Below are 72,089 nucleotides of genomic sequence, written 5' to 3' on the forward strand. Positions count from 1 at the left end.
ACATCCCTTCTCATGGGAAGCCGGTCTTCCATGGAAGAATCTTAGGTTTTCGGGGGTTTTTTTGATTAATGAGGTCAGTGAAGAATGCTTTGGGATTTGCATCTTTCCCAAATCCAGCCTTTTTTCCTGTTAATTTGCTGACACGTCTCTTCACTGATGCCTTCATTGGGGAGGGAGGAAGGTGGGGGTGTGACGGACATGCTGCTACACACCCTACAGCAGCACAAATGTTCCTTGAAGTTTTTCCGGATCCCTTTACAGAAGGACTTTGGTCTAATCAAGAAACAGTATATAGTTTTGAATTGAGAAATCAAAATTGTTATATGCATTTAGTTCATGAAGAACAATTGCCATTTGTAAAATTAAAAGGCTTTTTATACCTTGGAGTTTTTTTGAATTATTGCATTTTGGTGCCGCTGATCTTTTGTAGCTTCTTTACAGTCTCCTTTCTGTCCGCATGTACTTTATTAATATCTGCATGGCATTTCGTACGGCTGGTGTCCTTACAGTGAAAATAGTAGACCATGCTTGCATCATGTATGCTGCAATAGGTACTTTGTCTCCTAAGGAAGCCTGTGTGAAAGGGTGACACCACAGGAGCATAATTAGAAGACAGTGGAAAGGCGTTGTCACCAGGGCTGAGTCTAGCCTCTCTGGGGGGTGCAGTAAATAAGGTCAGGAGGCACAACGTCAACACCAGGGGCGGACTGACAACTCATGGGGCCCCTGGGCAATAGGGGATCATGGGGCCCCTGTGTCCTTGCCCAAACTCAAAAAAGCCTATGAAAAAGGTACCAGGGGCATCACATGGGGCCCCCTACTGACCCCGGGCCCTCGGGCAGTGCCCAAGTTTCCAAATGGTCAGTCCGCCCCTGGTCAACACTGTGTGTGTGAGTCATTAACTGTCTGTCCCACAGTGTCATGACCTGGGAAACACCAGTATATATTAGGCTGTCATTAGATTATGGTAATTAAACAGAATCTTTGCCCCTTATATCAAATGTCCCTATCCCACTTGACATCATGAGTACTCACCAGACTCCCCCTTTACATCAGGGATCGCCATCAAAGTTCTCCTCTTACATCAGCGTTCCCATCAGAGAACCCTTACATCAGGGTTCCCACCAGAGTCCCCCTTACATCAGGGTCCCCAACCATGTGCTCCCCTACATCAGGTGTCCACATCATAGTGCCCCCTCACATCAGGTTTCCCATCAGAGTGCCATCTTACATCAGGTGTCCCCATCAGAGTCCCACTTGACATCATTAGTACTCATCAGAGTCCCCTTTACATCAAGGTCTCTATTAGTGTCCCCCCTTACATCAGTGTTCACACTAGATTCCCCCTTACATCAGCCTTCCCTTCAGAGAACCCTTATATCAGGGTTCCCACCAGAGTCCCCCTTAAATCAGGGTCCCCAACCATGTGCTCCCCTACATCAGGTGTCCCCATTATAGTGCCCCCTCACATCAGGTTTCCCATCAGAGTGCCATCTTACATCAGGTGTCCCCATCAGAGTCCCACTTGACATCATTAGTACTCATCAGAGTCCCCTTTACATCAAGGTCTCCATTAGTGTCCCCCCTTACATCAGTGTTCACACTAGATTCCCCCTTACATCAGCCTTCCCTTAAGAGAACCCTTATATCAGGGTTCCCACCAGAGTCCCCCTTACAACAGGGTCCCCAACAATGTGCTCCCCTACCTCAGGTGTCCCTATCAGAGTGCCATCTTACATCAGACGTCCCACTTGACATCATTAGTACTCATCAGAGTCCCCCTTTACATCTAGGTATCCTTTAGAGTCCCCTCTTATATCAGTGTCACCATCAGAGTGCCCCTTTATATCGCCTGTCCCCACCAGAGTGCCCCCTTACATCATCTGTCCCCATCAGAGAGTCCCTTAACATCTGGTATTCCAATCACAGTGCCCCCTTAAATGGATTGTCCCAGCTAGAGATGTGCTTCTTTACATCATCTTCTTTACATCAATTACCCCCAATCAGACTGGCTCATGAATTATCAGATGCACTCCCAGAGACCCATATAAAATCTGGGGGGCGCAGCTCATCCCAGCACCCCCCCCCCCCCCCCTAGATCCAGCCTGGTTGTCACTCTATAAAAGGAAGTGCCTTGACTAAGACCTTCATGGTAAGATGATCAGGTATTGTTTTAATGAATGTTGGAGATATAAAAATAGTATTGTTGATTGAGATACACTATGCAATACCACTTCAGTTCAGTCCACTTACATGGACCCAAACGCTGGGTTGTCAGTCCAGCTTGTAAATGTTAGTTTCTAGTGAAGAATGCAGGATGGCTGCACTCCAGTTAAAGTAGAGCTACAGGCAAAACTGTTTTGTTATTTTGGATAGAGTACGGGAGGGTTATAATCCATCAGTTTATTTTTTGTTTTCTGGGTCCCATTGGGGAGATTTCCTTTCACTTCCTGCCCCATAGCCAAGACAGGAAGTGAGAGAAAATCCCTGCGAATTAAGGGAATCCCTTGGGGCCCCCAGGTGACCACAACCCCCAATTGGAAGATATCCCTTCCATCACTTTTCTGGGGACATCAAATTTGAAATCTTCTTTTACTTTCACTTTCAGAGATAACAGTAAACAGGTCAAATAGAGAGGATGAATCTTTACTTTTGATCCCTTTCTCCACAATACTACACCCTCAGTCAGTTCTCAACTCATAGGACAGAGATAATCATACTAATTCAGTAGAATAAATATATAACTCACCAAGATGCAAGATAGGGTGAAAAAAAGGAGAAAATAAGTATTTTATTAACCACTTGCCGCCCAGCCACTGTAGATATACGGCGGCAGGGCGGCACTGGCAGGCAAAACCACGTTTTAAAACGTGTGTTTTGTAAACAAATAGAGGGTGCGCGTGAGGCGCGCCGCCGCCCTATCTGTCCTGCGGTAAACAGTGACAGAGAGCACAGCTGCAGTAGCTGTGCTGTCTGTCACTTCCTTGTCAGCTCGAGGACAAGCTGATCAAGACAGAAGAGTTTCTCTCTCTCGATCAGCGGTGTCCTGTGCAGCACACACCCCCGCCCCCTAGTAAAACATTCCCCCTCACTCCTATAACCCTTCCCTGCAAAATAAAGTTAACCCCTTCCTCCCCATTGCCATTAGTACAGTGTCAGTGTTTTTCTTTTTGCACTGATCACTGTATTAGTGTTTTTGGGGATGTCAGTGACCCCAAGTCAGTACCCCCCAATGTCAGAATGTCCGCCGCAGTCCCGCAGTCCCGCAGTCCCGCAGTCCCGCCATAAGTCGCTGGTCGCTGCCATAATTCACTGATCGCCGCCATTATTAGTATAAAAAAAAAACTAAAAATCCCAGTATCTTTCTTGCCATTTGTAAACGCTATAACTTTCACGTAAACCAATTAATTTACACGTATTGGTTTTTTTTTAGCAAAGACATGTCGCAGAATGCATTTTGGCAGAAATTTATGACTAAATTTGATTTTTGCATTTTTTTCTTACTGGACATGTTTTATAGCAAAAAGTCCAAAATATTGTTTTTTTTTCCTCAAAATTGTCAGCCTTTTTTTTTATAGCGCAAAAAATAAAAACCGCACAGGCGATCAAATACCACCAAAAGAAAGCTCAATTTGTGGGGAAAAAAGATGTATATTTCATTTATGTACCGTATTGCATGACCGCGCAATTGTCCGTTAAACTAGCGCAGTGCTGTATAGCAGAAAAATGGCGTAAATTGCAGTATTTATACCATAGTTTGTAGACGTTATAACTTCCACACAAAGCAATCAATATACACTTATTGGGATTTTTTTTACAAAAAACATGTAGCAGAATACATTTTGGCCTAAATTTATAACTAACTTTGAGTTTACTATATATTTTTTATAGCTGAAAGTAAAAAATATTGTTTTTCTTCAAACTTTTTGGCCTTTTTTTGTTTATAGCGTGAAAAATAAAAAGTGCACAGATGATCAAATACCACCGAAAGAAAGCTCTATTTGTGTGAAAAAAGGACGTAAATTTCGTTTGGGTGCAGCATTGCATGACCGCGCAATTATCAGTTGAATTAGTGCAGCGCTGAGTAGCAAAGAGAGGCCTGGTCATTAACCTCCTTGACAGTATTCCCGAGTGTAGCTCGGGGTAACATTTCAGTACCACAAACGGTAACCCCGAGCTACACTCGGGAATACCATGCGGCACTGCTCCAGCATTTGTTCTTCACTTACTTTACCCTGCGCTCCCACGATGTGTCCCCTGCAGCGTCCCCGGCCATTTCCTCCGGCCGATGCCGGCATCCGGCTTCTGTGTCCTGTCCCTGTGACGTCGGGACGTACGGGCGCCGCTGGCGGCGGGAAATTTTAAAATTTTAAAAAATGTCTTTTTTTTTTTTTTACATTTTACATAGTAAAACATTGCTGTCTCAACCAATTTCACATACATCTTGTCCCTAATGCTTTGTCCTGTGCCCTGCCTGCATTTTGTCTGTTCTTTCTGCCTGGAAACTGAGAAATGTCCATGGCGTCCAAAAAGTGTCCCTTTAGGTCAAAAGCGGTTTAGATCAGCTAGAGAACAGCGATAGTAAATCAGAACCACTTGCAGAATTGAGTGATAATGATTTGTGGGGAAATTCGTCATCAGACACTGAAAACGATTTTGCGACTTTGCTCAGCAATGCTGTATTTCAATTGTCAGTGTTTTTGGTTTGATTATATTATTGAATTAAATGTATTATTATTATATTATTATTTTTTATGATTATTTATTAAATTATAATTTATGATTACATGTTTCAAATTTTATCCTACCCGGGATGTTTACTAGACTCTTGTTCGGATAGATTTCAGTGAGTTATTCCTAAAAATTACAGCCTACAATAAAAAAAACTACATATTTCCATGCAAAAAAATGGTACCGCTTTCAGCACCAAAAATCAGAAAGAATCATACTGCCAAGGGGGTTAAGGGGGGTAAATCCTCAGGAGGGCAAGTGGTTAAAATAAAAAATATGGTAGTTGTGTAGTGCTACCCTCTCGAGGGCCGCTGAGTTTTTGGGTTCCCCCTAAGCTCTGTACAGACAGGCAACACGTATTTTTCACACTTTCTGTCAGTAAAACAGTCCTTGAGCTTGTTTTTTGTTGTTTGTATTAGGGGTTAGCAACTTGGACGGAGTCTAGGAGTATATGAGATGCCCAAGGAACTATAAAACATGAGGACAAAATGTGGACCAAAAATCGGCAACAGACTTTAGCAAGGAGCACTGAGTCCCCTCTTGTTGTACCTCCTCAGACCCCAGATGAAACTCTCCTCATCCACCTTGCTGTCCTGAGGGTATCCTTGGGCAAGGGTTTCCAGAATCTACTGCAGGGTAGTCCCAGGTGAAAACTAGTTGGGTATTGCACCTGTCCTATAGCTTAGTGGGCTGCAGCTGCCTTCAGGCCTTACACTGGGCTGGCTTCTTCCCTGCTGACAGGCTGTCCTCCCTAGGAGACTGTAGAACAGTGCAGATCCTTCTGTCAGCTCCAGCCTGTAGGTAACCCCCCCTCCCTGGGATCCCCTCTCAGGATCCTTGCTCCAGCACCTTCCTTCAGTTCATCTTCCACCCTATTCCAACTACCACTGCTGTTCAGGCTTTCTCACATTTAAAGTGTCACTAAACCCACAACAGTAAAATCAGTTTGTATATGCAGTAAAGCATACTTGTTATACTCACTGTGGAACCTAAGGGGTTAATCCTCTGCATTGTTTAAAAAGGCCATTTGATCCTTTCTTCTCTGTTCCTCCCCTTTTTCAAGCGGCCACCTCTTATTTCCTGATAAGACAGACTGAACAGTAGTCATTTTGCACATGCTCAGTTTGGTGTGTATTGCTAGAGAGGTTTTTTTGGGGGGAGAGTGCATGTGATCTGCACAGGGTCAATCAGCACTGTCCAGACAGAGGTCAGGGTTTCTGCATCCTCCTACAGCAAAATGAAAACTCTTCCTGCAAGCTTTACCGAGTGCTTTGCTGGGCACTGATATAAGTCACAAGACTGCTATATACTACTAATGAGAAAAGGTATTTAGCAGTTTATATTTACTAAAATAATTACATTTCCATGTTGTGTGTACTGTGGGAGACCGGATATAGTGAATGCAGGGTCCGGGGTTTAGTAACACTTTAAGGGCTGCTCTTAGCCACTATACTCAGCCTCCAGCCTGGGGATTGGCCAAGTTCCCTTAAACATGTAAATCTAGGCCTCCGCCCCTCTTCTAGAAAGTTCCTGTAGTTTCTAGAAGGGTGGTGTCAGGACGCGGGTGTTCTGCAGCATCGCGCCGGGTGGCGCATGCTCAGAACACAAGTCCTCGCTAGCGGACAAGCATCGGGACCTGGTCGTGCACGGCAGCGGCGGTGTTCGCGCATACGCGATCGCAGACACGCGCCTGGCACCAATGACAGAGCAGGGCGGGCTATTTAAACAAGGAACCAGGTATGTCAAATTGCCGTTTGGTCTTACCTGCTCTGTTCCTGATTGTGTTCCTGTGTTATTCCGTTGCCGATCTCTGCTTGTACCTGACCTGATTCTCCTGATTGACCCCTGGCTTGCCTGACGATTCTTCTGCCTGATCCCTGGTACCGCGCTGCCCGCAACCTGCTGAACCTGGCTTGTGACCCCGACCATTCTCTGCCTGCTCCTCTTGTACCTTGCTGCCCGCACGTTACCGACTCGGCCTGCCTGACTACGCATACTTCACCCGCCAATCCATCCATCCCGTACGGATCACTATTAGTAAGATTGCCTGCCTCTTCCCATCAGACTCCACCTGGTTCCAGTCTGCACCAAATCCATCCCCACCATCAGGGGCCCTGGTGAATAGCAGGCTGGGACTTAGACCCCGCGCCCTGAGGAAATCCATGCTGTGGGCTGCTAGAGATACTGCCAGGCGGTTCCTAACAGGTGGGAGGGCTCCAGAAGTCCTGACCAGTAGAGCCTTCCACCCTGCCTTGAGGTAACCTCACTGCCTCACTCCCAGTCTGACTCATCCCAGACTTCTAACAGGCCTCTGACTACCCACAAGAAATCCTATCTACCTAGAGGGTGCTACATCTGTTTATGGTGCACAATGCTTTAGCAAAGCCAATGTCATTCAATTAGGGTTTTCATCTACTTTTAGATGCAATTATAAAACCTATAAGATAAGCCCACTTTGAACATTAAACTGTTTGATGTATCACATATTTTTCAGTGACAGATCTCTTCCCATGGATAACCAGTAGTCGTGGATCTTCACAGTAGGCCTTCTTGGGTGGGATCTGTAAAATGTTGAGGTTTCCCCGTAGTATTCCACCGCTCATCCTAACAACATCTGGGCCACCGGGCTCTGTCAGATTCTCAATGGGCTAAAGTCAATTATCTGTCTTTTGCTTTCCTCGCCAAGGGAGATGGCAAGCAAAGGATAAAAAAAAATCAGAGGCTTGTTGCATATTAATCATGCAGGAGCAGAAATGGGGTTAACATATTTCCAGAGGGTGCAGGAAACATAAATCCTGTTATGTGATAATCATTTATTCCCTTCATGAGTGACTTCAACAAACAGAAGGAGAATGCAGACTGACACATCAGCTCTAATGCTTCCCCCACATCTACAACAGGCTCCGGAAAAATGGTCTAGTTTGCCGTAGTGGTAATAACGCCCTTATAAGATGTCTCCAACTTACAAGCCGACCTCAATACACTGTTTATTGGGCAACTATGTGGCAAATGAGGTTTAATGTTGATAAATGTAAGGTTCTGCACTTGGGGGCTAAGAATAAGCATGCATCATACATACTAGGGGGGTACAACTGGGGGAATCAATGGTGGAGAAGGATCTGGGGGTTCTGGTACATCACAGTTTATTAATGGCATGCAATGCCAAGCTGCAGTTTCTAAAACAAGCAAAACCTCTCTTTTATTAAAAGAGGTATAGACTCCAGAGAGAGAGATATCATATTACCCCGGTACAAATCATTAGTAAGACCTCATCTGGAATATGCAGTTCAGTTTTGGGCACCAATTCACAAAAAGAACATTGGGGAACTGGAGAAAGTACAGAGAAGGGCAACCAAACTGATAAGAGGCATGGAGGAGCTCAGCTATGAGGAAAGATTAGAGGAACTGAATTTATTCTCTCATGAGAAGAGGAGATTAAGGGGGGGATATGATCACCATGTATAATACATAAGGGGGGATATGATCTCCATGTATAATACATAAGGGGGGGATATGATCTCCATGTATAATACATAAGGGGGGTATGATCTCCATGTATAATACATAAGGGGGGATATGATCTCCATGTATAATACATAAGGGGGGATATGATCTCCATGTATAATACATAAGGGGGGATATGATCTCCATGTATAATACATAAGGGGGGATATGATCTCCATGTATAATACATAAGGGGGGATACGATCACCATGTATAATACATAAGGGGGGATATGATCTCCATGTATAATACATAAGGGGGGATACGATCACCATGTATAATACATAAGGGGGGATATGATCTCCATGTATAATACATAAGGGGGGATACGATCACCATGTATAATACATAAGGGGGATATGATCTCCATGTATAATACATAAGGGGGGATATGATCTCCATGTATAATACATAAGGGGGATATGATCACCATGTATAATACATAAGGGGGATGTGATCTCCATGTATAATACATAAGGGGGGATATGATCTCTATGTATAATACATAAGGGGGGATATAATCTCCATGTATAATACATAAGGGGGGATATGATCTCCATGTATAATACATAAGGGGGGATATGATCTCCATGTATAATACATAAGGGGGGATATGATCACCATGTATAATACATAAGGGGGGGATATGATCTCTATGTATAATACATAAGGGGGGATATAATCTCCATGTATAATACATAAGGGGGGATATGATCTCTATGTATAATACATAAGGGGGGATATGATCTCCATGTATAATACAGAAGGGAGGATATGATCTCCATGTATAATACATAAGGGGGGATATGATCTCCATATATAATACATAAGGGGGGATATGATCACTATGTATAATACATAAGGGGGGATATGATCACCATGTATAATACATAAGGGGGGATATGACCTCCATGTATTATACATAAGGGGGGATATGATCAACATGTATAATACATAAGGGGGGATATGATCTCCATGTATAATACATAAGGGGGGATATGATCACCATGTATAATACATAAGGGGGGGGATATGATCTCCATGTATAATACATAAGGGGGGATATGATCACCATGTATAATGCATAAGGGGGGATATGATCACCATGTATAATACATAAGGGGGGATATGATCTCCATGTATAATACATAAGGGGGGATATGATCAACATGTATACATACATCAGTGGTTCATATAGTGAACTTGGTGTAGAGCTATTCATCCTGAGGTCATCACAGAGGACAAGGGGGCACTCTTTACGTCTGGAGGAAAAGAAATGTAATCTCCAAATACGGAAAGGTTTCTTCACAGTGAGAGCGATGAAAATGTGGAATAGACTCCCTCAAGAGTTGGTTCATTTATAGGTAAAGTTGATCCAGGGAATATCCGATTGCCTCTCAGGGGATCAGGAAGGAATTTTTTCCCCTGCAGGAGCAAATTGTATCGAGCTTTACTGGGTTTTTTGCCTTCCTCTGGATGTGGGTATAGGATTATAACTTTTTTTCTTTTTTTTTTTTGGTTGAACTGGATGGACTTTTGTCTTTTTTCAGCCAGACTAACTATGTAACTATGTATGTAACTATGATGAGTCCTTGCACAGATAAAGTCGTGTGTAGAGTAGACCATCACACAGCCACAATCCTGCAGCTGGCAACTCTTTTCCAATGTTATTGGTCTAACTGAATGGCATTTAGTTCCCTAAAACACCTTGTAAAATAAACAACTGTCATTTTTCTTGTTCAAGGTATTTATTGAAACAGTAGGTTACAAAGGCACAAAAGTAACAAGGTCATAAAGCTGGTTAAAAAAACAGTTGTCTCTGGTACATCACTGAAGACTGACTGTCATTCGCAACATTCTTACAAGTATTTAAGCATCATTTTAGCTGTGCAGTGTCCCAAACATTTAATAATGTTACTGCCACTTTTTAAAATGATTTTTTTTATCCTTTGGTGCATCTCAGTGCTGATGACTTCCTGCAGCCTCTTTGCAGCTACTTACCATCCACATGCACTTCAGCAATGGCTGCAAGACATTTCTCTGGGTGGGTTTCTTGGTGGCGGAACACGGAACCAAGGCTGCATAATGCGTGTTGAGCTCTCACATTGGAAACCTGTGTGATAGGGTAACAATTGTTAATACTATACAGGACTTATAGTACACCTACAGTCTGTGCAGCCCTATACAACACAAAGGGAGACAGTACAGTTGTAGTCATGGCCAAAAATATTGGCACCCTTCATTTCTGTTAGATAATACACCACTTCGCCCAGAAAATTGTTGCAATTGGTATGACACAAAGACGTGTAGAAACAAAAAGCCAAATCTGACACATTCCAAGCAAAACCCCAAAAATGGACTGGACAAGATTCTTGGCACCCTCATTTTATAATTTGGTAGCACACCTCATGGAAAAAATAACTGAAATCAATCGCTTCGTGTAACCATCGATGAGTTTCTTCCACATCTCTACTGGAATTTTGGACCACTCTTATTTCACCAACTGCTCCAGGTCTCTCAGATTGGAAGGGTTCCTTTTACCAACTGCTGCTTTGAGATCTCTCCACAGGAGCTCTATGGGATTGAGATCTGGACTCATTGCTGGCCAGTTCAGTACTCTCCAGTGCTTTGTCTGAAACCATTTCTGGGTGCTCTTTGACAGGTGCTTTGGGTCATTGCCCTACTGTAAGACCAATGACCTCACTGGGCCCTACAATGCACCCCGGAATTCTTTGGTAGTCTTCAGATTTCATAATGCCATGCACAGTCAAGACTTCCAGTGCCTGAAGCAGCAAAGCAACCCCAAAACATCAGTGACCCTGCACCATGTTTGACTGTAAGGACTGTATTCCTTTCTTTAAAGGCCTCATTTCTTTTTCTGAAAACAGCAGAATGATGGGCTTTACCAAAAAGCTGTAATTTTGTTTCATCTGTCCACAGCACATTCTCCCTAAAGGATTTTGGCTTCCTCAGGTAAGTTTTGGCAAACTCCAATCTGGCTTTTTTATGTTTCTGTGTCAGCAGTGGGGTCCTCCTGGGTCTCCTACCATAGTGTCCCTTTTCATTCAGATGGCAACGTATAGTGCGAGCTGACACAGTTGTACCCTGTGCCTGAAGGTCAGATTGAATTTGTCTGGAAGTTGATCGAGGTTCTTTATCCACCATTCAAACAATCCTTTGTTGCAATCTTTGATCAATTTTTCTCTTTTGTCCATGTCCAGGGAGATTAGCTACAGTGCCATGGGCTGTAAACTTCTTGACAATGTTGCGCACAGTGGAAACAGGAACATGAAGATCTCTGGAGATGGACTTGTAACCTTGAGATTGTCCATGCTTTTCTAAAATTTTTGTTCTCAAATCCTCAGACAATTCTTTGCTGCTCTTTCTCTTATCCATGCTCCATGTGGCACACAGAGAAACACAACAGAAAGGTTGAGTCAATTTTTCATCATTTTAACTGGTTGACAGTGTGATTTCTATATTGTCAGCACCTGTTAATTGATACAGGTGAGTTTAATTAAATCCCGGGAGCATCACAAACTTGGAATGCAATTATTTGTTACAATTTGGAGAAGGTGCCAATAATTTTGTCCAGTCCATTTTTAGAGTTTTGCGTGGAATGTGTCAGATTTGGCTTTTTGTTTCCACACTTTTTTGTGTCATACTTACACAATATTTTTGGCCATGACTGTACAATACAATTCAAGGCAAGAGGTTAGTAGGGCCCTACTTATGAGAACCTACGTACAATCTAAAGGATGCCAGAGCACAAACTGAATCAGTGGCAGAGAGTTGTCACCCTATAACAGGAAGTACCTAATCAAGGACCTATAAAGCAGGATCACCAGAGATTAATTTAAAGAAAGTTGCAGTTTGAAATATATCAAAACATTTTTTTTAATAATATATCAATGATTTACACTACAGTACATGCATACATTACATCCAGGGTTGACAAATTTGTTTTGAATCTAGGAGTTGGCTAAAGCATAGCGTGCGTTGTCAGCGGCCGGGGCAAGGCAACTTTTGGGTGACAAGCTTCATGCGATGCAATTTGCCACATGACAATCACGACAAAACCGTTTTAGGTGTCATTGAAAATAATGGCACCTGAACCTGCGATCACAGGGATTCTACTGCGATCCTAAAACACCCAGGTGTAAATGGAGCTGCCCTGTTTCACACATATGCGATTCTGAATGCGTTTTCAAACTCACAGATTTGCATGACAGGCTAGATAATATGTTTCTATTGAGGTGGTTTCTGGTGGTTTTTGTCTATTTTCACCTGGTGATCTGGCCAGTAACACACCTCCGGTATTCATGTGCCTTCACTCTGGATGAAGGAGCACAGGGTCCACAGCAGACACCAGCATTGTCAGTCTGGGGGGGGGGGGAGGGAGTGTTAGAAGTACTAGCAAATTTAACTAAACTAACAAATGAAAGCCAAACTCCAGCTAATACTTTAATACTTTATAAGCAGTTACAGCAAACAATTGTTTTGTTTTAGTTTTGGGATAAAGGTTTTTACATTAATAAATTCACATAAAATGAACAATATCCAGCCTGACTGGTAATACAAAGCAGCTGACACAAATAGGTAGTATAAGAACCTATATAATAACTGAAAATGTGAAGTGCAGCACTTAACATATAGTAAAATGATTAAAACATATCAAAAAATGATATAGTACAAAATAACAAATGAATGTCCGTGAGAACAAATGCTGCAAACCAAAATTGAATTAAATAAAAAGGTGCTGATATAATGTCCATCCACCACCATAAAAGTGCTCTTGCTTGCAGTAAAGCAACTCCAATCTATATATGCCGTCACCATCTCCCATTGAATTGAAAACTCAACAGAAATGATGGCTGCCACTACAACAGCATAAACGCCCGTATAATTAGGCAGGGCCACATATATCTTGATGTGAAACTCTGTGGATATGTGTCATTCTGCCTGACCTGGCTGTGGTGAAATAAAGCTCGCCAGGAGCAAAATATACTTTCAATAGTGTAGTATTTATTAGATAATGAGTGAATATAAATGCATAAAACCAAAAAGCATATAAAGAAACTGTCAGCTTACATGAACTGCTGCTGACCTGGTATCGTCAGCACTGAAAACTCCTCCCCGATGCATTTTGTCCAATCGCACCAATTGAGAATGGCCAACTGGACGAAACGCGTCGGAGAGTTTTTAGTGCTGACGTCACACTGCTGCATGATCCCAGGTCGTCATGGTCTGATGCTGCCACATGGTTGGGATTGTGAGTAATATACCCTACAGAGTATCCTTATAAAAGGCAGAGGAGGAAGCATTTGGAGGCTGAACAGGAGACCGTTTATGATCCTTGGCTTTCTGGAGAGGTATTAGCCGGAGATATAAAGGATCCAGAGTGATCCCGAATGCTTATTGGGCCCTTTTGGGTCACAGGAAGGAGGTGAGGAGGCACTGCAGCTGGAGTGGATTTAAAGTGTGCCGGCACTTGCACGAAGTGTTCACGTTTAACACATTGCATGGTGTTTTATCACGTTTTATCAGCACTTGTTACTTTATGGACTTATTAGTACTTGCTTTAAAAGGTTTTTTGATTATTACCAAGGACACTTAACACCAGTTTATTTCATTATATATTGTGTGTGTTTATCACTATTTTTAGGTCACTAAGGTGACCCATACACTAGTATTGTCCACTTTATATCACGGTTCTGATTAGCACTTTATTGTTATATGTATATTTTTGGTTTTTTGATTTATTAGCACTTTATGATTATATGGATACACATTTATTTTTATTTATTTTTATTCACTTTTGTAGGTAGCACTGCACCATACAGTGGATAAATGGTTAGCACTTCCACCTGGCAGTACTAGGGTCGTTGGTTTGAATTCCAACCACGGCACCACCTGCCTGGAGTTTGCATGTTCTCCCTGTGCCTGCATTGGTTTCCTCCAGGTACTCCAGTTTCCTCCCACACTCCAAAGACATGCTAGTAGGTGAATTGGATCCTGTCTAAATTGGCCGTAGTATGCGTATGAATGTAAGCTAGGGACCTTAGATTGTACGCCCCTTCAGGGTTAGGGACTGATGTGAATGTACAATATATATGTAAAGCGCTGTGTAAGTTGACTGCGCTATATAAGTACCTGAAATAAATAAATAAAATAAATGTTACTATATGGTATAGGTACATGCCAGCTAATACAGCCGACACTTTGAAAATTGGGCCTTTAGGCGGTTAAAAGTTACGAATCTATTTCTGAAAGACAATTAAAAATTTGTTTCCATTTAAGCTTCGACCTCCGTTAAAGTCATGTCTCTGTGTATAGCATACCTTTATACACAAGGAAACATTGCACATTATGAGAAGGCTTTCCTATTATGAAAATGTCATAGTTCATAAGTAATTGGAAAGATATCCTTCAGAATAATCCTTGTACGGCAGGTATAACCCCGGATCTGATAGTTTATGATAGAACTTTAATTAGATTACATAAATTCCATGTAACTGTCATAGTCCCCATTCTGCTAGGGGGGGGGGGGTTAGTAACCTATAGTATCTACTGTATTTGTTTTGTCATTATTACAAAAGAGCTTCCTACCTGCTGACATTTATTATATAATTGCAGAGTATGCATTTTTAACAAGCCAACAATCTGCATATTTAAAGAGTTGGTCCATCCAAATATGATATTTCAAGCCCAACTTGGGGCACAGCGTCTTTCATATTTTTTAATTATTTAATATTTTTTTAACTTCCGTTAAACTTTTACCGGTTCTGTTTTGTTGCTTATTTAGCGGTTTGTAAGCCCCGCTGAGTCATTAGTCACAAAGTATAGTGGAAGCTGCACTTCCGGCTCCCAGCCGCTTCAGAATGTTGCCTATTACAGACAACAGTTCAATTGTTGTGTCTCTATGGCCTCCCATTGTTTTGCCAATCACAAAGCACAGCCACAACATCATCACAGGCTTTACTTTGCAGCAGTGGCTCAGTTGGGCTTATAAACAGCTAAATAAATAGAGAAACATTAAAGCCCAACTTTGGGAAACGTACACATTTTTCTTTGCACCCCTACTGCAAGAGTTAACTGCTTGTTTAGGTCTAGGGGACATAGAAAAGAAGAACTACTTACCCCGGTGGTCTCCAAACTGCGGCCCCTGGGCGGAATGTTGCCCTTTGCCGGCCTCTACCTGGCCCCCAGGATACTATTCCTCCCACTGACACCAACAAGGAGACACCATTTCTTCCACTAGCTCCAACTATGGGGTATTCAAAACCCAGTGTTTTTCTTCTATCCCAAACTTTCTCTTCTTGCATAAATTAGCATGATTTATTCAGTGGCAACAAGTGACAGTTGGGGGTTGATTTACTACAGGCAATTAAACTGTGCACTTTGCAAAGTGCAGTTGCACACTGAAAGTGAAATTGCTCCAGAGCACTGGTTACAGCTTGTAGGAGGAGTTTTCATTCTGCTCTAGGAGGATATAGAACCCCTGACCTCTGTCTTAGCAGTGCTGATTGGCCCTGTACTGATCACATGCACTCTCCCAAGAAAAAAAAACCCCTCTAGCAATACACACTAAATTGAGCATGTGCAGAGTGTCTCCACATGATATGTCTTATTGGGAGATAAGAGGTAGACACTGGAAAAAGGGGAGGATCAGAAAAGACAGGATCAAACAGCATTTTTACACAATGCACAGGATTAACCCCTTAGGTTCCACAGTGAGTATAACAAGCATGGTTTACTGCATATACAGACTGATTTTACTGTTGTAGATTTAGTGACACTTTAGTAAATGAGCAGAAACTCTTCTGACTTCCATCATTCAATCACCTGAAAGTAAAAATGCTGTTTTTTTATTCTACTTGCATGAGTATTTTTTTCAAGCTCTGGAGCAACTGTACTTGCAGAGTGCAACTGCAGTTTGCAATGTGAACAGTCTATTTTTCTTTAGGAAATCAACTCCTCTGTGCTTCTATCACCCAGCACTGCACTTGTAATTTAGGACCCCCACCATCTCTTCAGATATACATTTGTTTCTTTTTGAAGTTTTTTTTAACTGCTTTTCCTTTTCAAAAGGTTTGACCAGACCATTTTTTTTCTATTCAGCACTGTGCTAATTTAGAATTTTATCATTTTTTTTCACACAAATAGAGCTTTCTTTGGGTGTTATTTGATCACCACTGGGATTTTTATTTCTTGTTACAGCATATTAAACATGTTCAATAAAAAATAAAGTCTAATTTCTTCATAAATTGACGCCACAATGTATTCTGCTACATGTCTTTGTTAAAAAATACCCAATAGGGGAAAATTAATTGGTTTGTATGAAAGTTATGTCTACAAACTACGGCATATACACTCACCAGCCACTTTATTAGGTACACCTATTCAATTGCTTGGTAACACAAATTGCTAATCAGCCAATCACATGGCAGCAACTCAATGCATTTAGACATCTAGACGTGGTGAAGACAACTTGCTGAAGTTCAAACCGAGAATGGGGAAGAAAGGTTATTTAAGTGACTTTGAACGTGGCATGATTGTTGGTGCCAGACGGGCTAGTCTGAGTATTTCAAAAATTGCTGATCTACTGGGATTTTCACACACAACCATCTCTAGGGATTACACAGAATGGTCCGAAAAAGAGAAAATATCCAGTGAGCCACAGTTGTGTGGACGAAAATGCCTTGTTGATGTCAGACATCAGAGGAGAAAGGGCAGACTGGTTTGAGACTATAGAAAGGCAATGGTTACTCAAATAACCACTCGTTCCAACCAAGGTATGCAGAATACCAACTCTGAGCACTCCACACGTTGAACCTTGAAGCAAATGGGCTACAGCAGCAGAAGACCACACCAGGTGTCACTCCTGTCAACTAAGAACAGGATACGGAGGTGGCAATTAACACAGGCTCTCCAGAATTGGACAACAGAAGATTGGAAAAACATTACTTGGTCTGATGAGTCTCGATACCAGTTGCGACATTCAGATGGTAGGGTCAGAATTTGGTGTAAATTACATGAAAGCATGGATCCATCCTGCCTTGTATCAAAGGTTCAGGCTGGTGGTGGTATAATGGTGTGGGGAGATATTTTCTTGGCACACTTTGGGCATCGTTTAAACTCGACAGCCTACCTAAGTATTGTTGCTGACTATGTCCATCCCTTTATGGCTACAGTGTCCCCATCTTTTGATGGCTACTTCCAGCAGGATAATACACCATGTCACAAAGCTCAAATCATCTCCAACTGGTTTCTTGAACATCACAATGAGATCACTGTACTCCAATCGCCTCCACAGTCACCAGATCTCCATCCAATAGAGCACCTTTGGGATGTGGTGGAATGGTAGATTCGCATCATGGATGTGCAGCCGACAAATCTACAGCACCTGCATGATGCTATCATGTCAATGTGGACCAAAATCTCTGAGCAGTGTCTCCACACCTTGTTGAATTCCACAAAGAATTAGGGCAGTTCTGAAGGCAAAAGGGGATCCAACCCGGTACTAGCAAGGTGTACATAATAAAGTGGCTGGTGAGTGTATACTGGAATTTAAGCAGCTATAGACACCATACTGCAATGGCGGGGTTCAGCGACTTGTAGCAGGCCTGTGATAGGGTGGAGGGCAATCTGGCACTAACAGATACTATCTGGGAGGGTCACTAACTGACACTGACAAGGCTATTAATACTAACACAGTAATCAGTGATAAAACTGTACACTCTCACTGTACTAATGACACTGGCTGGGAAGGGGTTAACCCTTTGAGGACCGTAAGGTTTTGGAACGCCAAAAGAATCAATTTTTTTGTTTTTAAAGTTCGTACACTTCAGTTGCTGTAACTAAGCCATTTCATGAAATAATTGGCAAAAAGCTAGATCCATTTGTTGTTTGTTGATAAGAACTAATATTTTGACTTTGACCAAAAAAAAAAAGAGTTTTAAGTTCCTAATCAGATGATACACGCAATTACAAACATGGGACAAATACGTCCCTTGGTCCTCAAAGGGTTAACATCTAGGGGCAATCAAAGGGTTATCTGTGCGCCTAACCATGTGTAATGTGTGCTGCTTTTACTTTGCTAGCTGGCTGTTTTTTTCCCCTGCTTTACAGGGAGAAGAAACAGCCAGATCGCTGTTTCCTGTACATAGAGTTCTGTGTATTTGTAAACACAGAACTCTGTGTGTGATTGGACACAGCTGTTCAGATGACTTCAGCCAAAATCATTGGGTGAAATCAGCTGACAAACTCGTCCTGTGTCCAATCACAGAAAGGGTTGGAAGGGGGCATGCGCATGCACAGTGAGTGATTGGCAGATGGTTACATTATATTTTTGCATCACAGAGCCTGATAGAACTTTTTAAGAACATCTTGCTACTTTCCTGAGCCTCCAGGGTAGTTGGATCAGTTCCCCAAATATCAAGAATGACATGATGTCCTTAGTAACTTTGGATAACATTAGTTAATTATTAAAATTAATTAGCTTATTAATTAAACTTCAAATAATAATTAAGGTGTCTATTTATAAATGTTTTCACACAGCGGTTACCCAAAATGACACAATTTTCTAGATTCAGTTAGAAAAAAGTGTGAAATTGCATGGATCTTGTGTGAAAATATTTCCAAATAGAGACCCAAGGGTTTGCCAAATGTTGTTATTCATTTTGCCATAATTAGGTCCTGTGTTATGACATCTCTTACCTTACAGAACCTTTTCTTATGCCGATGACAAATATCCTTTCCTCTACATGAAAGATGGTGGCCCTTTGTCCTTTGTGCCATCCTGGAGACAAAAAAAACATATCTCCCAAATCTTTACATTGTCCTTGGATATATCTATACATATTAATTAGATCACTTCCAATGCAGCTCTTTTCCAAGCAGAACAAACCCAACTTTGGAAGCTTTCATTATAAGTGAGAACTCTTATCGCCTTTATTAATGTGGTTGTCTCCTTTTGAACTCTTACTCTCCTTTTCAAGCTACAATGTCCTTCTTCTAGTGGTGCCTACAATTCTACACGTGCATTTTTATTTATTTTTTTAAGTTCGCGGAAGTGCGAAAAAACGAAAACCCGTAAGTGAACAAAAAATGTGCTAGTGCAAAACCAACACAAAAAAGTCCACTTAGGGGTGTGCTTTTACACCCCCCGAAGGGGTAGGATCTCTACCCTGATCCCCCGGGGCACAAAGCTCCTGACAGGGACTAAGTTTCCCATGTGGTCCTCCTAGCCAAAAGGCCTGGTGGATCACTTTCCTTGTGGCTAGCCTAAGCCAGCCACCCGAAGAGAGACCCCCTAGGGACAGGGGAGGAAGGAACCAAAAGGCCACACATCCTCCCCCTAGACTTCAGGGTAGGCCCGAGGGCCCATACCCTACCATCCGTGAGAAAAAAACACACATAAGTGAAAGTGAAACAAACGTGGGAGAAAAATAAATTAAATAAATAAGTAAAAATTAAAAAGTGGCCGTGCAATTGTGCACTGGCTAGGCCCTGAGGCCTGTAGCATAAAAATTGCCCTGGACTTAGCCAAAAGGCCTAGCCCTAAAAGGCGCAGTGCAGAAAAAGTGTTTTGGATCAGTGACCATGTGCACGTTTCACACTTGGGATCCCATCTCCATGTGCTACTAAGAGCACCCCTGAGGTGACCACTCAGGGGGCACTGTTCCGTGGACTCTCTGCCTCCCTGGCCCCTGGCCAGACAAGGTAGATCAGTTCAAACCAGGAAGAACTGGGCCCCTCTGGTGTTCCTGGGGGAATTACTCCTGGGCCCCAACTGCCAGTGGGCGCCTCGGTTTCTGTTCCGGCCTGTATTAACCATCAGGACCCCCATCCTTCCAGCAGGAGTACTATACAACCAAACTTCCCCGCAAGCAGGAATGATGGTGGAGCACCCCTACTGGACACTGATAAGAACAGATACTACACTTGATCTTAGCCAAAAGTCTACACGTGCATTATATATATAAGTAAACTATATAGAGGGAATACTATACTGCTCCCATATGTCTCTATCCATATGCCCAGTGAAATAACTGGCCTCAGGTGATACACAGAGATTAAACAAATCCTCCTACATAAATCATACCTGTTTATTTGCAGCCCTCTCTTCTCTACAGCCATTCAAAGTACAGAATTTACACAGCTTTTCGCAGCTCCAGAAGGCAGAGTGAGGGGATCTGATGTCACATAGTGCACAGCACAGAGAGGAGTGTAATCTGAGATCTGAGTGGAGGGAATAGAAATACCTCCCTCTACACAGTCTCATAGGGAAACATGCACATCTGAGGTTATCAATCACCTGCTAGGAGCTGGAGGGGGGCAGGACCATCTCCCAGGATTGCTTGTGTTGGCTTTGACTGTCAAGAGTGACACATGCAGATAGCAGAGGAATGAGAGAGCAGACAGAAATCTCTCAAGGTGCTTTGGGTTGAGGCAAGTACACACTATTGAAGGATATGCTTTGTTCAGTTTTCATTTCAGGGCTGAAAATCACTTTAATGTGCAGAATTTCATAAGACTAAACTGAAAAATAGCCAGAGAAAATTTAAATGAGAAAGGCATATGTTAATGAACATCTAAGTTTATATATTATGGGTACTTCTATAGCACTGTAAATTTACATATATATATATATATATATATATATATATATATAATGTATATATACATTACATTCACATCAGTCCCTAAGCCTCAAGGAGTGTACAATGTAAGGTCCCTGACTCACATTCATACACATACAAGGGCCAATTAACCTACCAGCATGTCTTTGGAGTGGGGGAGGGGGAAACCCACACAGACACATGGAGAACATGAAAGGGTAGGTGGTGCCATGGTTGGGATTTGAACCAACAACCCTAGCTAACCATTTAGCCACTGTGCTGCCCACACAGTTTACCGGTCAAAGGCAACCTAACACGTTCCCTATATAGCCTTCCTCCACTCCTTGCTCTACAGTACTTACCTTTCTTTTGCTTCCCCATCACGTTAAGTACAAAGCCCTGGGTTAGTCTCTGTGAGAACTTCTATAGGGCTAAGGGCCTATTTAGCAATTGGCCTACAAGCACTGTAAAGTACACAGTAGGAGGAAGATGAAAAGGTGACATGGACAAAGGGAAAGTATTAGTAGCAGAGGAAGGGTTTGTTATTTTGCCCTGAAGAGGCAAAACAACAGGTTTATTTTCATAAAGAGGAATACTATAGATGCCTTTTTTTGCAATTTTTTAAAACAACTAACCTACCCCTGACATCCAGTCAGAATTAAGCGGTATTATTTCCTTGGCAGGGCAAAGTCGTATTGACGAAACGCGTCAGCAAGTGAGGTCAGACACTAACCAGAAGTTCAGCGGTGACCATCTTGGTTGAGGTCCAAGGAAGGTGTTGTATGCTGGCGTTTTATACACACTACTACACTGTAAGCGCTTTTTTAATTGAATAAATCGGTTTATCTTATCTGCTACACTATGGCCTGCCTACTTGGTTTTATTGCATGTGACAGCATGGGAGTGGAATATCAGCATTAGAGGAGGGATTTTGAAGCGTAGCAGTTAACTATAAGATTCCAGGCTTCGTACTTAGGAAGACCTGGTAAGGTGCATGAACCATGAGGTGGTGGGTCACCTAAGGAGAATTGTGCACTGACTGGTGGTCACAAAGTTTGATAATGTGTGAGCACACTGGCACTATCGTTGTTCGTTATATTGAAAATACTACACTATATGATATATATTTTTTGGGGAGCAATTTATCATGAAAGAAGAAGAATGAAAATGGAGTAATTTACAAGATCCATCCACCCTTTAAAAAGTGAGGATTTTTGATTGGAAGATAAGAGTAGAAATTATGGATTTATAGTGCTGGCACATGGTGGAGATTTGGCACTATTATGTGAGTGTAATATATATTTGATTTATTACATTTAAAAGATAATACACTATATGTGGTTTATATTTTTTTGCATGAGGAGCTAATATTCTGTGAAAGGAGGAAGAGGAGCATACTGTTTTGTCACGCATGAATAGAATATTTAAAATATTTATGGTGAGAACCTTGGAAGAATGGAAGGACTTATAGTATGAATTTCTACTGACTGTGATTAAGAACTTTTTGATTTAATACCAATTTGAACGCTGGGTTCTTGTTTATATCATAGCTTCCTAGGGGGGAAGTAATATCCTGGCAACCGGGAATTGTTTTTCATTTATTCATTTTATCTGTATTTGTTGATATTTGGAGATTAGTGATTGAGGTCTGTCCTGGTTTTGGATCCTACATACAGCATATATCCTATACTGTTAACACTAATGTATTTCGGACACAACGTTTGTTAGGGAACTCTCCCTCCAGGAGTGCAGCATTTCTGAGGCAGTACTGTGGAACATGTACCAGTGTCCACCAACTCAGAAGTCTGGTCACCTCACTCCTAGTGACAATGTTTCATACTGTATGTTACTAATGGATACAGGAAACGCTTTTCTTGTTCTCTTCCCGGGGCTCCCTCTACATCTCTCCCCATGACTCCAGGCTAGTTCTCTAGGTATTCTGTGCCATGAGGACGATCCCAGTATGTAAGGAACTGGTTGCTAATGATGGGGCCAAGCATAACACACCTTCACTACCAGAGTATCAGTCACCTTCACCATGTCACCATTTTCCTGGCTGGTTGGTTGCTTTAGCATGGGACACAAATATGGTAATTCTTAGCTATGGCAATCTAGCCTCCTTAAGACAGCTTCCCAGCTCTTTAGACCTCTGTGCTGAATTTTCTCCAACCTCTCTAGTCCCCTGTTGTAAGCCCTGTTCTTTTAATACGTCTTACATGCACCCCTTGACAGGCTTCAGACCAGATAGATTAGATGAACAATAAAGATCTTTTACTGAAGTAGTTAAGGTAGCAAGGGAACAGTTCTCAAATTCATCTTCCACACACAATGCAAAGTTTTCTAAGTGCCCTATGAGGTAGTCTTGCCTGAATTAGGCAGCAAGCCCATGAAATAGTAATTTTCAGTACAACGTCCATGACTGTTAGTAATCCACATGAGGTAGCAATAATTATAAAACAGGGTCTAGTTAAGGCAGCACAAGTCCATATTGATCCGCACGCTCCCTACCCCACTGGGAACCTCGACTGGGCTCCCCCAAAAGGGGTGGTACACCCTGACAGCAAAACTACTACATCTTAGAACCATTTTCCCTCTCTCCAAACCCCTAAGGGCACTAATGAGCTCCTATCTATATGGTACCCTATAGGGGGTGGTAACCTTCCTGAAAAGAGCCTGGCCAACAGAGTTATTCCTTCTTTCTCAGGACCCACCAGCTTAACAGGCCAAATAAAGACACAATAAACCTACAATGCAACAATTGACTTTCCGATGTAAACATAGTTGTAACAATCCAACCCAAAGCATATAAAACAGCAAAAGGAAAACTCTTGACACACAGGACCTTTTGAAAGCACCTGGTTACACACTATCCAGCTTCCCTCCCTCAGTTAATGTTTGATAACAGATTTAGATTTACATGTAACTGTCATAGCGGCTTGGTGGGTTAGGGAGTCTTTGGGGGACTCTGAGAAGGTCATGGCTACAAAGCAGGTGGACCATTTGGTGGTATGGTTTTCCCTGTTGGTGTCAGGTGTTTTAACAGGGGCTCAGTCCCTTGAGAAGTTGGAAATAGTCAATTCTAGAGCTATCCTCAAGCCGGTGGGGTGTGCCTGGGGACACAGGTAAATTTTAGTCAAGCTTTTTTTTTTTAGCTGGAGGACACCAAAACCCCTTCTGTTAACCAACAGTCAATATGTTATTTATATGCAATGTTTTTTATTTGGTTATTATTGATTGGAACTGTTAATTGTTTTATGATGAAATCAAGGGCTGCTCTGGCCATGTAAAACTATGTCATGCAGTCCATATTTATTGAATATTTCAACAAGGGGAGGGAATTAAAGAATCCATCAGTTGAAGGTATTTTCTCCCTTTCATTTTCTCTATAATATACAGCATATTATTAGCTGCCTTGTTACCTTTTTTATTATTTTCCTAAAAATAAAAGCCACCCTATCACCGGTAATGTTACTTGCTCAGCTTCTTCAAGATGAGCTTTCTCCTCCACCCCACTCCAGCATTTTATCAACTCTCTGGATCTGTTTTCCCAGATTTATATCAGCAATTTTAGAGAAAAAAGGAGCTTTTAACTGAACACTGAGATAAGGGGAGTGATTTGGTGTTCAGTCAGTGAGAGATACTCACAGATGCTAGGATTTATAAGCTCCTGGATGACGGGTACAAGACAAAGTAAAAGAGAATTTATGATATTGACCTACTCTGTCTTGGGATCTGTGAGAAGCCCTACTGAGCACTTGATTAAAAAGATTTGATTGGCCCACCATCCTGTCCCATAAGCAGGACAACCTACAGGATTTATATTGGACTGGACAGAACAGATGGAAAATGGAAAATATTTGTCATCACCTCTTATTCTCAGAACCATTGAACATCCATTGTACTAAAACATTCCATGGCTTGCTAATATTAACCCCCTTAGATTTAAAGATCTCTATTAGCTTTTTATTGGTATTCCTTTAATGACCACCAATGTAAAATACTGTATTCTGATAATGGCATTTGGTTAATACTTATAATGATAGTAGACCTTTTATGCTTCTGAGTTTGCATGCTAAACCCAGCATTATATGCATTTCTTTTTTATTTACCATGCCATAAGTTGCCGGAATTGGTGTCAGTGATTGCAATAATAACCCCCCAGTGGTGTCAATGACAGTTCTATTACTATTGGCTAGCAAGGACCCATCAGAATCATACATACTCTTGTCAAGCTCATAATTGGAACCCAACAGATCTGACATTGCTTGTGGCACACTACAAAAACAACAAATATTCTTGTTGCCCCTGTCCCCCTTTTTTTCACTGCCAAAAATGATAAATAATAATAAAAAAAAAACAACAAATATCATCAATACAGAAGATGGTAGGTTGCAACTTTGGCTGCAGGGAAGTTCAGACTGGGGTAACGGCAATTTTCCCTGGTGGGAATGCTGCTCACCGCTCTGCTACCTTCTAATATTATTGGTTGTTTTGAACCCCCCCAACCTATCCAGAAACTGGGGAAATCCCAACATAGCTAACCCCAGTCATGACATACTGAAGATTATTTACTAAAACTGGAGAGTGCAATCTGGTACAGCTCTGCATATAAACCAATCAGCTTCCAGATTTTATTGCCAAAGCTTAATAGGACAAGCTGAAGTTATAAGCTGATTGGCTCCTGTGCACAGCTGCACCAGATTCTGAGTGCTGCAATTTTGATAAATCTCCAACACTGTGTCTAAAGATTATGTAAACCCTGGCAATGAACTTCTGTGTATTATTTGTTCTCTTTTGGTCCATTCAACATACTATTGAAAGAATTTTGTTAAGTCATGTCAAGTAGAAATGACTGGCTGCATCCTGATGTCGTCACCGATGTAAAACTAACTATAATATAATAAGTAGAGGATTCACAAAGCATATAGTCTTGCCTGTCCCTGGTCTCCATGATTAAGTCAATTGTGGGGTGAAACATGTTGGAGCGGGAGGTGGAAAGGTGAGACTATGTTGTGAATGCTGTATTTATTGTAGTAAGGGTGGCTTTTCATTGATGATGACATCTGTGTGCAGCCCATTCATTTCTACTTGAGCCCTGGTTCACATATACGTGGCCGGGCGGGCCACGTTTTGCGTGGACACGAGAGCCCATTCATTTGAGTCAGAGCAACTGTAAGATCACTGAGTTTTCACATTTAGAGCCAGACAGATGCAGCATCGGACCTTCTGTCTTTGGATACTTCTCCTTAACAAGATCTAACAAAAATGCACTCATCGGAGTGCACCTGATGACAGCTGGAGGTACAGAGAAATAGGCAAGTTTGGAGTGGCATAGCTACTATTGATTTAACAAACTGCGAGTATTTTTATATCTGTTTGATAAATAAAAAAAACATTTAAAAGAAAACTCAGTTGATTCTGCCAAAAATCCAGTGTTGTTCTCTGTTGAGGTCCTTCAAAGGGTAATAATGATGTGCTAACTCACACTACTACCCTACTGAATAGGCCTCATAAAGTCGATATTATAGCAAAAGCCTTGAAAAGCATACCTCACTGTGGTTGGCGCGTCTTGCTCCAGATTTTTTTTTATTTGCTGGTTAGCTGGTAAGTGTGCTGGGAAATTTTTTTATTGTGTTTGTGTGATGGATTTGGTAAAATGCCTATTTCGTTTCCTATTGAATATATATATATATACGCTATTTCTACAAGTTTTATAAATATTTACTTTTATACTTTAATACATATGTTGTGTGAATATTTTCTGCCTGCTGGGCTTTGTGGTACTTTAAGAAATCCTTGCTTAAGAAATATTTGCTCACAGGAACAGACCCCCTCCCATCGTGTGATTTGGAAGACAAAAGAATGTTTTTCTCTTTTTAAGATAAGACTGAAGAAGATCACACCTATACCATGACGGAGATTGTTTTCGTGTAAAGTGACCAATCAAAGACTAATATAATGCTTATGCTGTTATCACGTGATGTTCGCATCATTTTTCATATATAAGCTCACGGTTTCATTTCAATAAATTAGAGAGAAGTTTTCACAGACCAAAGGTGTCAGTGTGAGTTTCTTTATGTGCGCACATTCCACAAGCTGGCCAGCGTCATAAATTTTGGACAGGAACAGATAAGCACTGGATGATTAAGTCCAAGACTAAAACAATTTGGTGCCGAAACCCAGGAACTGAATAATGAACCTGCAGCCAGCCGCCATGAAAAGGCGTTCGGTGTCAGTCAAACTGGACAGGCCGGAGAGCTTGATCACCTCTCGGAGCATGGTAAGATATATTTTGCTATCTTACCATTGCTTATCCTGTCTTTGTTGTTGATTCATACCTGTGCCTAGTACGGCTGCTAAAGGTCAATAAAGGCAGGTAACCTTGTATGCCCGGAGTTTATTTAAATATACCTGCATGTGCTTATCTGTTACCTGGGTCTCTGTTGTGTGTTTTTATGTATCAGTCTTGAGGTGGAAGAGGAGTGGACCTACTGAGGGTTTTGACACATAATTTCTCTGGGTGTGTGGTAACCTTGTGTGTTGACCACAACAGAGGAGGTGTCGGATATGCGTCACGGTAGTGTGACAGCGGGTGCCGTAACTGTTTGTGTGGGTTACGATGAGTTACTCAGTGGTCTGTACTCAGAGCCCACCAAGATAGACTGCTATGTTATGTCCTAAATGTGTGTCTGTAAGCTAATGTTTGCCATTCATAACAGAAGGTTGGGGTTTGTTATGGGTTAAGGAAAGTCTGGACAGCAGCCTGTGAAGTGTCTTAGATTCCTGTTAGGAAGGACAGAGAAGGGGGGAGGAGATGGGTCAGACGCTGATAAGACCCCTAGAAAGGAATGTTAGCATGTGACCTGGTTGCAGAGAGAGAAAAGGAAAAGTATGTGGAATTAAAGATAAGGAGGTATGGCGAAAAAAAAAAAAAAAAAGAGAAGAAAGATGTCTTAGTTGACAAACATGTGCTTGAGGACAGCAAGAAGTTTGGTATAATGTAGCCGAAGTTATCCTTAAAGATAAGGAGGTATGGCGAAAAAAAAAAAAAAAAAGAGAAGAAAGATGTCTTAGTTGACAAACATGTGCTTGAGGACAGCAAGAAGTTTGGTATAATGTAGCCGAAGTTATCCACAAAGAGTAGTGGACAGAACAGGTATTGCTACAGGGGAAAAAAAATAAAAAATAAACTGTTTATGTGTACCATTAATGTGTTAAAATATTGAAAAGGATTACTGGCATGTCATATTGTGAAGGAAGTGAAGCAGTTAAAGTTATAGTAAGTAGCGAAAGTTTGTAAGCTGAAGGTCAGGACTGGCATAAATCATTGTAGGAACAGAGAGGAATGTTATGTGATAAAGGTTTGCTGAATGTGACAGAAGTTTTGTACAGAACTGGAAAAGTGTTGCATAAAGAAGGATAGTTGGAAGAAATTCAAGAAAATGGCAATTGTATAATGTATTTGTATCACAAAATTGTAATTGGAAGTTTGCTAAAACCACCGCCCTATGTTGGAATGTAGGGTGGAGGAGGGGAGGGACAGCCCTGCCCTTTGTCTAACGCTTACTTTATGCCCACCACCCCAGCCCTGCCCAGTGCACTTCCTGATGGCAGCCATCTTGCTGCTCCTGCTTTGTCCCTTCCTGCCCAGTACACTTCCTGCTAGCAGCCATCTTGCTACACCTGTGTTGTCACTTCCTGCCCAGCCCAGTGCACTTCCGTTCGCCGGCCATCTTGGTACACCCGGAAGGCCTAAATAAGGAATATACCCAGTTCTCCCTGTTCTAAACCAGGATGGTTCCTACCACACTCCCGTTTTCCCCAATATGGAAGTGTCACCTTCACAAGCCGGATACATGAATGACAATGTATTCGAGTCGGATGATCAACAACCTCAAGCAGGAAGGATGCCGATAGGTATGACTCCCAAACCTATGTCAGATGTCCAATTGAATGACGATGCATCTGAATGGAGTGATCGACAGCTGCAAGCGACAAGGGCACCAATAGATTTGATTCCCAAACCCACGCACAGTGGAGTACAAACTAAACCGGAACAGTACACAAGACAACACCGACATTCAAGATTACCGGAAGGGGCACCGGTAATGTATGTCGCTTTTACCCCATCACAAGCAGCAGCCTTAGTGACGAGTCTGCCTGACCCAGAGAAACAGCCAATGCCCTTTTACCGCTGGGTAGTGCAGATACAAGAAACTTACTCAGCTGCTTGGAAAGACCTGCTCAGTCTATGCCAAATTAAAGCAGGACATGTTTTCTGGCCAGTTATGCAGATGGGCTTCAATGATGCCTGCCTGACAAGTGCTATTTCCTGTTCTTCAGGCGTGGAGTTTTGTGTCCAGCTCCACGACTAAACAAAGGAGAAATTGGCGGATCAGACTACCACAATTCAAGACATCACCCAAGATAAAGGGGAGTCTGTGGAGAAGTATTATGCCAGACTCATACAGGCCTTTGATGATCTGGGCTTCTCTCAATATGAAAAGGCACAAACACACATGCTCTCAACTGCTTTTGTCTCAGGGCTCAAAGAGGATATCAGGAAAGGTCTGATGGTGGCCCGCCCTGAATACCGCTCTATGAAGATGTCTGATGACTGTTGGTGGCCAGAGGCATAGAAAATAAAAAAGGAAAAAAACCAGCGCCCCTCATTGTGGTCAATGATGAAGATCCCACCTACACTCGTCCACCACCATTGCCAAATATCAGGGAAAGGATCACCTGTTATAACTGTGGGAAACGGGGACACTTTAGAAGAGAATGCAGAGCCCCAAGATATCCCAGATAAGACAGGGACCCCCGAGACGGGCAGCGTGAATATCAACCACCACGCCCCAACTCTCGTTAGGAAATGGGCAAACCCGTGTCACCCCTTATGGCAGTATTTTCAAACAAGACTGGGGGACCGTGTAGCTGTAATCCAGGATATTCCCCAACCTAAAGCAGCTAAACAACTGCATGCCTTTCTTGGACTCATATCCTACTGCAGGGCATGGATCCCTGATGCATCGGTCCGTATGCAACCATTTTATGATGCTCTCAAGTCTGTGCCATTTACCTTGTCAAGCAAGGCCATGGATAATTTTATTCTGCTGAAGCAAGCAATATCCACCGCTCCTGCCTTGGGACTTCCAGATTATGAGAAACCTTTCAAACTGTGTCAGAAAAGCAAGGCCACGTCACGGGGGTCCTAGCTCAAGAACATGGAGGGCAAACCAGACCCATTGGGTACTATTCTTGTCATTTGGATCCCGTAGCTAGGGGTGGTCCTTCATCTCTAAGAGCTGTCTTCTCTGCTCAAGCACTATTGGACAGAACTTCAGACCTCGTTTTACCACACCCCGTTTCTTCTGGCACCGCATGACATTGCTGCCATCCTGAATCAAGTACAACCCCGACACCTGTCCACGGCCAGACATCTACGGTTGCAAATCTCCCTCCTCATTCCTGACAATGTGACCCTCCAAAGGTGTCTCACTCTCAACCCAGCCACCCTTCTGCCATTTTTCAAGGTGTCATGTGTACTACTCCACATGACTGCCTTGAAATGATGCATGGAAACCACACATCTCCCTACAGTGAGTGAAATTCCTCTGGAAAACCCTGACTACACACTTTTTGTGGATGGCTCCATATATGCAGATGAAGGAGGCAAGTACCACACAGGTTATGCTGTGACCTCGGAATTTGAAATTCTACAAGCAGGAGCATTACCACCAACTTTATCTGCCCAGGAAGCAGAGCTTCAAGCCCTCACTACAGCATGTAAAATGGCAGAAGGTAAAAGAGCCAATATTTACACAGACTCCAGATACGCCTTTGGGATGGCCCATGACTTTGGACCCATATGGAAGGCAAGAGGATTTATGACTGCGGCAGGTACATCCATAAGACATGGAGCAGCCATTGGATGACTGCTGGAAGCACTCCTTCTATCCATTCAAGTGGCTATTCTGAAGGTAAAAGTTCATGGGAAATTAAACTCTTCAGAAGCCAAAGGCAATAATCTGGCAGATTTGGCGGCAAAACGAGCGGCCATGGGACCACCAGAAATGGAAGGAGAGGTGACCGGAGAGTGGGAACCAATGTTCACCTTACAGACCTTACCTGTGGACAGAAACTACCTCAAGGAACTCCAAGAAGCAGCAAGTCAAGAAGAAAAAGAAAGCTGGAGATGGAGAGGAGCTATTTTCAAAGACGGTCTGTTTGAGTGCAACAAGAGGCTTTGTTTACCCAAGAATATGTTTCCAGCTGTAGTCCAGTGGGCACACGGAGCAGCCCATCTGTCAAAGAGCCTCATGAACTCTGTCATCAACAAGTACAATATAGCGCCTGGAATCACCACATCGACGAACAATTTTTGCAGAGCATGTGCCATCTGTGCAAAATGCAATCCGGGTGTTAGGAATGGACTGGCCAGCAATGGTGGGACTCACCTGCCTTTTGATCTGCAGTACCAGGGCTGGCCAGCGGGTGCTCCCAGCAATCAGAGACTCAACCTTTCAGCCAGCTAACACCTGGAACTGATGATGCTGGGGTATTTAAGGGATGGCCAGACCCACAGACTCTGCCTTGGTGTTGTGTTTGTCCTGGGCCCTGTATCTGTCCTGCATCCTGTTTCTGTCCCTCTCCCTCTGCCTGACCCTCTGTACTACGCTGCTTGTTACCTGTTTTGATCTCTGGCTTGTGACCCTGACCATCCCTCTGTCTGACCCTCTGTACTACGCTGCTTGCTACCTGCTGAACCTGGCCTGTGACCCCGACCATTCTCTGCTTGCTCCCCCTGTACCTACCTGCCCAATTGATATTGACCCGGCCTGCCTGACGACGCTTGCTTGTATGTACTGTTATCTGTGGGTGGTTTGGTTTGGTTTGTTTGCACTGTATTATGTTTAGTATTGCACTGCGTTTATGTTTGTATGGTTAGTGTTAATAAATTGTATTGTTTATCACATATCTGAAGTCTGCGTTTCCCTGCATCAGTCACACACCTCTGGTCATACCTGGGAGCCCTGACATTACACCAAGGCCAATCCTGACCAGAAGTGGCTGCACAGGGAAGCCATCTTGGCTTGTTGATGGGAAGGATGGATCTTGACGAGGTTGAATATTTATATCTGCTAGTGTTTGATGACAGGGAGTATGCTTATCAGACCCTGAAGGAGTATACCCGGGATGAACTGCTAGAATGTATACGGCTCGCTCATGTTCTAGTAGATCAGGGCACAGAGTTCTCTGAGGTGCAGCCTTTGATTGAGGTTTGTGCTGAGTTGGTTTCATCTGGTTCCCCCGAATGCAGGGATGAATTTTTGCCACCATTTAGTGCAGACCAGGTAGAGTCCCTGGTGTGGTTATTAGAGGATGATGTGGGTTACTTTCTGGAGCGTTATTCCACATGTTCACCACAGACACTAAGAGATTGTATAAACGCAGTGCAGTCATTGACCAGAAAGGCTTTGTGTAAGCTCAGCTTTGTTCAACCCATACTGCAGACATGGACAGATTTGTTGCACCCAGCCTCAGTCAGCTTACAAAGACCCAGTCCTGTTTCTAATCTATTTCCTCAAAACTCTATTCCTGCATTCCCAACAGCTCCTCCTGCCCTGCTATCTACCGCATGTCAGTACCCTGTTCCCACTCGCTGCACCTATCCTGCCTTTAACCCTGTAAAAGAGCCCTCTGTAGCAACTGCTCCCTCTCCTGTTCCATCCTCCAGTTCTTCTCTGTCTCCAGCTGTTCCATTCGTTTGCAGACCTGCGTTTACTTGCAGTGCTCCAGTAGTTAAAACCAGAAAAAAGCGAAAATTCTTTCCAACCAATACCATCCTGCCAGTATCCAAACCGGTGAGCCTGCCTTCCGTGGTTCTGCCTGAAGCCTCTACTCGGCCTGATGCCTCTACTCGGCCTGAAGCCTCTACTCAGCCAGACGCCGGCATTCAGCCTGATGCCTCTACCCAGCATGATGAACTGATCCAGCCTGACGATCCTATTAGGCCAGTTGACTCGATGCCCGCTGTTGATCCAGATGATCCGGTACCTGATCCGGTGCCCGCTGTCGAGCCAAATGACCTGATGCCTGGTGACCCAGTGCCCGCTGTCATACCTGGTGACCCGATGCCCGCTGTCGAGCCAGACAATCCGGTACCTGATGACCCGGTGCTCACTGTCGTGCCTGTTGACTCGGAGCCCACTGCCTTGCCAGATGACGCGGTGCCCGCTGTCGAGCCAAATGACCTGATGCCTGGTGACCCAGTGCCCGCTGTCCAGCCAGACGATCCAATGTCTGACCCAGTGCCCGCGGTCATACCAGTTGACTCGGAGCCCACGGTTGTGCCTGGTGACTCGGTGCCCGCCGCCCCGCCTGGGGGCCTGAGACCTGTCGTTCCGCCTGGGGGTCCGGCGCCCGCCACTCCGCCTGAGGGTCCGAGACCTGTCGCTCCGCCTGGGGGTCCGGCGCCCGCCGCTCCGCTTGAGGGCCCGAGACCTGTCGCTCCTCCTGGGGGTCCGGCGCCCGCCGCTCCGCCTGAGGGCCCGAGACCTGTCGCTCCGCCTGGGGGTCCGGCGCCCGCCGCTCCGCCTGAGGGCCCGAGACCTGTCGCTCCGCTTGGGGGTCCGGCGCCCGCCGCTCCGCCTGAGGGCCCGAGACCTGTCGCTCCGCCTGGGGGTCCGGCGCCCGCCGCTCCGCCTGAGGGCCCGAGACCTGTCGCTCCACCTGGGGTCCGGCGCCCGCCGCTCCGCCTGAGGGCCCGAGACCTGTCGCTCCATCTGGGGGTCCGGCGCCCGCCGCTCCGCCTGAGGGCCCGAGACCTGTCGCTCCTCCTGGGGGTCCGGCGCCCGCCGCTCCGCCTGAGGGCCCGAGACCTGTCGCTCCACCTGGGGGTCCGGCGCCCGCCGCTCCGCCTGAGGGCCCGAGACCTGTCGCTCCGCCTGGGGGTCCGGCGCCCGCCGCTCCGCCTGAGGGCCCGAGACCTGTCGCTCCGCCTGGGGGTCCGGCGCCCGCCGCTCCGCCTGGGGGCACGATGCCTGTCGCCCCGCCTGGGGGCACGATGCCTGTCGCCCCGCCTGGGGGCACGATGCCTGTCTCCCCGCCTTGGGGCCCGATGCCGGTCGCCCCGCCTGGGGGCCCGGTGCCTGCTGCCCCGCCCGGGGGCCCGGTGCCTGCTGCTCCGCCCGAGGGCCCGGTGCCTGCTGCCCCGCCCGGGGCCCCGATGCCTGGCGCCCCGCCCGGGGGCCCGGGTCCTGACGCCCCGCCCGGGGGCCCGGTGCCTGCTGCTCCGCCCGGGGGCCCGGTGCCTGCTGCTCCGCCCGGGGGCCCGGTGCCTGCTGCTCCGCCCGGGGGCCCGGTGCATGTCGCCCCGCCCGGGGGCCCGGTGCCTGGCGCCCCGCTCGGGGGCCTGGTGCCTGCTGCTCCGCCCGGGGGCCCGGTGCCTGCTGCCCCGCCCGGGGGCCCGGTCGCCCCGCCCGGGGGCCCGGTGCCTGCTGCCCCGCCCGGGGGCCCGGTGCCTGGCGCCCCACCCGGGGGCCCGGTGCCTGTCGCCCCGCTCGGGGGCCCGATGCCTGTCGCCCCGCTCGGGGGCCCGATGCCTGCCGCCCCGCCCGGAGGCCCGGTGCCTGCCGCTCCGCCCGGGGGCCCGGTGCCTGCTGCCCCGCCCGGGGGCCCGGTGCCTGCTGCCCCGCCCGGGGGCCCGGTGCCTGCTGCCCCGCCCGGGGGCCCGGTGCCTGCTGCCCCGCCCGGGGGCCCGATGCATGTCGCCCCGCCCGGGGGCCCGGTGCCTGCTGCTCCGCCCGGGGGCCCGGTGCCTGCTGCTCCGCCTGGTGGCCCGCTGCCTGCTGCTTCGCCTGGTAATCCGATGTGCCTCTGCCCGGAGTCCTGCCCGATGTGCCTCTGCCCGGAGTCCTGCCCGATGTGCCTCTGCCCGGAGTCCTGCCCGATGTGCCTCTGCCCGGAGTCCTGCCCGATGTGCCTCTGCCCGGAGTCCTGCCCGATGTGCCTCTGCCCGATGTGCCTCTGCCCGGAGTCCTGCCCGATGTGCCTCTGCCCGATGTGCCTCTGCCCGATGTGCCTCTGCCCGGTGTGCCTCTGCTCGATGTGCCTCTGCCCGGTGTGCCTCTGCTCGATGTGCCTCTGCCCGGAGTCCAGCCCGGTGTGCCTCTGCCCGGAGTCCAGCCCGGTGTGCCGCTGCCCGGAGTCCCGCCCGGTGTGCCAGTCTTTGATATCCCGCCAGTTACCAGACCCGGGCGGTGGAACATTTTGCCCAGCTAGGACTGTTTGGAGCGTCCTGAGGCCGCTCCTTGGGGGGGGGGGGGTACTGTTAGGAATGGACTGGCCAGCAATGGTGGGACTCACCTGCCTTTTGATCTGCAGTACCAGGGCTGGCCAGCGGGTGCTCCCAGCAATCAGAGACTCAACCTTTCAGCCAGCTAACACCTGGAACTGATGATGCTGGGGTATTTAAGGGATGGCCAGACCCACAGACTCTGCCTTGGTGTTGTGTTTGTCCTGGGCCCTGTATCTGTCCTGCATCCTGTTTCTGTCCCTCTCCCTCTGCCTGACCCTCTGTACTACGCTGCTTGTTACCTGTTTTGATCTCTGGCTTGTGACCCTGACCATCCCTCTGCCTGACCCTCTGTACTACGCTGCTTGCTACCTGCTGAACCTGGCCTGTGACCCCGACCATTCTCTGCTTGCTCCCCCTGTACCTACCTGCCCAATTGATATTGACCCGGCCTGCCTGACGACGCTTGCTTGTATGTGCTGTTATCTGTGGGTGGTTTGGTTTGGTTTTTTTGCACTGTATTATGTTTAGTATTGCACTGCGTTTATGTTTGTATGGTTAGTGTTAATAAATTGTATTGTTTATCACATATCTGAAGTCTGCGTTTCCCTGCATCAGTCACACACCTCTGGTCATACCTGGGAGCCCTGACACCGGGACGCACAGAGAAGACACCACAGAAACACTTGGCCAAACCCCTATACCCTTTTCAAAGGATACAAATTGATCATATCCAGATGCCAAAGAGTGGGCGGTTGAGTACACCCTAGTGGTGTTGGACATGTTTTCCAGTTGGCCAGAGGCCTTTGCTGTAACTAACAGGACTGCTAAAACAACTGTGAAGAAACTCCTCACTGAGGTTGTATGCAGATATGGGCTTCCAGAGGTGATAGAGAGTGACCAGGGCCCCGCTTTCACAGCTTCAGTAACCAAAGAAATATGGGCGGCATTAGGAGTCACTCTGGCGTTCCATACCCCCTATCACCCCCAAAGTAGTGGGAAAATAGAAAGAATGCTAAAAGTAGCCCAAGAGACTGGCATGAGTTGGCCAGACAGTCTGCTTATTGCCCTATTTAGTGTCAGATACACACCAAGAGAGAACACTCCCTATCCCCTTATGAGATTTTGTTTAGCTCAGCCCCCATATTTGGTTGTTATTTTCCACAACAGTTGCAATTACAATTTGATGTGTTAACTGATTATGTGACTGTATTATTACGTGAATTAACCCGTATCCATGTCCAAGTGTTTTCTCCATTCCAGATTCTGAGTCAGATACAGGAACTCACAGCCTATTACCCGGAGATTGGGTATTAGTAAAGACATTTATGAGGAAACATTCCCTTGAGCCAAGATATGATGGTCCATTCCAAGTTCTGCTGACCACAGCCCCTTCTGACAAGGTGGCCAGGAAGAACACTTGGATACACGCCTCCCACTGCAAGAAAGTCCCGAACCCTGAGGGAAAGGCGTCATCTACACCATGACAACTATGTTGTATATCCTTTTTCTAATGAGTCTGACAGAGGCTCAACAGGTGGATATCACTGAAATAGGTGACACCACTATATTTTGGTACAACTCATCCAACACTCATGTAGCTATTTACACCTTTGATTTCTGTAGTACAGATCCCATGTGGTGCTATGACCGTAATCTATATGATCTTGACACAACGAGCATGTTCTGATAGTAGTGACCAGGTATACATATGTGTCATGGATGATTACTGGGGACCAAAAGATTAGAATAAGATTGGAAGGGATTTGGACTGGTGAGTATGCCCTTGTAAAGGCCATTATGCCTCTCCACATCCTAGCAGAGAATATCCCTGACCCAACGCCTGGCCGTAGGAGGAAACAAAAAGCTCCTTCTGGTAGTTTTGACCCACATGTGTATATAGATGCCATTGGAGTCCCAAGGGGGGTGTCTAATAAATTTAAAGCCAAAGACCAAGTAAAGCAGGTTTTGAATCCCTGATTCCCATGATAACTGTTAATAAAAATGTAGATTAGATAAATTACATATACTACAACCAACAGAGGTTTGTGAATTACACCAGGGATGCCCTTCAAGGAATCGTTGACCAGTTAGCCCCTACATCCTACATGACATTCCAGAATAGGATGGCTCTAGACATGATTTTAGCAGAAAAAGGAGGTGTCTGTAAAATGATAGAAGGAACCGGAACATGTTGTACATATATTCCTGACAATACTGGCCCGAATGGTAAGGTTACTCTGGGTATAAATAAATTGGAAGATCTGTCAGTGGAGCTGAAGAAGAACTCAGGTATCTCAGACCCGTGGGATCAATATTTTAGCTGGATGAGTGGGTGGAAAAAAGTGCTCGCCCAAATAGGGGTAACTGTACTAATAATTCTAGTTCTTTTAGCTCTGATTGTATGTTGTATTCTACCATTTGTAAAGAAGTTAATAAGCAAAGCTGTAGACAACAGAACACCTACCTTCCTGAACCAGGACCAAGAGGATCCCCATATGATGGATGAAGAAAAACCTTACACCTCATTACGGTCCCTCCCCGCCAAGTAATCTCACAATTTTGTAGGGATAGCATCTGACTTCCTTATGTACAAAGTCTGTGGCAAGGGAGGAGATGAAATAGTCATCACTTGTCTAACGTACAGCACAAAAGAGTTCCAAGGTACATAAGGACAGATGAGCTAGGCTTTATAGGGACAGAGTAAAATAGTCATTTTAAGGGGGGACTGTGATGGATTTGGTAAAATGCCTATTTCGTTTCCTATTGAATATATATATATACGCTATTTCTATAAGTTTTATAAATATTTACTTTTATACTTTAATACATATGTTGTGTGAATATTTTCTGCCTGCTGGGCTTTGTGGTACTTTAAGAAATCTTTGCTTAAGAAATATTTGCTCACAGGAACAGACCCCCTCCCATCGTGTGATTTGGAAGACAAAAGAATGTTTTTCTCTTTTTAAGATAAGACTGAAGAAGATCACACCTATACCATGACGGAGATTGTTTTCGTGTAAAGTGACCAATCAAAGACTAATATAATGCTTATGCTGTTATCACGTGATGTTCGCATCATTTTTCATATATAAGCTCACGGTTTCATTTCAATAAATTAGAGAGAAGTTTTCACAGACCAAAGGTGTCAGTGTGAGTTTCTTTATGTGCGCACATTCCACAAGCTGGCCAGCGTCATAAATTTTGGACAGGAACAGATAAGCACTGGATGATTAAGTCCAAGACTAAAACATTTGTTCTGTAGGAATTCCTTCCATGTTCATCATACTTTATAAAGCTAGTCATAAATGAATTGGAGCGGTTGCCATTTTTGCTTAGATTGCTCCAGCCTGGTCCCCCTCCATCATCGGGAGTCTGGAAACAGTTGCAACACCTGTCTTTATTGTACTTCTGCCAGTGAAAAACAATGGACCTTTGGTCAAAAATTCCAGCCAGGGCAATGAAAAATTTAACTTGAATGCCTTTAATCTGCTATTTGAATAGGCCAACACCAAGAATTGTACCTGATTCAAATTTTTATTATTTTGTTTGCGACTGATGGATTCCATTCATCCTTAAGAGTCTCGGTGGCTTTTCAGCTGTGCATGAACAATCATCCCCATGTGACCGATGTCTACTAAACAACTAAGTAATCTATTCATAGTGACAGAGCCAATCCAGACATTTGTCCCACTGGTAGAGGGCATAGTGCAAATGAAGGAATAAGGTGGATCATTGACAATGCAACAGAGCTACCTGGGTTTCCAATGGAAGTTACTGGATTTGCCCATTGCTGAAAGGTAATGAGAACTTTCACCCTCCTTACACACATTAAATATTTTTCATCTCCCCCTCCCGTTACAATATTAGAAAATACATTCTCCAGCCCCTCCCCAAAGTACCTCTTTTAGGGGACCCGGGTGTACTCTTCTGGCTTTTCCCACTTAGGCAAAAATGGCATATCCCCGCTGATGATGGGGTAGCATCTGTCCGCCTGTACTGTGCCTGGGCCAGCCGGGGGGCCTGGGCAGCAGGAGAATTGATTGTGGGCTGGAGAGGGGGTGATCATCCGGAGCAATTACAGTAAATGATGCCTTGTGTGTCTCTCCCTGCAGCAGCTGAAATTTGGTTTCTCCTCCTCTTCCTCCCACCAGCTTTCAGCTGCTGCAGGGAGAGACACACAGGGACCCTGTTCCTGTAATTGCCCCTCCACTTCACCGATCACCCTACCTGTCCTAGATTCGATTTCCCCTGCTGACTGGGCCCCCACTGTTTGCACCCCCTGCAGCACTGCTGGCTTCCCTCCTCTCCCTCCCACCAGCTGCTGCGGGTGACTATGTTCCTTCTCCATGGTCTCACTGTATGTAGGAGCAGAGCCAGCCTTTCTTGCTCACTCATGAAGTATGGAACCATCATTTAATGGCAGAACCGAGTGATGCTCCTGTCCACTAGTCTAAAGTGCCAGATCCCTGTCTCTGGGCAGTCATTGGTTGCTGGGACCGCAGGTCTCCCAGCAACCAATGACGTCGCATGCATGCCCCCGCTATCTCCCCTGTCTCCTGGTTCCCGCACCCTGCCTGCCTGCAAGGTATGGTGTGACATCACATGTGTGCCCCGCCCCCTTCAGCTTGGTTCTCAGCACAGCTCCCGCCCGTGCTGCTCGCTACCTCTGCTGGCTCATGCTCCCTGCCTGCCCTCAAGGTATGGTGTGGGTGGACCTCAAAGAGATTTACACGGGCATGCTAATGGGCAAATATTATGTTAAGGGGCACTCTGATGGGCACAACATAAAATATGCCAATCAGCATGCCTATTATCATAAAATGTACCTATCAGAGTGCCCCTAACATAAAATAAGGGGCATGCTGATGGAAAGGAGCACTGTAATGGGGACACCTGGTGTAAAGGGGCACTCCGATGGGGACAACTGATGTAAAGGGGCACTCTGATTGGCACACCTGATGTGATGGGGACACCTGATGTAAGGGGACACTCTGATGGGGACACCCTATGTAAATGGTCACTGTGATGGGGAAACCTTATGTAATGGGGCACTCTGATGGGAACAACTGATATAAGGGGGCACTCTGATGGGGACAACTGATGTAAGGGGCACTCTGACGGGAATACCTTATGTAAGGGGGCACTCTGATCAAAACACATTACATAAGAGGCACCCCAATGGAAATAACGTAAATTGGTTTCGTCACTTCCGGACTTCATCTGAAGGGATCTGAAGGATCCCTTCAGATGAAGTCCGGAAGTGACAAAACGCGTTAGGTGAGTGACGTCATCATGCACGCACGCCAACCGGAAGTGTCGCCGCGGCCATTTTGTTGGTTGGAAACATATGGTTTTCAACCCAGAACTTGTTTGATCAGTGCTGGAAGCTGGATATCCCTGTTTTTAATGTAAGTTGCGATTAAAATCTGTTCCTTTTTATGGATCCTGTCTAAAAGAGCCTTTCTTTACCTGCATGAGGAATACCCCTGAAAAGAAGGATGGATGGAGACCTTTTCCTTATATTAGCCTATGCTTGAAAAATATTGAAAGAGGGTAATGGTATTTGGTATCACTTGTGGCTGGAGTTTAAAGGGTACTAGTACCTAGTATCACCATTCACTTGAGGTTGGAGTGATCACGAGTTTTCACGTTTTGATCTATTTTAAATTTATTATATGAATTGATATCTAATTAATTGAATTTGCACAATTTTGTGTGATTTTGGAGTGGTGCACAGAGTGAAGTATTTAAATTTATATTTTAAGGTAATACACTATGAATTTTTTTCTGTTTGTTTGTTTGTTTTTGAGGTTACCAAGGAATATTTTGAATCGGTTTGCTTCACTGGACTTATAAGAGAATAATTTTTGGAAATTATTATTTTTGGGACTTGGACACTTATTATTTTTATTTTTGTTTTTTGAGAGTTTTATTATTTTTTTAGTTATATATATTTATTCTATGTATTTGGTATATGGTTTTATTTATTTTATCACATTCGGAGATTACTTTGGGTAATTTAGAGGTGTATCACAAAAGGAATTTAAATATACTCTGATGGGGACAACTGATGTAAGGGGCACTCTGATGGGGATAACTGATGCAAGGGGGCACTCTGATGGGGACAACTGATGGGGACAGCTGATGTAAGGGGCACTCTGATGGGAATACCTGATGTAAGGTGGCACTCTGATGAAAACACATTACTTAAGGGGCACTTTGATGGGGACCCCTTATATAAGGGGGTACTCTGACGGTGGCAAATGCTATGGGAATTGTACATTTCTCATTTTTTGAAAGATATATAGTGACTACAATCTTTAAATCATAGCACAAACTTTAGATTCCGACCTCGGCCATAAGAAAATGTTAGTCTCCTTGAATTTGAATTCAATACCCCTGATACCCCTGAACTATGAGATTTGTATTGTGTATAGAGCAGTGCCCATGACCGCAACTAAATGCATTGCTTGTACTAAACAAACAGGAATGAGGGTGAAAAGGAGAGGTTCAGGAGCTCAGGGAGGACATTGCAAGGAAGCACAAAAAACACAGTAAAAACTATTCCATGAAAAATATATTACTGGACCATTAACTAGTGGATGTGTATGTATCATCTTTGGAGAATAAGAATATTGTTTAGTGTAATTTTAAGGAAATGTTTTTAATAAAATGTATTTCTGTTTAATCTCTTATTGACCCTTAGTTAACTCGAATCAGCCCTAATGAATTCCTTCCTCCCCTTCACCCCTTAGCTATTATATTTCTGATTATTTGCTTTTATCTATTTTTTTCCCAATAATATCTTTTTTCTTTACATTTATTTTGTTTGTTACTTTTTTAATTCAAGAAAATGTGGAAAATTAAAAAAAAAAAAATCTCTTTTTAATTTGCAAATAACTTTGACATGCTTTGTACCAGAAACATCATTTTAGTGTCACTTTAAACAGAACAAATTATAGAACAAAATGTATAATTGTCAAATCAGAAAAAAATTTATTTTTGTTTTAATTATGCACTTGTGTGTATAAATTCCAAAATAGGTTTTGCAAAACATTATTGCCAAGAAAGCTTATTTTTTAGTACATCATGTACTGTATATATTTTTTGTTATCTTAATTAATGACAAATCCACCACTAAATAAACAGGCCCAGTTACAGTTAAAACAGTTAATGTCAAAGTTGCTCTGGCCCATAAGGGGTATACAGGTAGAAGAGCTACAGTGCTGATATTCAGGCCCTCCTATTCCTTCTAGACATGTGCAGTTTGTTTTATTCCAAATCGAAATTCTAAAGACATTTTCGTTATTCATAGATTCTGATGTATCCGTATTTCTAAATTACAATAGCAATGAATTTAAACAAATCTGAAATAACAAACCTAAATTCTGTCTGCAATTCAAATTGAATTCAAATCAAATTTGAAAATGAAATCAAATTCAAAAACAATTTTGAAATATAAACATATTGCTGAATAATGCTGATTTCCTTCAAAGACTTTGTGAATTAGTGTTAGAATACAGCCGTCCTCTGAATTTCGAAAAGATTAGAATAGAATAAAACAGAGTAGAATAGAATATAAAAGAATAGAATTGAAAATAAAAGAATGGAATAAAAAAAATAATAGAAATTAAAGGAATAGAATAGACTAAAACAGAATATAGAAATTCAAATTTGGAAAAGAGCAGAATAGATTAAAATAGAATAGAAAAGAAAAGAGTAACACAGAATAGAACATAAAGGAATAGAATATAAAAGAATAGAATGAAATGGAGAAGAATAGAAAATAAAGGAATAGAAAATAAAATAAAACTGTGAGTATAGGATTATAACTTTCTATGGTTGAACTGGATGGACTTTTGTCTTTTTTTAGCCAGACTAACTATGTAACTATAAAAGAAAATAAAAGAATAGAATATAAAAGAACAGAAAAGAATAGAATAGATAAGAATAGAACAGGGAAAAAAAAGGAATAGATTAGAATAGAATAGACTAATTGAAAGGATATAACCGTCTTCTGAAATTCTAATTTTGAATAGAATAGCACCAGCTATTCTTTACAATTAATTCAGATTGATTCTATATTTTCCATTCAAATTTGTTTCAATTCAAATTTGTTTCGAATACTTCAAATCCATTGAAAAAATTTGAATCTGTTGAAAACAAATAAACAAAATTAAATTAAACAAAACGAATTTATGAATGCAACAAAACAAAATTAGTAACTTAACAAATAGGTCCGAAACGAAACTAATTTTTTCATCCTGCACATGTCTGATTCCATCTGTATAGAACTGTATTGTCATTGTATTGTCTCCCTTATATTGTAAAGCACTGCACAAACTGTGGGCGCTATATAAATCCTGTATAATAATAATTAATAATCACAGGCAGGGGTGGACTGACACCTCCTGGGGCCCTCGGGCAATAGGGGATCATGGGGCCCCTGTGTCCTTGCCCAAACTCAAAAAAGCCTATGAAAAAGGTACCAGGGGCATCTCATGGGGCCCCCTACTGACCCCTGGCCCTCGGGCAGTGCCCAAGTTTCCAAATGGTCAGTCCGCCCTCGATCACAGGTTCACTTTAGATTCTACAGTATGTGGTGAATGGAGAAAAAGGAGGCATGTAGCATCAATACCAACAGACACAAATTTGTAATTTAGCACAGTGTGCAGCAGTCATGTTACATAATAGTTTTGTCAGCCTATACAAATATTGCACTGCCCATCCTGGTCTTCAGTTGTCAGGAAGGAACATTTGTACATCTCTCCATTTTGGCTTTCTTCTAAGGAACGCCAACATGTCTTGTGCAATTTTGCCGGCACAGAAGAAGTTAATGAATACTGTTATAGAGTATTCAATGCATAAGGCTGGATGTGCTACACAGGAATGTAGATCATATCATACCAGAGGAGAAAATTGAAAGAGACAGCTTGTACATAACTATTATCACATGTAGCGTGTACATTAATCAGATGTGATCCTAATGGAAACTCTGGGGAGATCTGTAATGCGCACCAGACTATTCTCAATGAGCTCTCAAATCCCTACAACACATTATAAAGACGTATCTGCACATCTACCAATACTGCGCTGTGCACAGACAGTTCTAAAGGAGTAGAAAGGCGTAGAGCAATGCAGATCCCAACCAGAAGTACTGAATGTACATCATATGTGCAGGGCCTCCAACTGTCCTTCATTTGAAGGGATTGCCCCACTTATAGAACCAAATACCTTTTACCTTCATTTCTCCCCAGTTGTCCCTCTTTTTGATTGAATTATTATTATTATTACATCAAGTTTATATAGCGCCAAAGGTTTGCTCAGCGCTGTACAATAGGGGGGGGGACAGTACATGGCACAGTACAACAATAACAAACAATGTACGAGGGGTAAGAGGGCCCTACTCTTTCGTGCTTACAATCTAGGAGGGAGGGGGTAATGGTACAGTAGGAAGTGGCTGAGGGGAATGAGGGGTGGGAGGAAAGAGGGAGAGTGGCCGTTAGGTGAGGGTGGGGTAGGCTTCCCTGAAGAGATGTGTTTTCAGGGAGCGCCTGAAGGTGAGGAGGGAAGGCGACAGTCTGATGGATTGGGGCAGTGAGTTCCAGAGGATGGGGGAGGACCTGGAGAAGTCTTGCAGTCGTGCATGGGAGGAGGAGACCAGGGAGCAGGATAGGAGGAGGTCCAGTGAGGAGCGAAGGGTACGGGTAGGGTTGTACTTGGGGATCAGGTTGGTGAGGTAGTCAGGGGCAGTGTTGTGAACGGCTTTGTAGGTCAGGGTTAGAAGTTTAAATTTGATGCGTTGGGCAATCGGGAGCCAGTGGAGGGAGAGGCAGAGGGGGGTGGCAGAGGTGGAGCGGGTAGTGAGGTGGATGAGTCTAGCCGCTGAGTTCAGGATGGTCTGGAGCGGGGAGAGCCTGCACTTGGGTAGGCCGGTGAGAAGAGAATTGCAGTAGTCAAGGCGTGAGATGATGAGGGAGTGTACTAGAAGTTTGGTGGTGTCAGGGGTGAGGAAGGTACGTATCTTGGCAATGTTGCGGAGGTGGAGCCTGCATGTGTTTGTAAGTGATTTGACATGCGGTTGGACTTTGGCTTGCGGGGAGGGAATAATAGTGGTGTTGGTGGTGGCGATGGATAGGATGGGGGGGGGGTGTGGGCAGGGGGAAAGACGAGGAGCTCGGTTTTGGAGAGGTTGAGCTTGAGGAAATGTAGCGACATCCAGTCTGAGATGACGTTTAGGAGGTGAGTGATGCGGGCGGAGATAGTGGGGGTGAGGAGAGGGGTGGAGAGGTAGATTTGGGTGTCGTCAGCGTAGAGGTGATAGTTGAAGCCGTGGGAGTGTATGAGTTTGCCCAGGGAGGAGGTGTAGATGGAGAAGAGAAGGGGTCCAAGGACCGAGCCTTGGGGGACCCCAACAGAGAGGGGGAGGGAGGGGGAGGTGGCACCATTGTAGGTGACGCTGAAGGAGCGTCGGGATAGGTAGGATGAGAACCAAGAGAGAGCGGTATCTCTGATGCCAAGGGAGAGTAGTTTATTAAGGAGGAGGGGGTGGTCAACTGTGTCGAAGGCCGCGGAGAGGTCCAGGAGAAGGAGGACAGAGTAGTCGCCCTTGGCTTTGGCGTTTAGTAGGTCGTTAGTGATTTTGAGGAGGGCAGTTTCAGTGGAGTGTAGGGGACGGAAGCCGGACTGTAGTGGGTCAAGGAGGTTATTGTCAGTAAAGTGGGAGCTTAGGCGATCGTAGACTATGCGCTCAAGGAATGGATAGATCTCTAAAAATATTAAGCACAAAATGTAAAAATAGTGAAGGTATGGGACCAACAAACTGCGCTAAATGTATAAATAAGTGATGCTTATCACTGCTATTTCACATCTGTATATAAATGTTAAGCAGCCCGTAGATTATGTGATTTTCTTTCCTTCCACCATGGGTGGAAAGAAAAAAATTTGCTAGATTCACCCATCAACACTGTCAGTGTTGATGGGGGAATCCCTCCCGCGGTGCTATTGTGTTCTGTAGGTGGGGAGCCTTCCCATCTGGCAGAACTCAATGATTACTGCTAGCAGCTATAACTGCCAACAGTAATCACATGTAAAAAGTCTGATAGGCTGGTTGTACCCAAGTTGATTGATGGATTGGCTTGGATTCAACCAGCCTGCCCAAAGATGGATCGAATTTCAGTCCAGTCCTTTATAATAGCATGAGGCAGTAAACAACTCCTCATTGTCATGTCCCTTGTAGCACGTAAAGCCATCCTACATAAGTGCATCCACCCAGAACCCACCACCATTTCTTTGCTTTTAGACAAACTAGCTTATGTTTTCCACATGAAATGGATGGAGTTCTACTTACACAAGGAATAAGGGGTCTGAAAAATCTTTGGTGTCTGGGATCTTTAATTCAAACCTTGCCCATAGATACCCAACAATCAATAGTACAATGTTGGGAGCCCAAAATGACAACGTTGGCCCCTCGTACAAATTTTAGTCCAAGCATACCCTGGAGAGTAAGATAGAGAATGCAAGTATGATGGAAGAGCACGAATGACTATGGGCAGAGTCTGGCAACTTTAACTGGATGGTGCTGGGAAATACACAGGAATACAGCCAACAGTGCACTGGTGAAGCACAGATTCAGGCAGAGTCAGGTCATAGGCTTGGGTCAGTGTTGGACATATGAGCTGTGCAGCTGCCACAGGGATCTTTGACTTTAACCCTTTGAGGACCAAGGGACGTATTTGCCCCATGTTTGTTAAGGGGCCCAATATAGGTAGGGGTTGCCCCAGCGTGTAATGGATCTTAGAACCTCAGTGGACAGATAATGGCCATGGTACATTGAGAGAATGAAAGAACCCTAGCTGGGTTCTGAGTCTGTGGGCAGTACCTAAGGTTATTGTCCTAGTTCTGGCGCATATGGTGTGGGAATCAGCATGTCCAGAGAAGCTTTTATTTCAGGTAAGTAACCAACGATCACAAATGATGGGGGTTTTTATCCTACTGACACTAATGAACAGGGGCAATAAACCTAACAGCAGCATTGTAATTGAGCCTTAGTTCACTGAACACCAATGATTGGGGGTACTTCACCCAACACCAGCCTATTTCAACCAGGGTGCCGTGGCACCCTGGGGTGTCTTCTGGGTTTTTCTGGGGTACATGGCAAAATGCCTAATAGTTGCCAAAAATTGCCTAAAAATTGTCAAGTAGTCAGTGGGTGGATCAAGCTTGCCACAGGGTTTTATTGTGCAGCATTGAGCACTCTGAGGGCCAGCTGTTGGCATCCTAACAACCAATTATTATGGCATCCTAACAATTAATGATGTCATCAGTAGATAAGGACAAGTGAGGGAGAGAAACTGAGGGAGAAGAGAAACACTGGAATACTAGCCAGTACCTGTGTGTAATGGTGTATTTACATTGTAAGAATAAATCAAACTGCTGCAATTTGTAAAACTATCAATTTAGTTTTTTTACATCTTACACTGGGATGCCTCAAAATTTTGCAGAATTGTAAGGAATGAATACATTCAAAAGAAAATCCATGCTTTGAGTAAAAAATCAAACAATAGCAGCTAGGCATACCCTGATAGAAGGCATTCAGTAAATGGCTATAACAACAGTACAGCCCTTAACGCTTTTAAAGTACAGGGCAATTTAGATCTATACCTATTAATGTGACAAATATAATAAACATATGAAAAATTGTGATCATAATGTGTCCAAAAGGTGAGTATTGTGAATAATCAAACAATCAGTCCCACATATCGTGATGGAATCAGGAAACTTCAGAGATAGCCAAGGTGACACCATCCACTCCCATGCAAGGCTTACCAGAAGGATTGTGACCCTCTACTAAGAATGGTCAATGAACGCTCTATAAGTAGATAAACTTGACATCATGGCAACTGGATGGCCATCATCAAGAAGCCCAAACTTTTGACAAGCAATTTTAGCCACAGCCGCCTCTGTGGCCAACAACTTTTCAAAAACTCCAACTCTACTCAGTGGAACCAGAACTTGTAGTAGAATACATGAGATACAATGTAAGTACAATTGTATTCAATAAATTCTCCATGTTAGTGGTTTTACACTATGTGGAGTATTTCTTCATTACCTGTATTCTACAGCAAGTTCCTGTGAACTGATGAGACAAAAGTTTTTGGAAGGTGTGTGTCCTATTACATCTGGGATAAAACTAACACAGAATTTCATAAAAAGAACATCATACCAACAGGCAAACATGGTGGCGGTAGTTTGCTTTGCAGCTTCGGGACCTGAACCACTTGCCATAATTACCAGCCCTCCTGGCTGTTCTGAAGATCTCCTAGGGCAAGGATAAAGGAATAAGCACAGTGCTGTCCTTTGAAAGCTTGCTACATGTGGTAGTCTCTCCCCTTGTAAATCCCAGGGTGTTCTGATGTACTCACTCTGTCCTCCTTGCTCCCATGCCTTGATCCTGTTCATGCTATACTGCTGAATGGACCCTCCTGAGCCAGCCCAAGCCCAGCCTGGAGGCCAGTTCCCCACTTGACCTAGGAGACCACTCCTAGGCCACTGACAGTCTCCGTGGCACCCCATCTTCCACCTGACCCCTGTGCCAACCTGACTCTTCCATATTTATGGGTTGGACTCACCACTTTACCAGGACCTCCAAACCTAGGATTGGTTAAACTTCCATGAATATGCAGGTTAGATTTCCACCCCTTCCGCCTACTGACTACTGTAAGGCTCAATGGTCCTCTAGAATAAGGTGGAGGCGATAAAGTCCCAACCTGTTAAGCCATCCAGCCTGATCTGCAGTAACCCAACCTGAATTATAGACTCACACAGTTACCATGAGTCAAATGCGATAGATTTACCTACACTACTCTAGTAGTGCTGTTACATTGGTAATAAGTGTGAGTGCCCATTTACATCAGTAGTCTGGGTAAATTCCCCTTGCAACAGAGTGTCATGGACTTTATGCAAAATGAAAATGTGCCGATGGGCATTTATGAAAGGAGGGATGCAAATTTGCTGGATGAATTTGTGGTGAGCTTCCCATGAAGGGGATTGCTTATGGTGGCTGAATACAAGGGGTCCTCAAATTAGAGGGAATGGTGGTGGCTGTATAATGTTGCTAGTTGATATAAATGACTCTCTGTAGCACAGTGTGCCTTTGCTGAGCAAATACGGTGTTATTGCAGTCTATGTACTGTACTTGTTAGGTTATACAATGAGCACTTGCTGGTTATTGTAATTACAATAATTTGCAATAACAGTGCGATCTGTTCCTTTGACCATTTACATAATTTATTGTAATGACATGATACAGGATAATGTTTTGTTGCAGATAAATGTGGTATAGTTATGTTGCATCATTTTTAGGTTCAATTCACTAAGACGTCACTAGGCATCTCTAGATATTTACCAAGACAATTCACTAAGAGTCATTTTAATTCCATGCGCTATTTTAACTCATGATAATTTGCTCTTAAAATGTCAGCTTCCAAACAAAAATATAATTTGGGGTGGATTTTTTTCATTTTTCCCCCCCGGCCCTTATTGCTGAACATAATGATTGCTCTAGCACCATCTCTGCACAGGGGATCAATAAATGCACAGCGAGGTGTCAGAACAGTAGCAGCATCAAGGCGGAGAACGGCAGACGTAAGCAAAGTGTAAGCAACAAGGTTTAAAGCCTTTTTGAAAAGTTCTGCTTTAAAGTGTATGCTACCTTCATTTTTTTTCTATATGTGTTAACATATTTGTATTTTATAAATCATAGACATCATTTTCATGTACTTCTTCCATTTGAAGTACCTGGTTGATCCTACCATTCGCCTTTCTTCCTTGTTCTAAACTGACCACACAAAGTGCAGAAGTTGTTATGTGTTAGTGTGGTCAATCATCCTTTGCCTGGCCATTCAGGGGTACAGGACACTGTGCAGACACACAGCATTCTTATATTGGGTAGTTAAGCCATTACATCCTGCCTCTGGCACACACACCCTCCCAACCACAGCTTGCCTCTTGAAAAGACTGAACAGACTATGGAATACAGGCACACTGGGTGTCTGCACAGTGTCCTGCAACCCTGCCCCCATTATCAGGCAGAAGCAATGATTGGTTACATGGCAAAACATTTTAACCTTGTAAAAAGGAAAGAAAGATCATTTCTGAAACTAAACAAAAAAAATTATGGTGTCTGCATAATTTTAACTAAATTTAAAGTGTCTATGTAACAGAACCGACCCCATACTGCACTTGAGTACTTCTGTTAGAATACCGCTTTCCCTTCCGAACACTGACAACAGACACCACAGCCGACCATACAAGACTAGACGACACCAGTCTTAAAGTAAACCAGGAGGTAGACTAGTTTATTTGAACACAGATACAAGATATATACATTTAGGGGACAATCCCCCCTCCCTGCATAATAACACAGGGCGGGGCAATCTACATTTAGTAACAAGAGACACACAGGTATTCAAACTTTACACCAGCACACAGTTCCATCAGGAGGGAGGGCTGCTGGAGACCCCCCCCCCCCACTAAGCTAATACACATAACATTAAACAATCCACAACCCCCCACCCCACCTTTCTCCTAAACATGTCTACACAGTCTGACACAAAGCCCACACAATATTAGGACAGATCACCCTGTACCCCTTACAGGCACAGGGTGATTTACACATAAGAGGGATATGGGGAGCTGAGACAGGGGTCTACCCACCTCTCCAAAGTGAGCTGTGTTCCATGGGCCCCCCCAAAGTGACTCACAGTCTATACACTTGTATGTTCACAACTATTTAATCCTAAGGCCCCAGCACTGAACTGCAAAAGTGCTAATAACTTACACAATTAATTGAATTACTTAAATATACATGTTCCCTGGTTAATTAGATTCACCAGTGCATTGTCTGGCTTTAATCAGCCATACTACCTGTTACATTTTTTATTGATAAGTAATTAAAATAATAAGTTGGCAACCCTGCTCGGTATGTGCATGCCCTCTTACCATGGTATCAGAGTTTTCCTCAGCCAGAGGTTCATGGGGAACTTACAGCGTGTTGTCTCTGCAAGCACAGCTGCCTATTTTACAACATACTATATTTGCTCATTTCTGAAGTTTATGCTGGTAGTTTTTGATGCCTGAAGAACTGAGGAAAACGTGAAACTGCCCTAACAGCAATTAAAAGACAAATTCTTCCCTTTACAAGGCACCCACTAGCATTTAAAGTTTTTTTTGTAATTTTTACCTAAAACACATGGTAAAGATGAATGTAGCATAGGCCAATAAACCAATCCTTGCCAAAAAGTGCAGGAAGACTCACATTAATACCTTAAGGTTAGCTAGATGTTTTGTTGTGTTTTTTTTTTTAGATTGAGGCTGAGTAAGCCTGGGAGTGAGGCAAGAGTTCACCTCAGGACAGGCTGTGAGATTCTACAGGTCAGAGCTTCTGGAGCCCTCTCACCCTTCCAGAAACTGGAGTACTTTCTGGAACAGGGGAGTAGGAGGGAGGAAACCCAGATATGCATGTTTGAGGGACCTTGGGCAATCCCCTGGCAGGAAGCTGGGTATGGTGACCAGGGCAACCCTCAAATATGACAGAGCCTGGGGAGAGAGGAGAGTCGTGTGGAAGTTGGACTGAGAGAAGGCTGGAGTTTGGAGCCAGGGAGAGGGTCGCAGGGAGGGAAGCCTACTACAGGTAGGATGCTGGATGGGAGGATCTCTATTGCCTCAATGTCTCCTGGGGAGCACAACCTGTTAGCAGGGAAGGAGCCAGCCTAGTGTAAGGCCTGAAAGCAGCCAACAACCCACCAAGTTAGCAGGCGATGACAGTGTGAGTACTCCTACACACTTTGGGCTGGATAAGGGGAGACGGCGGTCAGGTGCAATACCCAACTAGTCTTCACCTGAGGATTCATCTGGGGTCTGAGGAGGTACACCAAAAAAAATCCAGTACTTTATTTTTGCCAGTCCACTCTTTTTGTATATAGTTGCTAAGAAGTTTGTCCTCGAGTTCTATAGTTCCTTGGGCATCCCATATATCCTTAGATCCCATCCAAGTTGTTAACCCCTTAATAAAAACAACTAAAAACCAGCTCAAGGACTGTTTTACTAACTCTGAAAATACAAATGTAGAAAATGCATGTTGCTTGGCCATGCAGAGCATAGGCGGACCCAAACCAAACTCTGCACCTGTTTATAACTGCATTCTTAGACTTCCTCCTTGACGCATACAAGCATTTCTTAGACAGAAAGAGCTGTCTAAACCCAATAACAAAGTATTCTTGACTGCATGTCCCAATAATCATTACACTACCACGCCTTCATTGATATTGTTTGGCCAATGTGAGGGTGCTGATTGCATGAAGGTGAAGGAGGAGGGGTGGCATGTTTTCTGTCTGTTTTATCTCAGGCTGTCTGTACATGTGGACACAGGCAGCGTTCTCACATCCAAAGAAAAAACTTACAAAGAAAAAACTGGTCACCTACCCAGGTCTATAACTGGCTTTTTAAACAGTGAACATGGAAGGCGTCACAAAGTTAAAAAAATAGGACTATCCAGTTCAACTTGCCAGCCTATCCCAGTCTAATAATGACTAGGAACATGGATAAGTATAACTTATCAAAAGAGGGGGATAAGAAAGCCAGTTCAAACTGCCAGCCAGTTAGCCAACTATCAAAAACCAGCGTTCTCACATCGGCATATAGTCCTGTTCCTTAGAGCGCACACAGAACCCTGCAAGGGAAAGGAGCAACCCTAAAACTGGAAAGGGTAGGGGGGTAGAAAGTTGTAAGTAAGTGTTTAAGCTGACAGGCTCAGAGAGGCATGCTAAAAGTGGAAGCATCAAGGGCCAAATGGAGGCAGCCAACGGCCAGTTGTGGCCCTGGGGCAGCAATTTGCACAGGTCTACTCATTAACTTTAGGTTAAGTCAAAACTTTTTTTTAGTGTTGGTTACAATACGGAATGGTTAAGACGCTTGCTTTGGTTTTTTTTTTGTGGGGGACTTCCATTCACTTCCTGTTTCAAAGCTAAAAGAGAAAATAAGAGGAGATCTCAACAAAGTGAAGGGAAATCCACTCATAGACAGTTGTCACCAGAACAGGCATTGGAAGATCCCTTCCTACTTCCTGTGTCAAAATTTTGGATTTCCCATCCTTATCTGTTCCGTAATCAATATTCACCAGGAAAAATAGAAAGGGTGAAGCTCACCAGCAGGGACACAGACAGCAATGAAAACCCAGTAGGGTTTTTCACATTTCCTCACTCTGAAATGTAACCAAAAATGTTGGGTTTACATACACTTTAAAGTGGTTCTAAAGGTAGAAGTTTCTTACCTTAGTGCAATCTACACATAAAAAAACCTCATGCATGCACCCCCCCACCCCTTCCCCTGTTATACTTACCTGAACCCAATCTTGATCCAGCGTTGATCATGAAACCCTCCTCATAGGCTCAGAGACAGCTGTCAATCACAGCCAGTAAGCAGATAGCGGAACACATAAGGCACACCTTGTGGACACAGAAGTCACAGCTCAGGAGTGAGCCCACATGAGTGCCCCCATAGCAAGCTGTTTGCTATGGGGGCACTTGGCAGGAAGGATGAGCCAGAAGCAGAAGTGGACCTGAGAAGAGGAGAATCAGGGTTGCTCTGTTCAAAGCCTCTGCACAGAGCAGATAAGTATTACATTTGTTATTTAAAAAAAAAAATAGGCTTAGAATCATTTTAAATATAAAACAATTGGTGACTGAATGGGATAAAGATGTATACCATTAATGTGTGTGTGGCCAGACATTATAAATGCGAATACATTTATGAGGCAGATAATAAGTGATGAATCGCTTGAGATCATAAGGATTTGGCTGAATCTCTGTCTGGGCTACCAGCAGCAGATGATACTCAGGAGAAAGAGTAACATGTTCCTGGATGGTAGGGCTCGTGTCTTTGTCATTTACTGTCAGACTGCTCGATGGGTCATTCCTGGGATCATTAAGGAGCCAGCGGGAAGGTGGCAGACTGGGCATCCTGCCTTATTCTCAATATGCTTTACCTGACCTGGCAGCTGCTTGAACATAAAAACTGCAGCTGGCAAAGAGCCCTGGACTGCCAACACATCTTCAGCTCCAGTGAGCAACCTGGCACTGCCAGTCATTAAATGCTGGGTGAAAGCCTTGGCACCGCCAATCACAACAGCAAGTGGCTTGCCAAGAGCTAGGGTTGGATAGTCATCATGTAGCTGCAGCCAACTGTTGAATACAGAAATCCCAACCACGGAACGGTTTCTTCACAGTGAGAGCTGTGAAAATGTGGAATAGACTTCCTCAAGAGTTGGTTCTGGCCAGCTCAGGGTATTGCTTTAAAAAAGTCCTGGATTGTTTCCTAGATACACAGAATATAACTGGATACTAACATTTATAAGTAAAGTTGATCCAGGGAATATCCGATTGCCTCTCGGGGGATCAGGAAGGAGTTTATTCCCTGCAGGAGCAAATTGGATCATGCTTTGCTGGGTTTTTTGCCTTCCTCTGGATCATTTGTAGGTGTAGGATTACAACTCTTTTTTTTTTTATAGTTGAACTGGATGGACTTTTGTCTTTTTTCAGTCAGACTAACTATAAGCTGCCATCAGGGCCCATCCGGGCCCCTGTGCCTGCTGCCGAGAACCCCACCAACACCCACAGTCACTCCGTCCCTCCAGCGGAGCTCCGGCGGTTCGCAGCAGCTTGAGGCCTACCACGGCACCCGAAGCCGCGGTGTTTCCTGCCAGCCGTGGCTGGAATCGCGGCGGGACGCCTCCGCTCCTCCGGGAAGCTGCTACCACCACCAACGGTCCTGCTAACCCAGGAGGGATCCACCTCCACCCCGACGCTCCAGGACACCAGGTACTTCACCAGGGGCGCCCACTACCCACCAGGGAGCCCAACCACCATCACACCGCCAGCCTCCAGGGACTCACTCAGGGATCCCACCATCCACCTGAAACCCCAATCCACCAGGGACCCTAAGCCACTATCCCTCCAGGGATCGCTACTACCCCACCAGGGATAGCACGGCCACCATCCCACCGGGGATCCCCTGCCCACCACCCCACCTGGGACTACCAGCCAGCCACCACACCAGGGACCGCTCGCCCAGCACCCTGCTTTCCGGCACGCTATTCCCTCTGGCGATGCCCCGGCGACTAATGGCCCACCTCGACCCTTGAAGCCGCGGTCTCTCCTGCAGGCCGCAACAGATCACGGTTGAGCACAAACCACGCAGGGCCAACGATCGCTACCGCAACGCCCCGCTCGACCCTGATGACGATCCTTCAACACCTTCAGCGCCTCACGACGCCGAGCCCTCAGCACCCGACGCCTGGCCTCAACAACCCCAGTCACCGAGCCGCCAGCATCACCAGTCGCCGTGCCTACCATCGCCCCCAGCCATCGCACCCTACGACCCCTCCACTAGCCGAACCACCGTACCCACTGAAGACATGCCACAGCACCCATGGTCGCCAGCTTACTGCACCCACAGACTGCTGCCAACCAGCTGCCGCCCTCCACCCTCACTCTACCCCTACAGAAGGACTCAAATGACTCTCCCACGGTAATACAGATTCCCCACACCACCTTGCCCTGACCTGTATCCCTTCACCTCCCCTGACCCAACTGTCACCCCACCCACCAAAACATGCCTCCTGCACTCCTCCTCCTCATTTTCCTCTCCACCATCCCAAAAATCACCTCCCTCTACCCGCCTACCCCCCAAAACAGCTCTACATTGCCCCTTCACTTCTCCCCTCTCCCCACTACGGCACTCACCACCTCCTCCTGCTACTCCACTCCCCCGTCGACCCACGTGCCACCACTATCAGACCCACACGCTCCTACACTTCCCATCCCCATGCCACCTTCCTCACCCTTCTCCTTCTCCTATCTGCTGGGGACATCTCCCCGAACCCTGGCCCCTCGCCACCTCACCCCTCCTCTAGGGACCCCCCTGCTCCCGCCAGCTGCCGTAACCCCCTCAACCTCATATCTGTGCCCCTTCTCCCCGCATCCATCCCCCCTCTCTCGGTTGCACTCCTGAACGCCCGCTCGGTCTGCAACAAACTTACTGCCATCCATGACCTCTTTATCTCCCGCTCCCTTAACCTCCTAGCCATCACCGAAACCTGGGTACAGGCCACTGACTCCACCTCCCCTGCGGCACTCTCCTATGGAGGTCTCGTCTGGTCCCATTCACCAAGACTGAGCGGTCACAAAGGTGGTGGGGTCGGCCTGCTCCTATCACCGCTGAGCACCTTCCAGGTCCTCCCTAATCCTCCCTCCCTAACCTTCTCCTCCTTCGAGGCTCACTGTATCCGGCTCTTCACCCCCACCCCCACCCCCCTAAGGATCGCAGTGATCTACAGGCCGCCCGGATCCATACCCCGCTTCCTGGATGACTTCGCTGCCTGGCTTCCCTTCTTCCTCTCCTCTGAGCTACCAACCATCATCCTCGGGGACTTCAATATCCCCATCAATGACAACAGCCTGGCTACTTCCCAACTCCTCCACCTAACCTCCTCCTTCGCGCTCACACAGCACACTCAATCCTCCACCCACATCATTGGGAACACCCTGGACCTCGTCTTCTCCCACCTCTGTACCCTCAACCAGTTCTCTAACACCCCCTTCCCTCTCTCCGACCACCACCTCCTCACGTTCTCCATCTCCCCTTCCCCTAACTCCCCCCCCCCCCAGAGCGCCAAACCATCACCAGCCGCAACCTCCGCAACCTGAACCCGGCCCCCCTCCACTTAGCTGCCGACCGCTTACACGACAGCATCCTTCCACTATCTTGTCCTGACCTAGCCACTAACACGTACAACGACTCACTATCAGCTACCCTAGACTCTCTGGCACCCCTAACCACACGCTACATCAAACCCAGACCGCTCCAACCCTGGCAGAACGACCACACTAAATGCCTCAAACGTCGCAGTCGCGCGCTAGAGAGACTATGGCGCAAAACCAGGTCCCCCCGTTCATTCTCCCTCTACAAATCTTCCTTCCTCACTTACACCTCCTCCCTCCACGCCGCCAAGCAGGCTTACTTCGTAAACCTGATTAACACCCTCTCCTCCTGCCCTCGCCGACTCTTCTCCACCTTCAACTCCCTGCTCTCCCCCCCCCCCTCCTCCACTCAGTACCTCACTCACCGCCCACGAAATTGCCACTCATTTCCACAACAAAATTGATGCAATCCGTCAGGACATAGTCAACTCGCAATCTACCTCCCCACCTAGCCTCCCCCCCACTATCTCCCCCTCATCTCTTCCCTCCTCTGACCTCGCAACCGCACTGCCCCCCTCCACACCCAAGACCCCGCTTACCGTAACCCCACCAGCTCTGCACTCCTTCAGCCCTACTACCACTGAGGAAGTCACCAGGGTCTTCTCAGAAGCCCGCCTCACTACCTGCCCCCTGGACCCTATCCCCTCTCGACTCCTCCAGTCACCCCCCTCTTCCCTCATCTGCTCCCTCACCCACATCTTCAATCTCTCCCTCTCTACCAGCGTATTCCCCTCCCCCCTAAAGCATGCGCACATCACCCCCATACTCAAAAAGCCCTCCCTGGACCCCTCTGACCCAAACAACCTCAGACCCATCTCCCTGCTGCCACTCACTTCCAAACTCCTGGAGCGCTTAGTCTACAACTGCCTAAGCGCCCACCTAACTGACAACAACCTCCTTGATCCACTACAGTCCGGCTTCCGTCCCCTACACTCCACCGAAACCGCCCTCCTCAAAATCACCAATGACCTACTAACCGCCAAAGCCAAAGGCGACTACTCTGTCCTCCTCCTCCTGGACCTCTCCGCGGCCTTCGACACAGTTGACCACCCCCTCCTCCTTAATAAACTACTCTCCCTTGGCATCAGAGACACCGCTCTCTCCTGGTTCTCCTCGTACCTATCCCGACGCTCCTTCAGTGTCACCTACAATGGTGCCACCTCCCCCTCACTCCCCCTCTCTGTTGGGGTCCCCCAGGGCTCTGTCCTTGGACCCCTTCTCTTCTCCATCTACACCTCCTCCCTTAGCAAACTCATACACTCCCACGGCTTCAACTACCATCTCTATGCTGATGACACTCAAATTTACCTCTCCACCCCTCACCTCACCTCCACTTTCTCCGCCCGCATCACTCACCTCCTAAACGACATCTCTGACTGGATGTCGCACCATTTCCTCAAACTCAACCTCTCCAAAACCGAGCTTCTCGTCTTCCCTCCTGCCCGCGCCCCCCCCCCCCATCCTATCCATCACTACTAACATCACCACCATCAATCCCGCCCCGCAAGCCAAAGTCCTTGGAGTCATTCTGGACTCTAACCTCTCCTTCCAACCTCATGTCAAATCACTCACAAACACATGCAGACTCCACCTCCGCAATATCGCCAAAATACGCTCCTTCCTTACCCCAGACACCACTAAACTACTCGTACACATCCCTGATTATCTCACGCCTTGACCACTGCAACTCCCTCCTCACCGGCCTACCCCAGTGCAGGCTCTCCCCGCTTCAGACCATCCTCAACTCAGCGGCTAGACTCATCCACCTCACCACCCGCTCCACCTCTGCCACCCCCCTCTGCCTCTCCCTCCACTGGCTCCCTATCGCCCAACGCATCAAATTCAAACTACTCACTCTGACCTACAAAGCCATTCACAACACTGCCCCTAACTACCTCACCAACCTGATTCCCAAGTACCACCCTACCCGTACCCTTCGCTCTTCACAGGACCTCCTTCTATCTTGCTCCCTGGTCTCCTCCTCACATGCACGTCTGCAAGACTTCTCCAGGTCCTCCCCCATCCTCTGGAACTCACTACCCCAATCCATCAGACTGTCACCTTCCCTCCTCACCTTCAGGCGCTCCCTGAAAACCCACCTCTTCAGGGAAGCCTACCCCACCCTCACCTAACTGCTGCTCTCCTTCATTCCTCCTACCACTCCATCCCCCACAGCCACTTCCTCCTGTACCACTACCCCCTCCCTCCTAGATTGTAAGCTCGAAAGAGTAGGGCCCTATAACCCCTCGTGTGCTGTTTGTAGTTGCTGTAATGTTTCATGTATTGTCCCCCCCTCTATTGTACAGCGCTGAGCAAACCCTTTGGTGCTATATAAACTCAATGTAATGTAATGTAATGTAATAAGGGCCAGCGCTCCTACTTCACAAAGATTGCAGGACTACGTTTGGGAATGATGAACAATAATGCATCTTTTTACCAGTTTCCAACCATGTTACATGACTATACAGTGAGGAACAGAAGTATTTGAACACCCTGCGATTTTGCAAGTTCTCCCACTTAGAAATCATGGAGGGGTCTGAAATTCACATTGTAGGTGCATTGCCACTCTGAGAGACAGAATTTTAAAAAAATTCAGGAAATCACATTGTATGATTTTTAAAGAATTTATTTGTCTTGCACTGCTGAACATAAGTATTTGAACACCTGAGAAAATCAGTGTTAATATTTGGTACAGAAGCCCTTGTTTGCAATTACAGAGGTCAGACGTTTCCTGTAGTTCTTGACCAGGTTTGCACTGCAACAGGGATTTTGGCCCACTCCTCCACACAGATCTCCTCTAGATCTGTCAGGTTTCGGGGCTGTTGCTGAGCAACACAGAGTTTCAGCTCCCTCCAAAGATGTTCTATTGTATTTAGGTCTGGAGACTGGCTAGGCCACTCCAGAACCTTGATATGCTTCTTACAGAGCCACTCCTTGGTTATCCTGGCTGTGTGCTTCGGGTCGTTGTCATGTTGGAAGACCCAGCCACGACCCATCTTCAATGCTCTGACTGAGGGAAGGAGGTTGTTGCTCAAAATCTCACAATAAATGGCCCCATTCATCCTCTCCTTAATACAGTGCAGTCGACCTGTCCACTTCGCAGAAAAGCACCCCCAAAGCATGATGTTACCACCCCCATGCTTCACAGTAGGGAAGGTGTTCTTGGGATGCAACTCATCCTTCTTTTTCCTCCAAACACGACAAGTGAAGTTTAGACCAAAAAGTTCTACTTTGGTCTCATCTGACCACATGACTTTCTCCCATGCCTCCTCTGGATCATCCAGATGGTCATTGGCAAACTTCAGACAGGCCTGGACATGTGATGACTTGAGCAGGGGAACCTTCCGTGCAATGCATGATTTGAAACCATGACGGCGTAGTGTTCTACCGACAGTGACCTTTGAAACTGTGGTCCCAGCTCTCTTCATGTCATTGACCAGCTCCCCCCTTGTAGTTCTGGGCTGATTCCTCACCTTTCTTATCATCAGTGATACCCCACAAGGTGAGATCTTGCATTGAGCCCCAGTCCGAGGGAGACTGACAGTCGTCTTTAGCCTCTTCCATTTTCTAACAATTGCTCCAACAGTTAATCTATTTTCACCAAGCTGCTTGGCAATTGCCCCGTAGCCCTTTCCATCCTTGTGGAGGTCCACAATTTTGTCTCTGGTGTCTTTTGACAGCTCTTTGGTCTTGCCCATGGTAGTAGTTGGCATCTGACTGACTGGGGGGGGACAGGTGTCTTTAAAGAGCTCAGACAGGTGCTACTAAGTTAGATTAATGAGTGGAGTAGAGGTGGACTTTTTAAAGGCACAGTAACAAGTCTTTGAGAGCCAGAATTCTTGCTGAATCTTAGGTGTTCAAATACTTATGTTCAGCAGTGCAAGACAAATACATTCTTTAAAAATTATACAAAGTGATTTCCTGAATTTGTTTTTTAAATTCTGTCTCTCAGAGTGGGAATGTACCTACAATGTGAATTTCAGACCCCTCCATGATTTCTAAGTGGGAGAACTTGCAAAATCGCAGGGTGTTCAAATACTTCTGTTCCTCACTGTATATTGCAAGAATTATATTATAGTTGTATATGTTGTAAGCTTTAACAAGCAGGGCCCTCTGATTCCTCCAGTATTGAATTGTATTGTAACTGTACTGTGTGCCCTCACATTGTAAAGCCCTGTACAAACTGTCAGCGCTATATAAACCCTGAATAATAATAATTCATCTTTAGCATTTTTATGGTGATTTCATACATTGCATATATTTATTTATTTCATTTGTTAAGGTTTTGGTATTGTCATCTCAGCTACATCTCACTGTTCATTAGCACAGTCAGTATTTCATTATTATCGTGGTAAGGGAGAGTTTCTTTACAATCCTTGCATATGTTGGGTATCCAGACATTTTGGTGTGTGAAACATCTCACTGTTTTCACTTACAATTTGTTCACACCCAGAGCAAGAATGTTTTTTTCTTAATATGACTATATATTGCATAGCTTCCATTAAATTATACAGTCCACTAATTAAAAGTCTGTGAAGAAAGAGGAAATTGTGTGTTATTTGAGCAGTGAGCAGCTTATGACTCCTCTCAGCAGCACCTGCTCTCCTCCCTCCACAGTTCTGCTGGGATTACTCACAAGAATCTTGAGGTGGCTAGAAAAAGGCAAAAGTAAGAAAAAAATAATACAAAGACTTAAAATGTTGAACATCAATGCTGCTCTCACTCATGTTTCCAACATAAAGTGGTTGTAAGGGCTCAAGTTTTTTTACCTTCATGCATTCTAAGAATGAATCTTAAAAAACTTCTGTGTGTAGCAGCCCCCCCCAACCCCCCATAATACTTAACTGAGCCCCTTCTCAACCCAGCAATGTGCAGGAGAGCCTTGGCTGTCTCCCTCCTGATTGGCTGAGACAGTAGAGGGAGCCATTGGCTCTTGCTATGGTCAATTAGAGTCAGTGAACCAATGAGGGGAGAGTGAGGAGCAGGGCAGAGGGGCATCTGTGTGTGAATGGACGCAAAGAGCAGTGACTCAGAAGCGAGCCTGCCCAGGTGCCCCCATAGCAAGCTGCTTGCTCTGGGGGCACTTGGCAGGGGGGAGGGGCCAGGAGTTCCGGCAGGGGACCCAAGAAGAGGAGGATTGATGCTTCTCTGTGCAAAACCGCAGGTAAGTATAATATTTGTTATTAAAAAAAATCTGTTTTTACAAACGCTTTAAGCACTGGCCAAGGAGTGCCTTATGGTGAGTAAAGCACTGCTGCAGCATAGAACATAGCATGGAAAATGGAAGGAAAGAGCAAGTTGCAGTGAGCAAAGATAGATAATGATAGACATGGTCTTTGTAGGTACTTGGAGGGGGGAGAACCTGACCATATTGCTACCCATAGACACAATCTGACCCTATTCTGCTTGATCAGGTGACAAACATATGCCTTTGGAGATGACCATTAGTTGATTTTTCTTTGGGAAAACAGCTTTGCATGTTTGAGGGAACTTGGCCAATCCCCAGTCAGGAGAATGGGCATGGTGACCAAGGACAGTCCCTAAATGTGGAAGAGCCTGAGCAACAGAGGAGTCGGGTGAACGATGGAATGAGGGAAGGTGCTGGAGTGTGGAGCCTGGGAGGGGGCCCCAGGGAGGGGAGCCTACTTACAGGCTGGTTACTGGATAGGAGGATCGTCACTGTTTTACCATCTTTTAGGGAGGACATCTTGAGCAGCAGGGAGGAAGCCAACCCAGTGAAATGCCTGAAAGCAGCTCCTACACCCCCTGGGCCAGATAAAGGGAGAGGGCAGTCAGATACAATACCCAACTAGTTCTCATCCAGGACTACTTTGTTGTTAGATCTTGGAATCCCTTGCTCAGGGATACCCTCAGTGCAGCCAGGTGAAGAGAAGGGATTCATCTGGGGTGTGAGGAGGTACACCAAGGGGACTTTAGTGCTTCCTAAAGAGACAGTGCTATTTGCTATATTCGGATATATACTTTTTGTACAGTGTACAGGTTGCTGGGAAGTTTATCCTCAAGTTTACAGTTCCTTGGTTATCCCATATACTCGTAGACCCTATCCAAGTTGTTAACCCCTTAATAAAAGCAAGTGTGCAAATGTTTATGTACATTCCAGGTGACCATGTTGTCAGAGAATGGTAAGCTCATGCCTATACGTCCATCCACCCTACACAGGTCCCTACATAAGTGGCTACCATAAGCTCTGTATCATGGTCCATGTCAGGTCTTATACCCCATTAAAATGTTTTCTGTTTTACGGTAGGGTATAATTACCTTGTTGGATCCCTTTTAAGTAAGTATGGTATGGGAACATCTGCAGCTCTATAGCAAATATCTGTAGTTTAATTGAACTCATGGGTGATATACACTACAGAGGATGAATTTCTATTGTTCATGTACTTTTACGGTCCCTTCTCTTACTGCTATTATTGATTTGGTAAATGTTCTTTTGATTACATGCCCTCTTGTTGTGTAATTGTGTTTTCTCAGGGGGAATTATACTGTCAGCTGATAACCTAGTTTTCCCTGAGTGCCAGTAATACTTGAATCCATTTTTGAACTTTATTTCCCACTCCACGTTATCACAGTGAGCACTGCACATCTAGCTGAAAGAGAGCTTATGATTTTAAGATCCACGGAGACATTACAAGATAGTCTGAAGATCCAAAAGATTGATTGCTAGTATGTATAAAATATAGGAATGATCATAACAGGCTTTATCAATTGAGTGAAGGAAAGATGGTTGACCTTGTGGGATATTTCTCTGAATGTCTGATTGGTAGTATTCTATGTTTACCCATGACTGTCTTTTAATAAGGAACAATCTTTCTGGTGATATTCACATGTAACACATAAGACTCTCATGACTGTAACAGGAGGTAAGGATTTTTTTGGTGGATGCACACTTGACCTCCTGCATCCCACCAATCCTTATCAGGGGATGGGGGTCTTGCTTCATGTATTATTGCCAAACTTATGAGTTCTTTTATGACCACAAGCTACAGGGCTTCACTTTCCATTCCTGGGTTCACTAACCAGGGCCTCTTCTCAATCTTGAGGGAGCATCTTATCAATCTCCTATCAACAATCCTTTGCTGGAAGACCTTTTCAGCAGTAGACATAACCCACCTCATGTGAAAACTTAGCTGGCTACTAGAACCTTGTAGACATGATGAGAATATCGGACGAATGATCATCTATTTTTTTTACATGCTAGTCTCATATTGAAAATGAAGAGGTTACAAAAGTGAAAATTCTCGTACGACAGAATGCAACTTCATAAATGATGTAATGTATTGTATTGTAATGTATTCTTTCATTTATGAGCATGTGTGGTCTTCTGATTTTTCTCGGACGAATACTGTACTGATTAAATGAAAATCATACATTCTAGTATTGTACTAGAAACATTTTTGTGTTTGTCCCTTCAGATAATGAACTGTCGTGATCGACTCTTGAAAGCTGTATAATAACAATCATATTTTTGGATGATTGTTTTTGAAAGCAGTATTTTTCTGCCGATTTTCTGATCGTGTATGCTACGCATAAACTAACCACAGACAATCCAGTCTCCCATTCTTCACTTACATTTACTTCTTCTATTGAGACTTCTGCTTCTGACAATAATTTGAGGCTCACACCCTGGAATTACTTGGATTCTGAACTTAAATTTCACTTAGCATCATCAACTGTCCAGTTACTTAGCTTGGGAGCAAAACCTACTAAAGTGTTTGTACAATTTCCATCTACATAGCAATTATTCCTTTCAAAATCAAATTAAAATGCAAAGGAGCACTTAGATCTCACATGGTACCAGGGGTGGACTGACAACTCATGGGGCCCCCAGGCAATAGGGGATCATGGGGCCCCTGTGTCCTTGCCCAAACTCAAAAAAGCCTATGAAAAAGGTACCGGGCATCTCATGGGGCCCCCTACTGACCCCGGGCCCTCGGGCAGTGCCCGAGTTTCCAAATGGTCAGTCCTCCCCTGCATGGTACTCCTCATGGGTAGGCTATGTGTTAGGGATCAAATGGACTGAGGTGTTTGTGTTTGGGCTAGCTGTTGTCAAAGAGCCTTTTGGCTAAGATCAAGTGAAGTATTTGTTCTTATCAATGTCCAGTGGGGGTGCTCCACCATCATTCCTGCTTGTTTGGTTGTATAGTACTCCTGCTGGAAGGATTGGGGTCCTGATGGTTAATACAGGCCGGAACAGAAACCGAGGTGCCCACAGGCAGTTGGGGCCCGGGAGTAATTCCCCCCAGGGACGCCAGAGGGGCCCAGTTCCTCCTGGTTTGAACGGATCTACCTTGTCTGGCCAGGGGCCGGGGAGGCAGAGAGTCCACAGAACAGTGCCCCGTGAGTGGTCGCCTCAGGGGTGCTCTTAGTAACATATGGGGATGGGATCCCAAGTGTGAAACGTGCAAATGGTCACTGATCCAAAACACTTTTTCTGCACTGTGCTTTTTAAGGCCAGGCCTTTTGGCTAAGTCCAGGGCAATTTTTATGCTACAGGCCTCAGGGCCTAACCAGTGCACAATTGCACGGCCACTTTTTTATTTTTACTTATTTATTTAATTTATTTTTTCTCCCACGTTTGTTTCACTTTCACTTATGTGTGTGTGTTTTTTTTCTCACGGATGGTAGGGTGTGGGTCCTCGGGCCTACCCTGAAGTCTAGGGGGAGGATGTGTGGCCTTTTGGTTCCTTCCTCCCCTGTCCTTAGGGGGTCTCTCTTCGGGAGAGCCCCCTGATCTAGTACTTGGTGGCTGGCTTAGGCTAGTCACAAAGAAAGGGGTCCACCAGGCCTTTTGGCTAGGAGGACCACATGGGAACCTTAGTCCCTGTCAGGATCAGGGTAGATATCCTACCCCTTCGGGGGGTGGACAAAGCACACCCCTAAGTGCACTTTTTTGTGTTGGTTTTGCACTAGCACGACTTCAAAATAATAAAAAAAAAAGCTGTTGTCAAAGAGCACCAGATCACATGAAAACACAAAAGGGACACCTAGAGCTCACATCTTGCTCCTCAAGGGTTGTCCAATTGCTTGGATATCTGACCGACATAGCTACTGGGGTCAGACTTTACCACGGAAGAAGATGCAACACTTCATGCACTCCAACACACCACTGAACTACTACAACCTATGAGTAGCCTCCTTTGTTGCCTTCGTCTGGGCTGCAAACTTCTAAATGGCCAGGAGACATTTAAAGCATACAGTAGTCTCCTCACAAGCACTTACACCAATCAGCCCCAAAGTGCCCTTAGAACTCTCCAGACACCTCTTAGCAAAGCTAAGGTATGTTAACCCCTCTTTCTCTTAGCTCCTCATTACACATACATGAAAGGACCTGAATTTTACAGTCTGCATTTACTTATCTATTATAGCCTTGCCATGTCTATGTACCCCTGAGTAATTCCAGCAATAGGGTTTGCAGGGTATACGGAATGAGTTGCAAGACATTCTGTAGCTGAAATAGGATGTAGCCATCTTCCTATTCTTTTAAAACTCGTAATTGGTGGCCTATTCAGTCTAAAGATAGCTCTGAATAGACAGCACCTAGAACCTTACACAGATTACATCTCCGAGGGACTTCAGTAATGAGACCTTCCTGCCTGAATACCCAGCTCTGCTCCTCCAACTTTTGTATTCTTCATAAATAAAATACAGAAAGAAAAAGAGGCCTCCTCTTAATGGCTGCCACAAGCAGGTAGAACAGTGAACTCAAGTTCACAAATTTCATAGCTGGAGACACATAAAAAAACAAAGTCAACGATTCCACTCACTGGCAAGTTTAAAACCTAAAGCTGAGGTTTATTCTGCTTATATTTTGCTTTTTGGGTTTCTCTTTTTCTCCCTCATCAACATGCTAATAACATTTTTAAATAAAACATTTCTGTTGTTATTACATACACTACATTTTATTGATGTAGCCAGTGGGTCTGTTCTTCTCTATGCAATGCAGGCAGATCACGGCTGGTGGGAGGGACTCTCAGGGTTCTCTACATAGCTTCCTAAAAATATCACTGCTCCCTGTCTCGGTAATGCTCCTAAGAGCCTTTAGGTAAGGCTGGAGTTCAGCTTTGGCAGCCAAAACTTTTTTTTTGTTTTGGATAAAGTAGGAAATTTTTACAGCCGTTTTAAACACCTAAATGTAAAAATTGTGACTAAGATCAGACTCAAGGTGCCAGCTATCAATTTTGTTAGCTAAATAAAAACTCAGCTTTTAGTCAGGTGCAGTCTGTGTTCTCCACTGCAGGTGGCGCTCAATCTCAGCAGCAGTGCAGATGGGAGAGGAAGTTGAGGGAAACTGGGTTTCTCTATGAATTCCTTTGCCACACAGGCAGTGATCAAGTTGGGTGATCTCGACCCCGTGACCCTGGTTGCCATCTTGGGTCAAACAGAGTTTATTTAAGACTCTGACCCCAGATTTGTGTGCGCTTTATGACACTTTACCTGTCTAGAAGGGACAGCACTAGTGGTAGGGAGGGTTCAGGAGGAGTAGGGAGAGAGCAGGGACTACATTTACCTTCCCAAAAAGCTTCCCCTTTAGGTTGGATCTGCTTCTCGAGGTAGAAGCTATTGGCAACTCTGAGTTTACATAACGTTGCCTATACACTGTACAGTTGTAAGTGTCCCCAGTTGGCTGAGCCTCCCCACTAGGTTTGTTTGTACCATTGAATGATTTCTACAATGCATTGTTTTTGCAAAGTGTGCTCACTGCCTGCCACACCAATCTGCACCTATCCAACAAGCTTCCTAGACTTTGGTGCTAAGTCCCACCCCTGAGGCTAAGACCCACCCCCATGACTTCCATCCGTCGGATGACCTTTGTAAGCAATAAGTGCATTTTCATTAAAAAAAATTAGCTATTGGTTGGAAAAGGCAGCATAGTACAGGGGGCAGATGGTCAATGAAGGCAAAAGACACACTGCTGTGTTGGAGTTGCCCGCCCACCACCATGCAGAAAAATGTGAACACCAGATTGGGCTCATTTAAAGCAACATACAGCATTAAAAGCTTCACTTTGCTAAATGTGGAATTCTTATCTCCTATTATCAGGATGCTCCTTGGATAAATCTACAAGGTAGTACTAGAAAAGTGTACGATAACATGGTAAGATAATGAGAGAGGCTGACATTTTTTCTTTTTACGAAACTGTCTGTAATACAAAAGCAATTTCATGATTTAGGCGTCTTCTTAAGCAGCACCTCAAAGCCTCATTCTGATCTTCCATCCCAAATACCAACGTTCCCCAGAGCTCAAACAGACCTGCCATTTCCGCCCACACTGTCAGTGCTGGTCCGTGCGATAGCAGAATGAAAGACACAGACCTAGTTGAGCACAGAAAATTGTTAGCAAGAGAGACAATAAACGACTTATTAAATTACTGGCTGTGCACTTGCAGCAAGAATGTTGTATAATGACCAAATCCAATTACCCGATTGGATTTTCAATGTGTGCATAAATCTGTTTTTGAGGCTGGCATACCATTCTACCCAAAGGTTGCAGAAGACACCATATAACTAAAGAGCAGTCTCCCCATTGGTGGAAGCCTACCTATGAATTTTGAGGAATAGTCAGATACAGTGGTCTCCTTCTATAGCAGAGTTATTTATTCTACCATAGATTTGTGGGGAAATGTCAAGTTTGTAGCTAAGCAGCTGTAAAGGGAAAACTGTTATGACAGTTTATCTTCTGCCAAAAAATTGTTTATGTGAGTCAGTTATTGCTAATTTGCATAGCCACTGTCACCACACTCATTACAGTACGTAGCTGATATGTTCTGATTGTTGGCTCCAAGCTGTAAAGACAATACTAATTCATGTCCCCTCCAGCTTCTTGCCAGGGTGATATTTATCATAGGTTGGAAGATGTTGGGAAGACAGCAATGGACACATGTATACATGTATATGTAGCACTTACTCTGTTTTTTCGGGTCTCCTGAGCCCACGACCCTGTAAGCAGCACCATGCTCTCCAACAAAGCTGGTACACAAGCACTGGTCTGCAGGTTGAAGCACAGGCTCTGAAAGCTCTTCATGATAGCATAGCAATCACATTTAGAAAGTCCACTAGCAGGCCAACCCCCATCTCTTGTCACCCACCCAGACGTAGCACAAGAGTTTGGCTTCAGGATCTTCAGCTGGCTGGGTAGCTAAATGATTAATGAACCCACATTTTTTTGTAGGACTTTCTTTGCTGGAGGTTATTGCACTGCTCCTGATGCCACAAACATAGCATCCAATTCTTTATATAGGGCAGTGGTCTTCAATCTGTGACCGGAGGCCGGACGTGACCCTGTGGTTGACTTTATTCAGCCCTTGTGGCACTATTCCTCCCACCAATACAAGGCACTATTCCACCCACTGACACCAACAATGGAACACTATTCCTCCCACTGATACCAACAATAGGGCACTATTCCTTCCACTGACACAAATGGTAGGGTACTATTCCTCTCACTAACAAGACTGATGGGGCACTATTCCTTCCCCTGATACCAACAATGGGGCAATATTCCTCCCACTGACACCAATGATGGAGCATTGTTTACTCCCACTGATGCCAGGGCATTTTCTACTCTTACTAGCCACAGTCCAGCCCCCTCAAAGGAAATCTTTGTTTAGAAGGTTTAGAGACCCCTGATCATGGGTATCATCTTCCTATATTAATCCCACCTTACTTGAACTTGCCTCACTCACCTTCCCCATATTTCCTTGCCTAATGCAACCATCCATATATTCAGTGCACAGCCGATATGTAGCAGTTCTACATGTGATTGCCCATTAGTCCCTATTGAACGAACAGTGCCTCAGCTTAATGGCAAACCTCCATACACCTTATCTTGGGTTTCTCACCAGATATTGTCCCTTTTCTTTCAAAGTCAACAAACCCAACGACTGAGAAAACCATCCTATGCCTACGTAAGCATCAACTTGTATGTTTACTTCCATACACAGGTCAGACTTGGTGTCCTATGCCAAACACTGCCAGGCCATCTTCCTAAAAGCCCAAAAATGCAAACTTCTGTGCCCATTGATAACATAGTCCTTAAAGAGGAACTGTCACCCCTCTAGACTTGTAGATAAAGTGGAAGTGTGGGAGTGGGCAGCACACAAAATCTAAAAAGTATGTTTAACACTGTATTTGCATGGTCTGGCAACATGGGCATCAATGCAGCAATAGCTAAAAATATAGGTAATATTTAAGTCATCTGCCACCATGATATACTGTACTTGTACCTTACCACAAAATGAACCATTTGTAGCACCCTCCTAGATAGTTCTAATTATTAGTCAGGAGGGATTTAGTAGCAGCCCAGGTGTCAAATTGTGGTCAGGAGCTGAGAGGCTCTGCATACTTGCTCTCTGAGACTTCTCCTTGCTCTGGAACTTTGGAGAAATATCTAGAAGCAGTGGGTGGAGGTAAAGAGTGGCTAGTCTGTATTCTTAGGGGATCCTGGCCAATCCCCAACAGGAGGCTTAGCAAGGGGCCAGGACAGCCCATAAGAGAAACCGAGCCTGCTCAGCAGCAGGAGAGTTTGGGTGGAAAATGAGAAAGTGAGGCTGGAGAACAGGAGCCTGGGAGGGGACCCAGATAGAGAGGGGCTCACCAACAAGCAGAGGACCTTGGAGACTTCACCAGCCCCCAGAGCAAGGACCACCCATGCAGTAGGGAAGGAGTGGCCCAGCTAGAAGGCCTGGTAGCAGCCATCAACCCAACAGCAGCACAGGAGAAGGACGGAGTTAGTAAACTTGCACCCCCTGGGCCTGTAAGGGAAAAGAAGCACTCTGGTGGGAAACAGGATTGGCTTATTACCCAGAACTGTTCACACTGCTGTGGCAGGCACTGGATCCCCTGCCCAGGGATTCACCCAGTACAGATGGATGAGGAGAGCATTCATCTGGGGTCTGGGGTAGCACTACATGATGCTGGCTAGATCTCCAAGAGAGACTTTTTTGTGCTGTAAAGACTTGTACATAGTTGCTAAGGAGTTTGTCCTCTGTTTCCCTTACCTTGGGCATCCCATACACCCTTTACCTGATCCAAGTTCTAATCCCCTAATAAAATCCCAAAAAACAAAGCTCAAGGACTGGTTACTGTCTACTGGCTGCAAGTCTGAATGAAAGTAATATGTGTTGCCTGGCTGTGTGGGACTATCGGGGGACCCAAGGGGGTAGTGCTACACATTTATAATTCTAACTTATATTGAAGTACAAGGTATTTCAAAGGCTAATTGGATACATAAAAGTGTCTATAATGCTCACTAGGCTCTCTTGTGACCTGTAGTCCATTTTACTTCTTTTGTACCATTCATACGCAGAGGTGGATTGTCAAATGGTCAAACTCTAGGCACTAGATATTGGCCAATAGCTATAAGAGGGCACAACCTTTTATACCTATAAATCCCTGGCTTGTATCCAGGTTGACCTTTTGACAATCTACTATTGCATAGGAAAGCAAAGGCACCCTTCCACCCAAATATATGTGCAGCAATTCCACCATTTACTAAGCCTTTATGAGTACAAAAAAGATGTAGCGGGTATTGAATGTAGAGTAACACAGCAGTACTCCGCTCCTTTATAAGCTGTTAAACTTTTATTATAAGACTTGTATGAGTGGCATAGATAACATGGAAAATACGCAGGGCTTTTCATGCCGCTAGCACACACAAACAGCTAAAAAAACGCCATTTACTTCCAGCTTACCTGCTTGTATTATAGAGTAATCTGGTAATGAAAGAAGAGATGCAAAGGCCTTTTGTTGGGCATGCGGGAATATAAACACAGCTGCAGCTTGTATTCCTTTTTCTAAATACATCTGTGCATTGGGGACACGGTGTGTTATCATTTACCAACCGTCATCCCCTTTATAGGTTTTTATCCTAAGCTGCCTTTTCGGCTTTCAGTTACTGTGGCTTAGGGGCATTTGGGCGCCTTGTGCGAGATGTGGAAGGGAACCCCTGAGATTGAGGATGACACAATAACACTGGGATCAGGATGAAATCCATGCGTAAATTAATGTACCCAACAGTAACCCCTTTCTGTTCTTTGAACCAGCAGCCCTGACACAGAGAAAACGACCAAATTGCACAGCTTTAATAAATCAG

The sequence above is a fragment of the Staurois parvus genome, unplaced genomic scaffold (genome assembly GCF_062004578.1).
Source record: "Staurois parvus isolate SC_StPar_1 unplaced genomic scaffold, SC_StPar_1.0 ptg000350l, whole genome shotgun sequence".
Lineage (NCBI taxonomy): Eukaryota > Metazoa > Chordata > Amphibia > Anura > Ranidae > Staurois > Staurois parvus.